At 49.9% G+C, this 65,645-nt stretch overlaps 5 protein-coding genes across 9 annotated transcripts; all 5 read right to left on the minus strand.

Annotated features, from left to right (window-relative positions):
• Nucleotides 1-22,035: 22,035 nt before the first annotated feature.
• LOC142853951 (protein S100-A6) lies at nucleotides 22,036-23,343 on the minus strand. 2 transcript variants are annotated; one of them, XM_075979106.1, is made up of 3 exons: nucleotides 23,218-23,343; nucleotides 22,526-22,684; nucleotides 22,036-22,242 (listed from the first exon to the last, which is right to left on the minus strand). In XM_075979106.1, exons 2-3 carry the CDS (start codon nucleotides 22,661-22,663, stop codon nucleotides 22,111-22,113), a joined length of 270 nt encoding a protein of 89 aa, XP_075835221.1. In that variant the 5' UTR covers nucleotides 22,664-22,684; nucleotides 23,218-23,343; the 3' UTR covers nucleotides 22,036-22,110. The 2 variants fall into 2 exon arrangements, with proteins under 2 accessions (XP_075835221.1, XP_075835222.1); XM_075979107.1 differs by having other exon boundaries at nucleotides 23,223-23,329.
• A 1,294-nt stretch (nucleotides 23,344-24,637) lies between these two features.
• Nucleotides 24,638-27,891, minus strand: S100a5 (S100 calcium binding protein A5). The gene is made up of 3 exons (XM_075978273.1): nucleotides 27,812-27,891; nucleotides 26,423-26,573; nucleotides 24,638-24,902 (listed from the first exon to the last, which is right to left on the minus strand). The coding sequence occupies exons 2-3, from the start codon at nucleotides 26,558-26,560 to the stop codon at nucleotides 24,762-24,764; spliced, it is 279 nt and encodes a 92-aa protein (XP_075834388.1). The 5' UTR covers nucleotides 26,561-26,573; nucleotides 27,812-27,891; the 3' UTR covers nucleotides 24,638-24,761.
• A 2,006-nt stretch (nucleotides 27,892-29,897) lies between these two features.
• Nucleotides 29,898-32,260, minus strand: S100a4 (S100 calcium binding protein A4). Its single transcript, XM_075978272.1, has 3 exons — nucleotides 32,178-32,260; nucleotides 30,752-30,907; nucleotides 29,898-30,194 (listed from the first exon to the last, which is right to left on the minus strand). The coding sequence occupies exons 2-3, from the start codon at nucleotides 30,890-30,892 to the stop codon at nucleotides 30,030-30,032; spliced, it is 306 nt and encodes a 101-aa protein (XP_075834387.1). The 5' UTR covers nucleotides 30,893-30,907; nucleotides 32,178-32,260; the 3' UTR covers nucleotides 29,898-30,029.
• A 1,121-nt stretch (nucleotides 32,261-33,381) lies between these two features.
• Nucleotides 33,382-39,294, minus strand: S100a3 (S100 calcium binding protein A3). 2 transcript variants are annotated; one of them, XM_075979108.1, is made up of 4 exons: nucleotides 39,156-39,294; nucleotides 35,970-36,027; nucleotides 34,145-34,290; nucleotides 33,382-33,775 (listed from the first exon to the last, which is right to left on the minus strand). In XM_075979108.1, exons 3-4 carry the CDS (start codon nucleotides 34,283-34,285, stop codon nucleotides 33,611-33,613), a joined length of 306 nt encoding a protein of 101 aa, XP_075835223.1. In that variant the 5' UTR covers nucleotides 34,286-34,290; nucleotides 35,970-36,027; nucleotides 39,156-39,294; the 3' UTR covers nucleotides 33,382-33,610. The 2 variants fall into 2 exon arrangements, with proteins under 2 accessions (XP_075835223.1, XP_075835225.1); XM_075979110.1 differs by lacking the exon at nucleotides 35,970-36,027.
• A 6,484-nt stretch (nucleotides 39,295-45,778) lies between these two features.
• On the minus strand, nucleotides 45,779-50,674 carry S100a2 (S100 calcium binding protein A2). Of its 3 annotated transcripts, XM_075979111.1 has the most exons (4): nucleotides 48,644-48,910; nucleotides 47,393-47,517; nucleotides 47,162-47,309; nucleotides 45,779-46,032 (listed from the first exon to the last, which is right to left on the minus strand). In XM_075979111.1, the coding sequence occupies exons 2-4, from the start codon at nucleotides 47,488-47,490 to the stop codon at nucleotides 45,880-45,882; spliced, it is 399 nt and encodes a 132-aa protein (XP_075835226.1). In that variant the 5' UTR covers nucleotides 47,491-47,517; nucleotides 48,644-48,910; the 3' UTR covers nucleotides 45,779-45,879. The 3 variants fall into 3 exon arrangements, with proteins under 3 accessions (XP_075835226.1, XP_075835227.1, XP_075835228.1); XM_075979112.1 differs by lacking the exons at nucleotides 47,393-47,517; nucleotides 48,644-48,910 and adding an exon at nucleotides 50,557-50,674; XM_075979113.1 differs by lacking the exon at nucleotides 47,393-47,517 and having other exon boundaries at nucleotides 48,644-48,904.
• Nucleotides 50,675-65,645: the final 14,971 nt, after the last annotated feature.

Here is a 65,645-nt window from a genome sequence, read left to right on the forward strand (position 1 = left end):
TGTGTGCATGCGGGGCCAGAGGGTGGCTTCAGGCTCTGTCCCTCCTCGAGCATGGTACGCTTTTGTTTCTTCTCTCCCAACACTCGGGCCTTGCTGGTTAGACTAGGTGGGTTGGCCATCAAACCCCAGGGTTTGCCTCCATCCACCTCCCCAGCACTCGGGTTACAGGAGTACCGCCATGTGCTCTCACGAGAGTACCAGCTTTTTACACGGGTGCTGAGACTCAGTGAGACTCGAACTCGGGTTCTTGGACTTGCACAGCACTTTACCACTAATGGTAAATCCCAAGATGTCAATTTCAACTTATTTTTCGTGCTTTTTTTTCCCTTTTTGAATTATAAAAGTGACTCATCCTCATCACAGGAAAGGAAATGTGACCGCCATTATGATTTATCCTTTCTTTGGTACTATTTCTTCCTTCCCTTTTTATTTTTTAGCAAACCATACATGCATATGCCCTTTTTTAAAGTTAAGTAATTTAGATATTTATACTAGAAAAGCCGCCCTGTCTCACTGCAGTCCCTCTCCTGGCGACGGCCACTTTAGTGACTTCCCTTTCCCTTACTCTGCATATGCCACCACTTTGGCAAGGAGGCTTAAGCTTCTGTTTATTTAACTGACAATGAGGGCATTACCACTAACTCTCTGAAATGAAAGGGGTGGACAACGTTTTGACCTTTCTCTCCTTGTCTCCCTCCTGAGTTTAGGGGATACAGTGTCGGTGGACGCAGTGTCAGCAGACACAGCGTCAGTGGATACAGTGCTATTCTTTCAGCTTCCTCTTAGCAACCTCTTTGACTATTTTTTAAGACAAATTTTTATTTTGTGTGTAAGGGTGCTTTGCCTGTATGTATGTATATGTACCATTTGCATGTGTGGTGCCTGTGGAGACCAGAAAAGGGCATTGAGTATCTTGGGAGCAGCGTTACGATGCTGGGACCAAATTCAGGTTCTCTGTAAGAACAGACAGTGCTCTCAACTGATGAGCCATCTCTCCATGCCCACCTTTGTGACTCAAGGGTCCTGTGTGTCTCAGACTGTCCCTGTGTGCTCCTGACTCCCTCCAGCTTCCATACACCTCTCTCCACCCACTTCCATCAGACCTCTGTCCTTACATCTTCAGGCAAATCAGCGCACACACTCGGACTCGCCGTTACAGTTTCAGACTTTGTTTTAGGTTTATTATATGCAGATGAAACCCAAACCTCCATCTATGAGGCGGTGGAGCTACAAATTGTAGCATCATTACTACTTGCCACACAGCCAGAAATCGCACAGGTGGCTCTTCACTCCTTGTCCAGGGACCTAGGATCTCAACCGCAGAGCTTTCATAGCTTAAGCAAAATGAACACTTTTTCCCTTCATTTTGCTATAAACTGATATCTATGCCCCCCACCTCCAAGTTCCTTGTGTCAAAGCTTAGTCCCCAACATTACTGGGCAGTTAGGCTGTGCAGGTACAGACCCCATGACTGGATCCCACGATGTAAGAACACATCCATAACAGCCTCTTCCAGACATGGACTCAACACAGCTGTGGTCGCCTGGACAAGACCTGCACGTGACTGGACTCTTCAGCATTTCACCATGGGTTAGAGAGTGATCCAACGACGCCCCTCCCTGAGGGATTCTTGTCAGTTAACAGCTATTACGGTAGACGGTATCCATTTTCTTTATTGGTGTAGCCAAAGGGGTGTCTGTTCTCTAGCAAATAACCTCCCGCTTACTCTCTGGCAAGAACTCGAAGCTCAGTTGGTCACTAAATAAATAAATAAATATAGGAGGGGGACTTGCTGGAGGAGGGATTCAGTAGGAGAGGGAGAGAGGCGAGAGAGAGGACTACGTAAGTATGTCAAACTATCAAACAAGGCGGCCATCTAAGAACCAAGAAACACGCCCTCACCAAACACTGAATCTGCTGGTCCTTTGACCTTAAACTTCCCAGCTTCCAGCATGGGGTAGTCACCAAGTCTAAGGTACTTAGTTGTCACCATCTGGTAAACTAAAACCATTAAGACACTAAATGTCATCTGCCCGAGAGCATGTTGCCAGTGTGCTTTTTTTCCTGGGCCGTGACTTCCCAGTTGCCGTCTCCTCTGGTTTCCAGTTGCCTTGTGGAGTTTCTCTTCTAAGCAAAGAAGCCTGTGGGGTTAACATCACTAGGTGATGGAAAGCTATATATATTCAATTTGCAATGCAAGGGTGCGCATACCACTATATAACCCAGCTTCCTGTGCAATGATCTCCACAAAAATCCTTTCCTGAGCACACACCCCACCCTGCCCCACCGCCCCTGCCTCTCTAAAGATACAGTATTCAGGCTCCTGAATGCTCCTTCCTTTTCTAAGGTCAGTGGTTATTCTGCAAGTTCTTTTCTTCCTCCTCTTTCACACTAGGAATAGTCCTCATACTGTGGTGAGTTTATCACCTTAGGAATAAAAGACCAGGTTCATCTGCAGCTCTGACTGGCCTGCTTCCGGTCACATGTCCACCTCTTTCAACAGTCACTGTGTCCAGGGTGACCTCATCCACAAGAACTAGATTAAAAGCTTAAAGCAAAGAACCCTCTGACACGTCGATTCTGAGGAGTTAGTCGGTGTTTGTGTGACTTAGTCAGAGGACTCCACTTCCTCCGAACATTTCAGAGGGTGTCACTTACGGGACGGTCACAGGCCAGTCTCCCTTTCCCTCATGTCCTCGACCTTGTCTCACTGGAATTCTCCCGGGGTTCCAAACCTGCCCAGTAACCACACCCTCTCATGCCAGTCCCCCGGGTCTTGTCCATCACCCCTGTGAGCTAAGCCACACTGCAATCGCGGCCCTGTAAGAGCCTCCTGTGGTTCAGAGCTTTGGAGAACTGCACACAAGAGGCTCATGGCATGAAGAGACAAGGACCATGCAGGTCCATAGTCACACAGCCACACTGTGGAGCGTAGGTATGAGATTTTGAAGCACCGCCAGGAGCCCATGGAAACGAGAAAGACAGTTGCCCTGGAAATGAGGGGCACAGCAGCAGAAAGGCAAGAGGGTGCAAGGACCAACTGGCCTCCCAACCCTCCTCTGGGCACTCGGGACTTACAGCCCCTTTGTAACTACCCCCAGTCCTGCTGGACTCACCAGCTTCATGCAGCTGGCCTCCTCCACTAGCTCCGTGAACAGTCAGGCAAGGGAAGTAGGGGGCTCTATTGCCGGAGAGGCCAGAGACATGAGTCAGCTCCCCTGAGCCCAGGCCAGGCTCTATGACAGTGGGCCTGGGATGAAAGCTGGCCCTGGGGGAGGATGAGGGGGGGAGGGGGGACAGACTTAGCCTCAGAGTGTACAGACACTGGTCACTAGGACCCTCTCCAGGCCTGAGGCTGAGTGGAAGGCCACACAGACAGAGGAAGAGCTGACATGCAGAGGACAGGCTGGGGCCCATATTCAAGGAAGCCTGGACAGGGCTCAGCTTCAACCGACTTCTCCAGCAGCCAGTCCGCCATGAGCCTGACACCAGCTTCTCCTCACTCCAGGACCCACCTCCCAGCCACTCTCTTTCCTGCTGGCACACCTAGCCCTGGCCTTCAAGGATGCTGACACTGTGACACAAAGTGTCCCCTGAGACATTATTTCAAATGCACTAGCCCTGTGTAGCAGTTTCTGCCACTGTCTGAGTTTTCCAGATGAGGGGAAAAACAAGAACATTTACCAAGAGCACACAGCTAGCGAGACAGCAGGGGTTCAAGCCCAAGTCTCTGAGTCTGCCCCAGGGGGTGGGCATCCAGAGCCGAGCCCCTTGCTGCCCCCTTGCCAGCCTTCTCTCCTCCTACTAACCTAATTTCTCACCCAGGAAGGCCCCTGGAGGAAACAACCCTGAGACCTCCCAATGGTAATTCCATCCGTTCACTCATTCTCCAGACCTCAATGCCACTGGAAGCTAAATATTTTCACTGCTTCCATTACAGTGGAAGGTAAAGGGAATACATTTCTAAGCTTTCTAGAGGGGCTTTTGGTCCTCTATGAGGAATTTTCTAGGCAGGAGGTTAGCCCCAAAGCAAACAATAAACCTATCCTCGCCTCAAGAAAAAGACATTCTGGGATTGTTCAGAGAGAGAGAGAGAGGGAGTTGTGTGTTTCGAGGACGGCATTTGTTTCCACCTCACCCCCACAGAGGAGGAGAGCAGGTACTATCCCGCAGACCAAGTGAGAGGCTCACAAGAGAACCTCTCAACTGACTTGAACTGGTTCATGTAAGGGAAAAATACAGGAAATAGTTCCTGAGTAGTGTGTAAAACATCTCTGAAAATGAGAGGTTGCCTGCCAGAAGCCAATGAGGAGAAATGGCCGTACAGGAGTCAGCTGCACTGCCACGTGATGTTGGAAGCAATTTTTGAAACCCCAGGGTCAGATAAAGATTTCCTAAAGGGTGCCAGGCATTTTGGGAGGCAGAGACAGGAGAATCTCTGTGAGTTCGAGGCCAGCCTGGTTACAAAGTGAGTTCCAGGACAGCCAGGACTGTTACACAGAGAAACTCTGTCTTGAAAAATAAAAACAAACAAGCAAACAAAAACTCCCTGAAAAATAGGGGCTACCTATAGGACAACTTAACCCCAGCAGAGTCTGCATGGAGACATCAGCTGGATCCTGGTGGGGACTGTCACAAGGGGTCAGTGAAAGAGGTGTCCTCTCCACTGAGAGGCCGTGAGTAGAACTGGAAAAGCCCTCAGCAGTCAACCACCTTGAGGATTATAAGGGTGATGGTCAGAAAACCTGGAATGGCTTGTGTCTCCACTCCCCCTACCTAGAAGAGCAAGTGGACACGTAGTGATGGGGGCAACTGGATGAGAGTGAAGAGGCTTCCCACGTGCCCCTCCCCACTGCAGGGCAGGCCCAGCTGGAGCAGTAGAAACCCTTAGACTGGAGCTGGAATGAGGACCTTCAGATAGACTTCCCACCACCTGGAAGTCATGACCTCAGAGACGCTAAAAAGACTATGGGGCCAGCCATGATTTCATCCAGGGTAAGGAATGACGGCTGGAAGGCTACTGTGTGAAGAGAACAAGGATTCCTATGCGTTTGCTCCTCATTAGTCAGGGGTCGTGACTCACAGGCACCTGCTCTACCTGACTTGGGAACACAGCAATGAATACAGCATTCAGGACCAAGGCCCCAGGTATCCACGAGACGATGACTCACAGGCACCGCTGCCCCGTGACCCCAGTCTCAGAGACACACCCTGGCGGCTAGTCTCACAAGCTTCACCTTTTGGGCTCATCCTCCAGGATGTTCATGATCATGTTTCTACCTAAAAGCCCCCTCCCATAGGCTCTCCTTCCCTGAGTCCTTTACCCCACATCCCTCCTCAGTGTGAACAAAGATTTACTGAGCACCCACTATATGGCAGGACTTACACTAAATGAAGAGGAGGGTGAGAAGTATCTCAGTTCAGATTCAAGGGAGATGTATGGAGGAAGAAGGGGGAACAGTCGTGCAAACCAGCGTCAGACTGTTACAGAGGACAGCAGGAGAGACAGCAGAGAGCCCAGGACCAGGATGTCACTCAGTAGACGACATGTAGCTGGGTATAGAAGATTGGGAGAGTTGAAACATGAAACATGAAAAGCTGCATGCCTGAACCATGGAGGCGGAAGGATGCAGGATCAGAAGAGGGCAGTCCCTAAGGCGGCATGAGCCGGGCTCCATTGCCAGCAGCAGTGCAGCGTAGGCTGGGTTCTAGGGAGTGAGGTCAGCCGATGCCTGGGCTCCAGTTTAGTGCTCTCGTGGCTCAGTTTTCTCCTAAAACACCTGTTGCTACATTGCAACAAATTGCAACAAAATTTTCTACATGAAAGATACATTCTCCCATTAATATGCCACCAGCCTCCTCTTTGTAAAGTATTTGCACTGGCTTTATTACGTCCAGGTGCAGTTTTTACTTGTTTTCAACAGTTAATCTCTCAGAGGACTGCGACGCCTCTGCCTGCACCATCAGGCAAAGGCGCCGTGCCCATCCATCCCACCATGATAACTGACAGGAAAAAAATGGGTTTTTTTGTTGGGGGTGTTTGGGGGTTGGGGGTGTGTTTGGGAGTCTTTGGTTTGGTTTATGTGTGTGCCCAGGAATATTTCTGCCCAACTGTAAACTTTGGCCCAGAGAGGAGAAAAAAAAAAACAAGCTGCAGCAAATGAACCAGAAGAGGCAGAGACACAGCCGCCGGGGGCTTGCTGTGCAGACTCAGCACACGGCCCCTGACCAAAGCCCATACAGGGATTGCATTATAGGATGAGTTTGGTTTGCGAAAACAAAAGCACATTCAGTGGCACAGAAAAGCTTAGCTCAGCTCTTGGCTGTGGGAGCCGACGTTCTACTGTACCCAGTGACTTAGCCCTAAGAGGAGCTCACTGGTCTGGCCTCTGCTCCAGACAGCTGTTGTCCAAAGCTAGCTGGCCACTAGGCTCCCCCAGCAATCCCTTAGCTACCTAACCTCCTCTGACCACCCTCCTGGAAGGACCACAAGGAATGGGAATGGAATGGCCAGCAGGAGGCGCCAAAGGATGGGTAATGAGACACCTTCAGTCCATCGGCTTCCCCTGTCTTGTAGAAAAGAGGAAGGCAGCTTCCTAGCCTGTGCGGACCCTGTGGTCCATCATTGCTGCCCTCGGGCTCTGAGCTCAGATGGGGTGCAAAGCAGAAAGGGGCATCTTTCACCCAGGAGAGAAGCCACCCCTATGTTACAGATCTACAAGATGGACTGGCTGCTCAGACCTTTGTGATTAAAGCCCTGGAACTCTGCAGATCTAGAGCCCAAGTGTCCTGCCAGTTCCCTGGATAGGCATTCACTTCCACCCCTGTGTTTGGCTGAACTTCCTTATGACTGTCACATAAGCCCTTTGGAAACCTAGTGACAGACACTAGTTCCTACCAACCCAAAGCTAAGCGCACGGTCAAATAGCATCTGAAAGTCACAAGAGATTTGTTGCCGCTCAGCTGATGTCCCCCACAGTCTCAGAGCAAACTTCCTGTCCCTCTGGCTCTTATAATTTTTCCACCCCCTCTTCCGAAATGATCCCTAAACCTTAGGAGTTGTATTGTAGATGTGAATCTGTTCCGACTGGGAAACCCTTTTTTTAGATGGGTTTCTCAATGGCCTGGGGCTTGTTAAGTAGGCTCAGGTGACGGGACAGGGAGTACCAGGGAATCCCTGCAGCTTGTCACCTCCCCAATTCTAGGATTCTAAACACTCACCACCACACCCAGCTTTTTAAGCGGGTTTTGGGGATCCCACCTGAGTGGTCCCCTCGCTCTACCTTGGAGTAGTTTGTACTCCAAATTTGTAAATCAACAAGTAGTCAAGATTCAAACAGTTAGACATGAGTGTCCCTAAACTAACTCTGTGGCTCTGGGTTGCAGAAATGGCTTGTCAAAACAAAATGACAAACCAGGACTCAGTATAAGCCACAGAAGTGAAAGAGCCAATGATGCCGCCCAGAAGGCCGCTGCTGCAGTGAAGCTGCTTCCGTTAATACCTTCTCCACAAGCCCTCGGAGATTCAGAGATGCGCAGCCGGACACAGGCCCAAGTGTCCAGAAGGAAGGGGCACTGGCAAACACTGCAGAGCAGCAACAGCTCTTTCTGGCGATAAAATGGCAATTATACTTTCCTAGGAAGACTTAATGAGGAAACAAGAGTGCTGTCTTCTGGGTCGGGAGGACAGGCTGCAGTACAAGGGCAGAGGGAGCACCTCTCACCTGAGCAAGAGAAAGTAGTACATGGACTTCTTGCTTAGTTGAAGATGGAGGATTCTTTCTTGCCTTTTATGTGATGTTTTATAGTATCTTTCTAATTTTTTTCCATAATGTATTAAGTATGTTGTTCCAGACACTTAATAGGTTCTGTAAACTTCTACATAAAATACAAATATCCATCCATATATTGCTACCATATGAAATATAAACATACAAGTGTTGACCTTTTGCCCAATGTAACAGTCACTAAGAATGAGGCCTTCCAGACTCGATCGGCTTTTCCATTGCTTTCTGTGGTGGAGGAAAAGGAATCAGGGGTTGTCAGGAGAAAACCAGAAAAGGAGCACTGTGCAGGAGCCCCTGGTACAGTGGGCTCACAGCCCCACCTCGGCAGGAGGTGGCTGGCTCCACTCGGGTGTTGATTTTTGCTCTTATTGTTTACAGCAGAAAGAAACGACAGCCGGTGACAGACGGAGTGGCCTCCCGCTCTGTGGGCCCTGTGGCTGACTCTCTGAACTGTTTCCGAATGACATTCTTCTGGGGACAACTTCTATTTGTGTCTACTCCTCTGCTACTCCATCCATCAGCTTTGTGGTGTTGGTGTTGTGTTCACAAGGAATCCAGTGTCCTATAGAAAATGGCTTTCTTCACCCTGGCTCCTAGTTCCACTTCAGCCCTTCTGGTCTCAGCCTGACGGTCACCAGAACCCTGGTAGCTTCTCTGCCAGTCACCAACCTGTATCTTTCTCCTCCGCAGAAGCGATGGCTGCTTAGCTCCCAGCTGCCTATGCCCCCCACCCACCCCAAGCTTTGAGGGATCTAACTGTGGAATAACACTGCTATTGTCTTTCGATCTACTCTAAGCACTTCCTAATAAGTATTTACCGTACTAACTAGTAACATGTTTACCACGCTAATAATAGTTATCACCATTAACTCCACTGCAATGCTAAGGCCTGCAAAGGCATTCTTTCCTTTCAGTCTCAAAACATCTCTAACAGGAAGCTCTGTGCATCTCGGTTTAATGATGACCAAACTAGGCTTGTGGATTTTCTCAGCCTCCACGCTGCTATGCCCATAGCTTAGGCAAAGGGAGGGTTTGGTATGGTTTGGTTGAAATCTGGGGTTGTTTTGTTTCTGTGGGCTTGGTGTACGAACGCTTTCTTTTATTTTGTTTGCACGTGTTGAGGTAGTTTTGGTTGGTTTGGTTTGGTTGAGACAGGGTCTCACTGTAGCCCTGTCTTGCCTGGAACTCACTGTGTCCATCCTGGCCTAGACCTCCGGCTAATTCTCCTACCTTGACTTCTGGGTGCTGGATGGCAGGCATGAGCACCACACCAGGCTCACGATGAGGGTTGAACTTGGTTCTGCCTATTCCAAACCTCTGCCCTAACCACTGCACTCCACCCACCGTAGCCCTTCTGGAGCGGTCGGGAGACCACCGTCTTCTCCACCCCGGCTCTTGGGGCAGACAGCACAAGCACAGACTGGTGGGTACTTTATTGTTATTTCCCTTTAAATGGGATAAAAGTTGGAAAATATGTTCATGAAGGATTTAAATGGGAGAGTTTTAAACTCTCAGTAGCACTGGGGTGCTAACTCTGGGGACTGCTAAACCCCAAAGGCTGGAGGCCTTCGGGTGCCAACACCGGTGTCGTGCAGAGCAGCATCGCAATAACAGAAGCAGACCTCAAAGAAGGCTGGCGTCGAAGGTCTCCAGAGCAACGGGTTTTCAAAGCCTGTCTGGAGCAATGGGTCTCCAAAGCCGGTCTGGAAGTTTGGAACTGCCGAGCTCTGACGCCAGTTCTCAGAGAGTAAAAGCCGCTGCAGAGGGAATTCCTCTCTGGAGCCCACCACGTGACAAGAGTCTTGGTGGCTGAGACAAGCGCAAGGCCCTCACCTGTGGCTGCTCATCAGATTGTGGAATCCAGCAAGCTTCCTGCCCAGGGCAGAAGCCTTGGACCCAAGGACCTTCAACTCTCTGTCCCTGGTGATTCTGGAAGGCACTCTTCCTTCTCCAATGAGCAAGCCAGCTATGAGCCAGACCCTAAAGTCTGCAGTGAAGATCTCAGAAGCAAGCAGGAACATCTGAAGTCAGGCCAGGGCCAGAGGGCAGGCTTTGAAGTCCCCCTTCCCTTCTTCCTTGGTGGGCTCCTGCAGCACCTGGATGCAAGGAATCAGAGCTGTGCCAGGTGGCCAGCTAGGCCTCGCAAGCTGCATATGGGTGTGCGAATAAGTGAAAAAAAAGTAGCTCCAATCAGAAAAGAGATGCCAAACCTGGGAAGGGAGGGGAAGCAACCTGAGCAGCCAAGGGTTGCCCAAAGTTCACCAAGAGGTCCACAGGTCTTTGTCTCTGAAGAGGCTGGCAAACTGTATGAAAGGCTCTGTTTCTGGTTGCTATGGTGATCTTGGAAGACTGCCTGCAACCTCCGAGCTGCTGGGTTCACTAGGGGATTTCACTCAGCAGGTGTTTTTTGTTTCATGGGACTTTTGTTTCTTTTTGCAGCTTCTGTGACAATATTAACACAGCAAAGCTGGGGGCTCCTTTGCCCTCCCAGCTTCAAAAGCTCTAGGCACGTGGTTGCGACACCTACATAACACTTGCGCCAAGCCTGGCAAGGACCACTGTGCTAGGGGAAGATGCCCCAAGGACGTGAGCTAACCAACCATTTCCATGTTGTGGCGGTGTGAGCCGAGGACCCCAGGCCTGGTGAGCTGTGCTTCTCAGCTCTACCCATAGACCAGACAGCTGGATTTTCCTGAGTCACAGAGAAACAGGTCTTCCCTCCTCTGCTCAGAAGAAATGGCAACTGGACATGGTATTTGGAGATGGAGCCAAATACCCTATTAGTGGAGGCAGAATTGTACAGCATTAATGAGGTTGATCCTGGTAAGAAGCTCACAGGAAACCAAGGGCCACAGTGTTGCCCATGTTGCTACCTCACAGTGATGTGAAAAGCCATGCAGTTTGGGCTGGAGAGATGGCTCAGAAGTTAAGAGCCTTGCCTGCTCTTCCAAAGGTCCTGAGTTCAATTCCCACAACCACATGGTGGCTCTTCTGGCCTGCAAGCATACATGGAAGGAATGCTGTATACATAATTAATAAATAAATAAATTTTAAAAATATACTAACTTTTAAAAAATCATGCAACTTGCTTTCTACGAGCAAGAAGGAGCTCACCCATGCCTGTGTGCATCCCTGAACGGAAGCATTAAAAAGGCGTCTGCACAAAACCTCTGTGAACATTCACGCTTTGTCCTGCTTCCACGATGTGCAATTTTTTCATGTAGAAATAACCCGATGCTCATAAGCTGCTGTTCATATCTACACCCTGTGTATGTACATATGACGGGGTACTAGCTGAGCCTAATATGCTGTGTGCTGCTGCAGAGGAGCTGAACACGGTGAAGCATCGTGAGCACTTCCTGGGTGTTCTCATTTGTCCGCAATACCCAGAGCCCACAGATGCAGAGACGGAAGTGTGTTAGGGGCTTCCAGAGGCCAGAGGGAAGGACTGCCAATGGGTATCAGGTTCCTAAAGGGATTAAAATGATCTGAAATCAAATCATGGTAAAGGTTATAGAATGCCAAGCTTATTAACTCCTCTGAATTGGAGCTGGAGAGGGGCTCAGCAGATGAGAGCAGAGAACACAGATTTGTTCCCAGCCCCCACATAGTAGCACACAGTTACACATGCAAGCGAAACACCAAAACACTTTTTAAAAAATAGACCCCTAAATTAAACATTTGGGGGGGCCTAGGTTTAGGGGTGCTTTTTGAGGCAGGATCTCATTTCCTGTCCTTGGGTGGCCTGACACTCACCCTGTAGCCTAGGCTGGCCTCTACTGAGCCCTACTCCTTCCACTTCCCCTCGCAAGTGCTAGGGTTACAGGTGTGAGCCTCACACTCGGCGCTGACTTCTGAGCACTTTTAAAGGGGCGGTTTGGTGGCAGGTGAGTAAAACCCGAAAACGGATATTTTTACAAAAAGAAAAGAGGAAAACTCGGCTCATTTTCTCTTAGGAAGAAAACGGAGAAGACAATCCCTGGCCATTGTGTGCACACTGAAAGGGGCCCACGTGAGGTGTTTTGGATTTGTTAAAAGAAGGGGCCAGAGAGATGGTTCCATGGGTAAAGGTGCCTGCAGGCAAATTTAATGATCTGAGTTCAACCCTAGAACCACATGGCAGAAGGCAACAACTCTCCAAAGTTTCTCTCTCTCTCTCTCTCTCTCTTTCTCTCTCTCTCCCACTCCCTGCCTCCCTCTTTCTGTATTCCTCTCTGTCTCTGTGCGTGTCTCACACACATACACACAATCACACATCCACAAAAATAAATAAGTATGTGATAGAAAAAGAAAGAAGCTATAATAGTGGATTGTGACATCTTGGCTTACTAATTCTTTTCCCTGAAGGAAATAACCCACAGGGAAAAGTGCATGGAGCAGGTAGAAGTCAGAGTGGACCTTCCTCTAGACAGTTCAAGAGGAAATCAGTAACAGCCTTCATCCAGGAAAGGAGAATCGGGACCAGTGTGCCGATCATCCTCCACTCGGGGTCTAGGCAAAGCATCATGGGAAAGCCCCATTAGCCTTCACTCTAACACACCAGGGACAGCAGCCGGAATGAATGTGAGCACGCAGAGCTTTAGGTTTGAAGACGGAGGAGAGGTGGCACTGAGAGAAGCCCCATGTGAGACCCTCCCCATCCGGCAGAAGAGGGTCTTGCTCGTGTCTTCCTCTGGAAGAAGGATGGGAGCAAAAGCCCTCAGCTTCACCACTCCTCCTTCTTCTGAGCACAGAAATGAGTCGCCCAGGCTCTGAAAGGGCACAGCTAGGTGTGGGCCCTAGGAAAACTCCTTGGACATGTCCCTGCAATGGCCAGTGGCTCCCAGGTCCCTCCATGCTCCCAGTTCATCCACAATACCTTCAAGAAGAGCTCCACAGCAAGTTTCTCACACACCCCCTTGTTATGCCAAACCCACAAAGTCCCCCCAAAAGCCAACAAGGAGACTGAGTCCTGTATGTAAGAGCAAAGAGCCTTTATTTTAATTGAGTTTGCAAAATCTGTCTCTCCACACGTCCAACATATTGGAATAAATGGAGAGCTCCGAGCTCAGTTAGAATTGGGTTTTATAGTAGTAAAGGTTGGGGTGAGGGGTTTCTAAGATTTAAGACCCCTGATTGTCTGACATTTGTCTAGGGATGTCCTGGTGAATGTGCGCTGGCAGGTGATCCTATCTACAGTGGTTGGAATGTTAGGCATTTCCTTTGAATGGTCTGTTCTTGAGTGGTGGTTGGGTAATCTCTGCTTGTGGTTCTTTCTGCAACAGGTATTGCTTCGGGGTAAACTACTGAGACTCAGGCCTCTTATTAAATTTATTGATGACCAAGTTCTACTCTGGCAGGTGATAAGTAAAGTAAAGAACTTCCTTTGGGTGACCTGCCCATTCTTAGCTTATCATGGCTCGCCCCCACATTTCCCCCTTCACAAGCATCGATGACAGGACCCAACCTTGGGTCCTGCTTGCCTCTGGTTTTAAAGAGGCATGGAGCTACTTAAATAATAAATCCATTAATTGACAACTCTGGACCTAGTATATTTACCGACACTATGGGTAGTTCTCTTGTCCCCCATGCCAGGGAGTTTCCCCTTTCAACCTATTTTGGGCAGAGGGCATGGGATGATGTGTTCTACTTTCTGCAACTACTTTAAGCTGACATTGGGGCATTGTTATCTTGGGCCTACCCAAGCAGGTTGAAAGGCTAGCCACAGGGGGGAGCATTTAGGCAATGGGGCACTCATCAGACTCCATTGAAGGGACAGGGAGTGTTCATATCAGCTGGACTGGTCCACATCAGTGTTCAGGAAGTTCAGGGTTCGCCACCATCCAGAGCAGGTTGGAGTCAGCAACTGATGCTAAGATGCATCTGCCAGCCAAGTGGAAGCCTATTGCGATAAGTTTAAACTAGGAACAGAAGCCGGGCAGTGGTGGCACATGCCTTTAATTCCAGCACTCGGGAGGCAGAGGCAGGCGGATCTCTGTGAGTTCGAGACCAGCCTGGTCTACAAGAGCTAGTTCCAGGACGGGCTCCAAAGCCACAGAGAAACCCTGTCTTGAAAAAAAAAACTAGGAACAGAAGTTAAAATTTATTTAAAGAAAAACTCATATTGTTGAAAAAGAGCAGATAACAGGTATCTGTAAACAGAAGGAATAGACTCATACCTTTGGGTCCTAGCAAAAACTTCAGATTTGTTAGAAACATATTTTTCTGCTGTCCAGAAAACCATGTATGGTTTGGACAGAGATGTCTTTGGCCCAATGAGAAACACCTTTAAGTTCATATTTAAATGGCAACCAGAATAGGTCTAAAATTTGAGTTTGTGATCCACACAGTAAGTAGTCATTGCTCTATTAGCTTATTAGAACTACCATGGTGGCGGGGGGTGGGGTGGGGAGAAATTAGAAGCATTTTTTATATCTTAAGTCATTTTTAAACCCTCAAAGCTTAAGAACTTTCATCTGGATAACTTTTGCTGCTAAACTGACATTATAACTGCCCTAGCCATTAATACTATCAGAGATCTCAGAAGGATAAATAAAGTATATCTGAGTACAAACCAAATTGTTTCTGAACCTATTAAAAATGACAGGGACCAGAGTCCATATACAGTTAGTCCTACCCAGGTCTCCACAGCATTGGAGGCAGAAATATCCAGAACAGCAGTCTTACAGCAGGGCCACAAGGTGAACATTTTTCTTTTTCTGTGGAAGAGGGACATGGAAAAGACTGACCTTATTTTGTCTAGGCAAAAGTGATGCAATCCATTCTCCAGGGTCCGGCTGTTTGTCCACAGTCTGGACTGGGTCCTGACAGCTGGTGTTACACTGGGGGCATCTCGCCCAGTGGTCAGCATCATCAAAACCCAGGTGGAGACATCATGGTGTCTCGTGATCTTCTCTGGAGACCTTGGGTTACTGCTAGGCTCTCGGAGTCTCTGTCTAATATAATAAGCTTTTTAGTCATTATTTTAAATGCTATATTCTGCAGATCTCTGAAGTATGAGGGCTGCCTAGGTATGTCTGATTAGACAAACTTTGTCTTTTTATTACTTGCTTTAAGTTTGACTTTGAAAACATATACAGGGAACTAAATAAGGTTTATTCCTGTAACTAATCATATTGGTACTTTAAGGATGATTGACTAACTTGTATATTTTTAAGTCTATAATAAGTTAGTAGCTTTCACAAGACTAGAACTCCACACTCTGTAATGATTTTGTATTAAAGCTAATAAATAAACTGAATTAGTCATTCCAAGGGTAAACACAGAACAAGTTTATATCTAGCTGTTAATGCTGTCTCCTGCAAAGGCAAGGAACAGGTCCCAGGGTGAAATGGGAACAGGAGGGAGTCTAAGAACTAGCAATGCCCTAGGGTAAACTGAGACTCAGGTCTACCTTCCTGCTGATCTATAGAACCCATCTTAGCAGGTGTGTGCCAAGTTGACCTGAGAAAGCTGCCCTGGGCCCAACATTCACCCCCCCTTCACAAGTACCGATGATGCCGGTACCTCCCCAAGGTCTACCTAGGAGGGGTGGGACCACCTGGCTTCTGAGATGGGGGTTGTAGATATCTATCAGACTGGCCTTGAACTCACAGTAAAATCCAGAATGGCCTCACAGTTGTAGGAGTCCTCCTGCCTCTACCTCTTGAGTACTGAGACTACAAGCTTGTGCCACCACACCAGACTCTGCATGCTTCCTAAGGTAAGTATAAGATGAATATAACGATTCATCTGCTAACGTTGCAGAGCCCTTGCCTGCTTCATGGTTTTCCACTGAAAGCAATTAATAATTTCACTGAAGTGTTGATATATTTGCATCTTTAAGGAATGGTGCTTTTATTTCGATGATATGGATCCCAGGAGTGAAGTTGCTGGGTGCTGGGTACATGTATATTTAATTGAAGTAGCTCTTGCTGTAGTCCTTTCCCGCACATAACAGCAGTTCACGCCGCCATTAGCAGTCAATGAGAGCAGCCTTTCCTGGCACCTCTGGCTTCTCTACGCAGCAGCTTCCTCTTAAAAAGCTTGACACTCTAATGGAGTTTGAAAGTCCGAGTTTCCAGGCGGAGGGTGAGGAAGAGCTTGGGAGGACTTTCAAAAGGTAGGACCTTGAAGGAGGTGACAACAAGGACGTCTGGAGCCTGAGGAGGGTAGGCTAGGCAAGTTCTACCAGCTGCTGGTAAGACCCTCCACGACCCTGGTGGGCTGAGGCAAGTACTACCGGCTGCTGGTGAGACCCTCCACGACCCTGGTGGGCTGAGGCAAGTTCTACCAGCTGCTGGTGAGACCCTCCACAACCCTGGTGGGCTGAGGCAAGTTCTACCAGCTGCTGGTGAGACCCTCCATAACCTTAGTGGATTGCAGGGGAATGGGGGGCAGGAAGAAGGCAGGATTGGAGGCTTCGCTGGACACAAGCCAAGAATGGCAGGGCTTGGTGGGGCTTGGCTCCTGGGAAGGTGGAACACTAGCAGTGGCAGTGACCTTGGGATTATCCTAGGGACCCAGAGCAGGTTGTGCACAGGGACAAACTTGGTGGGGGACAAATAAATAAATAAATATTTTTAAACCCAAGATTTTCACTTTAGGGTCCAGCTCAGTGGTGGAATGCTTGCCTAACACACACACACACACAGGGGAAATAGAGAATCTAGTGAGAGCTTTTCTCATCGATCGGAATATACCCTTAAAGGGAATATTGAGGCCCCGCCCCCTCCTCTTCTTTTCACATCTAAATCATGAGGCAAGTGGTCTCCCCACATGCTCCCATTACAATACACTCTCTTGTCACAGGCCCAGAAGCAATAGAGCCAACCTACCGTGGATCTAAGTCTTCAAAACTGAGAACCAAAAGAAACCTCTCTTCTTAAGTTGACTGCCTCACTTCTTTTGTTATAGTAATGAAAAGCTAATACAAGTTCTTATAGATTAGATTGGATAACATGTCATTCAAAGGTACTGAAGATATTCCTTTAAAATGAAGAGATAAGTCAGGCATGGTAGCACACACCTTTAATTCGAGCACTTGAAAAGCAGAGACAGACAGATCTCTTGAGTTTGAGGCCAGCATGATCTACAGAACTAGTTCCAAGATAGCCAGGGCTACACAGAGAAACACTCTCTCAAAAAACAAATAAAAAAGAGAGATAAATCACATCCATGTATTTGAAGAATCAATATTCTCCAAAATTTGCTCTACAGAATCAATGCAATGCCAATCAAAATTCTAACATCCCACGCTGAAATACTTATTTTTTTCATATTTATTTACTTAGGGAGGATGTTTGGGTTTGGTTTGGTTTGGTTTGCTTTGGTTTGGTTTTGAGACAAGGTCTCCCTGCATAGCCTCAGAAAGACTGGAACTCACAGAGAGCTGCCTGCCTCTTCCTTCTGAGTGCTAGATTAAGGGGCTATGCCACCACACCTGGCTTACCTATTTTTGTATTATGTGTATTGGTGTTTTGCTGGCATGTGGGTAAGAGCACCGCATGCAGTGCTCACGGAGGCCAGAGGATGGCGTCATCTCCTCCTGGAACTGGAGCTTCAGGCCTTTGTGAGCCACCATGTAGTACTGGGCACAGAACCCAAACTCACTGTAATAATGGCAAGCACTCTTAACCATCTCTCCAGTCCCCTAAAGGGTATATCTTAAAGTAGAGGCCAATAATAGATAAAATATCCTGCAAAAAAAAGAACAAGTGGGAGATTTGCTTTAGCAGATCTCAAAGATTATTGTAAGGTATGCCAGGATGTGTTGTATTGGCACTGAAATAGATCAGCTGACAAAAAGGAAAAGAAAGTCAGAAAGAGCCATACTGTGACATTGTGAAATGTGTATATTCTCTTCCTCTCCTTCCAGGCACACGGCTTCTAGAACCCTCGGAATCTACAGAGTGATAAGGAAGTTTTTGTATATGTACAGGCTAGTTTTATGTCAACTTGACACAAGCTAGAGTCATCTGAGAGGAGGGAACCTCAACTGAGAAAATAACCCCATAAGACTGAGCTATAGCCAGAAATTGGTGATGAAGGTCTTTAATCCCAGCACTCGGGAGGCAGAGGCAGGCGGATCTCTGTGAGTTCAAGGCCAGCCTGGTCTACAGAGTGAGTTTCATGATGCCCAGAGTGGTTACACAGAGAAACCCTGTCTCAAAAGGGTGGCATTTTAATTAGTGACTGATGGGGGTAGGGCCCAGTCCTGGGCTGGTGGTCCTGGGTTCTAGAAGAAAGCAGGCTGTGTAGGTCATGATGAGCAAGCCAGTAAGCAGCACTCCTCCATGGCCTCTGCATCAGCTCCTACCCCCAGGTTCCTGCCCTGCTTGCATTGTTGCCCTGGCTTCCTTCAGTAGCGGACTAACTACAATGCGGAAGCCGAAGCCAAATAAACCTTCGCCTGCCCAACTTGCTTTTGGTCATGGTCTTTCATTGGAGCAATAGTAGCCCTCACTAGACCCATATGTTAAATGATTGACACTTTCACCCCCACCTGCTACCTTCCAGGACTGCAGGCAAACTTTGCCGGTGGCTAGGGATGTAATCATTCGTGCTTCCTAATGAAGCTCCCACAAATAAACTAAAAAGATCAGGCTCAAGCCAGGTATAGTGACATGTACCTGTAATCCCAACACTTAGAAGGGAAAGGGAGGGGCATCAAGGATTCAAACAAAGCCAACCTCAACTACATAGCCAAGCTAAGGGCTCTGGGGCTACATGACACTCTAAATAAAATAAAATAAATGAGAGGGCTCAGATGGCTGAATGTCTAGAGAATCTGTGAGTGTGGGGCACCCAAGGAGGGCAGGTGTGTGCCTTACTCCTCCTTACAGGCCTGGCATCCGCATCTTTTCCATCTGGCTGTTGCTCTGCTTCTTTTTTATATCCCTAGTGAACAGTGCCTAAATAGTGTTGCTCTGGCTCTCTGAGCCACTCAAACAAATTAACCAAACTCTGTATCTGCTACAGTGCTTCTCTCTTTTAAATATTTAAGTTTATTTTTTAATCAGATGTGTTTATTTGTTGGAGGAAAAATATGTGCAATTGAGTGCACGTGCATGCAGTGGCCAGAAGGGGGCATCAGATCCCTTGGCTCTGGAGCTCAGGCTGGTGCGAGCTGCTCCCTGTGGGTGCTGGGAACCCAGTCCCAGGCCTCTGCTGTGCATCTCTAGAGCCTGTTTCTCTTTTTTTATTATATTACGTTTATTTATTTCTGTATGCACATGCCTGTGTGCACTCTCCTTCTACCACATGGATCCTAGGAATTTAATCCAGGTCATCAGACTAGACAGCAAATGCCTTTACCCACTGAGTCACCTCAGCCAAATAAATGTGTATTTCTTAACCTGGGTGTTTTGTGTTGCAATATTTATATTTTAAGTGTCATCTATAAGATGTTTATATATTAAATGTATAACATTTAAGAGAAAGATATGAGAAAAATAGTGAAATTGAATCTGGAATCAGCAGAGAAAGGTGGGAATGAGCTGGCCTGGAGTCAGGAGAGCTCAGCTCCTCCCAGAACTCCTACTGTCCCGCCGCTCTGTCCTCACATTCTAATGGGGTTAGTAACACACACTACACACAGTTCTGGAGATGGGAACACACCTTGTACAAACGTGAGCGTTGTAGGACACCAACCCTGTGGGAAGAGCCGCGGCTTTCCTGCCGGTCTCCGCCATGCTTGGCAGAAGACAAATAATGCAGCCCGAGTCAGTCTCACCCCAAACTCCAACCAGGGGGGCAGCCCAGTTTGTGGAAACAAATGCTGCCGGTCCAGCTTCAAGGGCGTAAGGATGACTAGATTATGGCATTGCTGCCACGTAGGAAGGGGAAGGAGAGAACAGAGCCTTGGCCACCGGAAGAGGGGTAGCAGGGCCACTCCCTCCGACCAACCTTCAGGAGTCTTGGGGCATCTGTGAGTCCCCCGCTCCACCCCCTTCCTAGGAACCAAGACCATGTTCAAGGGCCAGCTTGAAATCATCCGGACAAATGAAAGTAGTCGGTCTAGGCTGGGTAGTGTGGCGCACGCCTTTAATCCCAGCACTCAGGAGGCAGAGGCAAGAGACTCTCTGTGAGTTCAGGGCCAGCCTGGTCTACAGGCTCCAAAGGTACAGTGAAACCCTGTCTCGGGGGGGAAAAAATTTAATTTTAAAAAATTTAAAAAAAAGAAAAAGAAAGTAGTCTACATCTGACCACACCCAATTCTACGCCCCACCTGCCGCACTCACCAAAATTTCCCGCATAAATACCTCTTCACTTCTCAATTTCAAACTACCTCCCCAACACAGACAAAATTTTATTATTTGTTTTATTTCACTTTGTTTTGTTTTGTTTAAGCTCCTCCCCCTTTTTTCATTAATACTGGATCTCACTGTGCAGCCCTGACTGGCCTGCTGTTAGCTCTGTAGACCAGGCCAGCCCTGAACTCAACAGCAATTCATCTATCTCTGGCATTAAAGAGGTGCGCCACCACACCAGGGAGGTGAAGTCTTATTTAGCAGAAGGACTCTGCACCTTCCGCTCCTCTTTAGCTTTGGACTCTGCACCTTCTGTTTCTCTCCAGCTTTGACACACACACACACAGAGAGAGAGAGAGAGAGAGAGAGAGAGAGAGAGAGAGAGAGAGAGAGAGAGAGAGAGAGAGAGAGAGAGAGACTGTTGGCCTCCTGAGGAACCAAGCATCTTCCACCACCAGCCCCTGAACCCCGAGACAACTCCTCCTCCAGGGGCCTCGCTGGCTCCTGGCTGTCTCGGTCTTCTAACCTGGGAAGGGATCTGAAGAAACAGCCTCGGGTTCCCGTTTTTACAGAAACCGTCCCTTCCTTGACTTGCTTGTAACAAATGTGCCTCGAATGAAATCGAATTGGTTGCTAGAAGCTAAAGCATGCTCCCACCTTGGCGTTCCCTGAATAACTAATTCTGTCTCCCCTCGAACAGCCCAGTCTTGCTAAGCTTTGGCTCCCATCCCCAGCCTCATCTCCCTTGCTTCTTCCTCAGGAGCTCAAATACCAGCTAGATTTTTCTCCCGCTCCCCACTAAACTCCTTTTCCCCTTTTCTGGGTGCCCCCTTCCCAGCCTCCACCCCAAATCGGCTTCCCTATCGGCAATCTGTTCTCTGTCCACAAGAGGGCGATCACTCCGCACCCCAAAGAGTCAACAACTGGGTGTGGGCGAAGACCTAAGGCGTAATTTTCCAGAGCCACCAAATAGAGCCAACAGTGTAGGGCGAGCTCTGCCCTGGGACCCTCTCACTGCCTAACAGTACGGTGAGACCAAGAGGCTACTAGAGAAGGAAGGTTTTCAAGAAATGTCACTGGATGCAAGGAAAGTCCACTCAATGCCGTACGGTTGGCTGGAAAAGGCGGAAGATAAGAAGAGAAACTGTCTATGGTCTCCACATGAAGTCAAGATCTTTTTCCCTCAAGTTTTGGCCAAGGTGTTGGTTGCCCAACTTGGATTAGGCCTTGTGGGGAGGAACATCAGCAGATACTGTCTCCGTGACACCCAGACACATCACGGATTTCCCCCCTCCTATGATTTAAGTCTTAATGTACACTTTAGACAATAGCTCTGACAGGGATTGAGGGCTCAGCTGGGTTCCAGGGGAGTGGCCCCATGAGTCATTCTGCAGGGACAGGCTGGGTCAATATTGGCAGAAAGGCCTGAAGCTGCATCTGGCATGTCTAAGGACCCCAACTCTGCCCTGTTTGTGAGCACCTCGTGAGTCACACGTCCATGGAGCTGCCAGCTCCTCGGGTCACCACCCAATAACAAGGGCCCCCTAAGTGAAAGTAGGGACAGACTCCTAAAGTGTGCCTCGCCTCCAACTGAAACACAGGCAGTCTGCAGAAACTCAGTCATCCTGTGTCCTTGGTCACCCCTCCCTCACAGATACCACACAAACACACTGTGAAAAGGTGGATTGCCCAGCGTCAGGGCCCATCTAAGACTTCCCCACTAACCACACCCGACCAAAGCATGTCTTCCAGGAGCCGACTGGGAGCATTGTTGCCCTGCTTCTAGTGGTCCCTAACTCCATGTCACACCCCAGATCCTCTCTTCTGGAAATGATTGAGCCTTTGTTTAAGGTGGCTTTGCCTAGAGGGGCCATCTTTTCAGTGCCCATAGAGGCTCCTAGTGAGCTAACAGGCCTTCTCCAGGTAGGTCATTAACTGTGACTCAGCTGGCCCATGGTGAGCCCCCAGCAGCAAGCCAGGAAGCAGCTAGAAATCAGTGGGGAGCCAGAACACATGAGTAGACATAAGAAAAACAAATATTTATTGTACAATTCCCCACCACTGGATTTGATTGGCATCTCTGCCTTCCCATTTTATTTGAGAGCTTCATTGTAAATCATAGCCAAGGCCCCCAGGAAGGTGACATACTCCTGGAAGTTTACTTCCTGGTCCTTGTTGCGGTCCAGGTCATCCATCAGCCTTGCGATCTCAGCATCCTGCAGCTTCTAATACATTAGAAGGAGAAGTCCATGTTCAGTGGTGGGCAGCGCCCTAGACTCCTTACCCTTCCCTGGAAGCCCTTGCTCGGGCAAGTGTTTCTGTTCTTAGTCACCAAACTTGTGTTTACCTCAACCTACTTCTCCTCAGCCCCTGCTCCTCCCTCAGGGGATAGAACAGCAGGCTGGGAGCAAGCAGGCTTCTCTCCAAGGGAAGTAAGGCAGGAACTATGTGCAAAGGCCACTAGCATGTACGGAGGTGAGAGGAGGGACCCGGGCAAGGGTTACTCACAGAGCCGATGGTGAGCTCCTTCTGGATGAGCTCCTTCAGCTCCTTCTTGCTCAAGGTTTGCTTGTCGCCTTCCTTGCCAGAGTACTTGTGGAAGATGGCCACGAGCAGGCCAATGGCCTGATCCAGGGGGCACGCCATAATTGACCACTGGGCTAGAAGCTGTTTGAAACAGGGGCTAGTCAGTACCTCTGCTAGCAAAGACTTCTCTCACCATCCTGTAAGCCCGGTGACTACCTAACTACCTGCCTGAACCAGCTAGCCTCTGGCCAACACAGGTGGCAGCCTAGCGCAACTGGGGCTTAGGGGTGCCAGGGTGGAACCGGCTTTGAGGTGTCTGAACACTGTCCTCCAGCGCTTCCAGGAGAGCTGGAGAATATGACTGAGCAGAGGAAGGGATGGAGGATGCCTCTGGGCACCTCCTGACAGGGCCACACACTGCGATGACAATGACACACCCAGGACAAACCCTCCCGCACCCCAGAAGAGCAGTGTCGGGGAGCCGCCCCAAAGGGATGCCTTAGCCTCGGGGTTTCCTGGCTTTCCCTGTCTCCCCCAGACTCGACAGACTTAGATCCTAGTGCAGACCACCCGCGGAGCCCGTAGTGGCTGACTATGGCCGGAAGTGGCTGGACACCCAGCCCAGGAGCACGCCGACCCTAGAAGGACCTAGGGCTACCCCAGCGAGAGCTCACCGCACCGTAGACAGCGAAAAGCCAAAGGAGTGGCCGAGGGGGATGGACTGTGTCGCGGTCCGGCTGGCCTTATAGCGGCCAGCGTCCGGGAGGCGCGCCCAAGGAGTGCCGACCCGCCCCGAGCCCCACCCTGTGCCTGAGGCAAGCAGAACACACCCCCAGTCCCCCTCAGTTTTCCACGCCTCTGCCCGGACTGGGAGCGGCCTGAAGGAGCCTAGTGACCCTGTTCCAAGAGACCAGCGCAAACCGGAGACTTCGAGTTTCCATAGTTCAGTTTGCCCTTCTGGCACGTGACGTGTGACTCTGGATGGTATGCTGGGCTAGCTTTCTGCCAGCCAGAGCACAATGCGTCCCTAAAATTAGCATCCGTGTGAGGGGGAGTGGGAACCTCACTGAGGCTGTCGCCCTCTAGTGACAAGGTCAGCTCCAGGTAAAGGAGGGGGACGCAGCCAGTGGTCTGCTAGACTAAGACCGGCTTTCTCAAAGTCATGCGGACAGCTAAGGTGGATACCCTAGACCAGTGGTTCTTAACCTTCCTAATGCTGCGACCCTTTAATGCAGTTCCTCATGTTATGGTGACCTCTCTCAATCATAAAACTATTTTCGCTGCTGCTTCATAACTGTAATTTTGCTACTGTTATGAATCGTAATGTAAATATCTGTGTTTTCTGATAGTCTAAGGGGATATAGTTCAATAGGTTGATCCCACGAGGCAGAATTTTGAGCCAACTTGGGCTCAGAAAAGGGGGAGGAACACAGCAAAGGATTTCGAACACCATCCCCCACCACCAATTAATTTCTGTCTAACACTCACTTCCTCTTGCTCACTGCCGGGAATGTCATCCTTAGAGCAGCTTAGGCATTGATGTGCCCACAATGGAGCCAGGCCCAGCGAGCGTGCTTAGCTACTCATCTTAAGTGAAAAGTTTTTGAACCTTTTTTTTCTGAAGACAAGTCTTGAAAAGAGGAAGTTGGGCGAGGGGGGGATTAGCCTCCTGAAGTCACTCAGTGGGAAGGGTGCTAAGTCCCTGCCTCCCCTTTTACGAGGCTGCCAGTGCGGCCTCCCCAAACGTGACCCACTGGCTCATCACTGAGCTGCTCTAACAGCCGCCGACCAGCACTGACCATTGCTCTGGCCTCCTCGCTCCCTAAGTGCTTTTCTCATCGCTTCCTCTGCATCTTTGCTGCCTGGGGAAGCACGCGATTGCCTGGGCCAGCTTTGTCATTTGATACTGCGGAACAAAGCCAGGACAAGGACGGCCCGTGGAGTGGGGTGAAAGCCCCCCCAACACACACACACTCACACCTAAAGGCCACTTGTGTGTGACCTGGGGCTGAATGGTTCAAAATTTCTGTTCTCCCCTGCCTCCGCCAACGGAAACAGATCACTTCAAGACCACCACATGGAAAGGGGGAAAGGCTTTATTTCTCTACTGGAAGAATCCATCTGTGAGGAAGGGAAGAGCCAGGGTGTAGGAGGGGCAGCTAAAGAGGCTGCAGGGAGCAGAGCAAGGCACTGCAGGTGAGGAGAGGGAGGAGCCTGGTTACTTGTCCTCTAGGAAGAAGTCATTGTAGGCCATGCATAGCGTGGTGAGGAACACGGAGTACTCCTTGAAGTCAATCTCCTGGTCACTGTTCTTGTCCAGGCTCTTCATCAGGTTATCGATGCTGCTCTCCTTCATCTTCTGCAAGGGTCCAGGGGGCAGAGACTGCTCAGCTGCTCGCCCCCAACCCACACCCTTACCACAGGACCTGACACCAATGATTCCAAAGGAGGCTGAATGGCTCCCTACCTAGCCTTTGCCTCTGGGACATCCTCCCATCCACAGAAATTAGAATCATAATTCATACCAATACCTACTAAAAACAGCTTGAGTCCTGGCTCCCTAGCCCTGAGCCTCATCCAAGTCCCAGGCTTAGCCTGCCCGTATTGTAAGGCCAAGCTGGGAAAGAACCCAGACGTCACTAGATTCTTCTCTGTAGATCAGTACACTGGAGCTGAAAAGCCAGCATGTCCCCAGCCCCAGCCTGGTACCAGATGTCCTCTCAGTTTGGTCCCTGCACCTTGGATGCTCTTGTTTAAGACAGAGCCTTAGGGTGGAGCAAGGAAGTGGAAGTGGGCAGACCCTGCTCTCTCTCCCTTTGCTGCACTCAGTTCCAGGTCTCCCTGGGATACCAGATGTTGATACCCAGGATGCTGGAAACTGCCTCTCTGTACCATGATCCTGGTCCCCAGATTACCTTCCTCCCCTGGGGCCCTGCCCCCCAGTAATTAGCACCTGATGGACCAGCGGCCCTTCCTTCTACCTTCATTAAATCCAGGATAGCTGAGCTGCTTCTGGTATTGAATATGTATATGCCAGGCCAGGCGTGGTGGCACTCAGGCAGTAGAGGCAGGTGGATCTCTGAGAGATAGAGGCCAGCCTGGTCCAGAACAGCAGAACGAGTTCCAGGACAACAAAGGCTACACAGAGAAACCTTATCTCAAAAAGAAAAGAAAATGTATATGCCATGGTAATCTTCACATGCCTTGGGGAAGCCACAAATAGGCCTAGGGAACGTGGCACCTGCTTCATTCCTGCCCAGGAACCTTCTCCATAGGGAACAATGGGATGGAGGACTTTATTGTAAAGATACATAGGAGGTTGGTGCAGGGACCTGGCCTGGAATTCCAGCTCAGCCTCAATGGACAAGTTCTCAACGTATTGAAGCTCAGTTACTCTATCTCATAGACCTTCAGATTAGCCAGCCACAACTCCTATCATGTCTGTGGAATTGGAATCAACGCTCTCTCCTTCCTACCCCATGTTCGTAAATTAACATGTTAGTTGACCTGACAATATCTCTTAGGACCTTGTCTGTGTCAGGCGGATTCGAGATTCGAGAAGGATCCCTATCCTTGAATTGTGCACAGCCAAACCTGGTACCCCACATCTCTCAGAGCCTCAAGATCCCTAACACAGGCTATAGAAGCCATGGTCAAATCTCCTCTACCTGATTGCAAAGCCTCACACAGGCAGTGGTGTGCCCCAGGTTCACTCCTTTGCCTGTTTTCCAGCACAGAGGGCTAGAGCCTTGGTAGCAGAGAAGCCCACCTCTTCCTCTGCCTCGGCCCTTGCTTAGGCTGGAGTGCCCTGCAGTAGGTGGGCATCCCCTGGACGGGCGCTCAGAACATGTAGTGAAGCCTATGAGAACGGCCACCTACCTCTGCGAGACTCAACTCTGTCTTGATCAGTTCCTTCAGTTCCTTCCTGCTCAGGGTCAGCTTGCTCCCCTCTCTCCCTGAATATTTATGGAAAGTGGTGACCATGGTGGTCAGGGCCTTCTCAAGAGGAGTTTCCATCACGATGCGCGCTCTGGAGTGGGAGAAGAGACAATCACGGCCCTGGAGAAGCTAGACTTGCTCCAGTCATATACAAGAGCCCTCTTGCAAACCACCATTGACACGAGCCCACAGTGAGACCAAACTCCACCAGCAAGAAGACCCCTGTATATACAGATAGCTTGTAATGAGAGCCATGACAAATACTGAGACAGCCGAAGCAGTGAGGGTGTCCAGTCCCAAAGAGGCTTCCCTGATCAAGAGGTGCTCGCCAGAGGGCATAGGTCAGCCTTTTCAAAGAACTGCTACAGCAGATGACGGAGTCAGGACTTTTCTTTTCCCCCTGCAATTTAGGCTCTGCCTTTCCAGCCAGCGTCCCCACCTAGTCACCCTCCCTTCCGAGCCTCTGAGTCACTAGAGATGAAGGAGTGTCTCACTGTGGTGGGGAGGGGGGGCAAAAAGAAGTCCAGGGGCCAGAGTGGATTGGGGCTGAAAGTGGGAGATAAGATCTCAGCAGGAAGCAGGAGAGAGGTGGCTGGACTTGCCCAGTGACCTGCAGCCTAGTGCCCGGAGAGCTTCCCCCACAGCCTGACCAGGGCAGGGTCGGGCATGAGATATGGCTGCAGAGGCTGGCTGTGAATGATGGCCTCGATTCTGCCAGCATAGCCAAAAGAGCAGAAGGCTAAAGCTTGTGGGACTTAGACTGAAAAACCACTTCCCCTTTAAGAGGAAAGAAACAGTGCCCACAGAACTGGGGCTTCTGTAGATCCTGCGGAGAACCCTGGGCTGACTAGGAGGGTAGGGAGAAATTGCCGACTCCTACCTCCAAACTCAAGAAGTTCTTGAACTCGACTGAACCCATCATTCCTCTCTTGCCACCCAGACTCTCAGCTCCTCCCACCCCATGGAGGCTCAGTCAGACCACAGCTCAAGGCAAGGGAGGGACTCAGAGCATCTGTAGGAACATCTGGCTGAGTCTGGGAGCACAGGCTACTCCCCCACCCTGCCTTCCTCCCTCCTCAGTGTCTCACAAGATATCTAAGATGACTACTCAAAAACTTGTGATCCTCCTGCCTCAGCTTTCTTGCTCCTCGGGTTGGGTTCTCAGCAAATCCTTACAGTCACAGTTCCAAGCACTCTGCCCTCCTCCCTGAGCATGCTCCCATTGCAAGGCCAGGCCTTCCTTCTGGAGGTTTCCACGTCTTGTCACACTCTCGCTTGCCCAGGCTGGCCCAGCAGAAATGAAGGAGGTCTACCGGAGGAAGGACTCACCAAGGCAGAGAGAACCCCGAGAGTCTAGGCTGCAGCCACAGCCTCCCTACCAGGGCTCTCAGCTTTTATTCCCTCGTCCCCAGTGCCCAGGAGAAGCGGGAGGGCGGGGCCAATGAGAAGGGATCCGAGATATGAGGAATTCAGAAAAGGTTGAAGGAAATCCTCTCTGGAGTTCACCATGACGTACATATTTTCCATACCAGAATCCATGTTTCCTACTAAACCTCACCATCTGGTGAAGCAATGGGCCGAAAAAGCTAAGCTAGGCTCTCCAGAAAAGAAACAGCAGGAAGTGTGGACCAAACACAGGGTATACCTCCCCATATCCTAGGCTACTTTCCGCAGTGAGATCCTCCAGCTCCAATCTATTCCAAGAGCAGAAAGGACCCATCTTGGGAGGGGCAAGTGAAGAAAGGTATTTCCTGCCAATGACAGTCAGCTAAAACCACTAGCTAACATGAACTAAGAAGTGGGAAATAATCATTGAAGACTCCTGGATTGAAGGACTAAGAATCCAGGGTTGAAGAAGAGGTTCAAAGGAAGGCTCAGGGCTGGATTGAGACTGAGGGAGAGGCTCGGGGGTAAGACATAGTCATGCATGGCATAGGGTTTGAGGTGTGTTTCCTGTATTCTAATAACAGAATTTGGTTAGGGGCACAGCCCCTCAGCCGGCTGAAATCCCACTTTAGCCTGCCTACGTCTGCCCACTGCCCCCTTTGCCTCCCACCACAGCTACTACACTAGCGATACAGCTGGGACTTGTCTCCAGGCAACGGCAGTTTCCAAAAGTAGAGAGTGATGCAGGAGGAAGCTCCGGGGAGCACAGTCCCATGGAAGATGGGCAGATTGACTGGGGGTGCAAAAAAGAGAAGACAGGCTTAGCCTGGACCGAGGTCTCTGTGGTCGAACTCCAAGGGAACATCTGAGTCACCTACCCAGTCCTCTGAGGCTGGAGAAGAAAGCACCATGTCATGAGCAGGGAAGGCTGAGAAGCAAATCTGTCAGCCTTAGGGCAGCTTGTGGGTACCTCTCCCTAAGTGTCACCATATCACCCAGGCCAGGGCTTGGCATCTAATCTCAGTCCCCAGTCTCTGCACTCTGAAGCCATTGGCCTAAGCCTACTCTGAAGGGAAGCAACATTTGCCTCATATTCTAGCCATGAGGGAGTGAGGAGACGGGGATTTCGGTTTTCTTTATCAGATAATATGGCCAAAATAACATCTCTAAAACTATGGCCACCTCCCCATCAACTCCTTCTCCCTTGCCCTCCTCCAGGCAACATGATTCTTAATAGTAGCAGTTCTTGTCCCACAGTCCTTTGGCAGAGGCAGTTTGTGAGAGAATGACTATTTCAATCAGCCATGGTAGCATACATCTCTAATCCAAGAACCTGGGAAGCTGGCTAGGAGAGTTGGCTACAGGAGTGAGACCTCTTCTCAGAGAGAGAGGGGGGCTGTTATACTACCACAAATGGCCCCCTCTATACTGCCCTTCTTCATCCAGTCATGGACAGAAAAGGATCAACCCACTCTTTGAAACCAATGAGCTGGAGTGGGTAACAGGGCAAGACCTGGACTCTAAGTGTCAGGGAAGGGTGCCAGTCCACTTCCCCGTCATTCTCTGGCCTCAGGACTCCCTCCTTGTGACTCAGGCCCCTTGTCTTCCCTCCAGACTCCAACCAGTAGCAGATGTGACCTTCAATTCCGTCCCAACTTCAGTTTGAGCCCAGAGGCAGTTCTGGAGAGAGGAAGGAGGGTGGTGGGCTGGCTTACTTCCCACATCTGGAGCCTTTCAAGCCAAGCCTCTGGTGGCTTCTGCCTTCAGGGTTCCCAGAGTTTGCTTTGTTGTACGTACGTGCACACACACGTGCGTGTACGCGCGCACACACACTTGCATGCACGCGAAGTCAGGCACTCTACCCCTCCCCAACCTTTTCTAGTTTTATTCCTACCAAGCTTCAGCTCAACTCCCAGGAGTCCCCACCATCACCCTGTGACGTACCCTCCCTCAGCCCCCACCACCACCCTGTCACATACCGTCCCTCAGCCCCCAACCCACCATCTCCAGTCTCTTCAGCAACTGCTCATAATTTCAAAACTCTTTATTAAACTTGCTCAGCATTGTGCGCAGAAGAAGCCAGAGTAAGGCACTATGCTCAGAGCCACCAGGGAAGAGGCCCCCTGGCAGACCACACCCCCACACTCCATCTGAGGAGTTTTCACTTCTTCCGGGGCTGTTTATCTGGGCAGCCTTCAAAGAATTCATTGCACATCATGGCAATGCAGGAGAGGAAGATGCAGTACTCCTGAAAGTCTATCTCGTTATCCCTGTTGCTGTCTAGGTTGCTCATCAGCTTCTGGAATCCAGCTTCATCCGTCCTTTTCTGGAGGTAGAAGAGGCACAGTTAGAAGCCAAACCCAAGCTAGATATCTGAGGAGCTCGAGAAAGCCTCCGGGAACTCCTTGGCAGATTTGGGGCTAAGCTATATAGAGGAGGATGCTTCTTGGATAAGCGCTTGGATTCACGGGGAAAGGGTAGGACCACACCTTCCCCATGCCTGTTTTGACTATCTCATTAGCAACAGCTAACACGAGGTGTTAGGAGGGGAGGACCTGCAGGTAATTGTGGCCTCCACAGTTGCTTCCTCACACACAGAATCTCAGTTTCTGTGGCCAACAGTCCTGATCTAGGCTGGGGCTTCAGACGCTGTCTGCCTTAGGTCTGGTTCTGGTTTTCCACTGCCTCTTCAATTGTGTTCGTCCTAAGCCTCCTCTCAGCTGAGGACTAGCAAGAGGGAGATGGTTCGCTGTGGTTCTACCCCAAGCACAAAGAGCAAGCTCTCTGGCCTCCATCTCCCCACCCTAGAGATACGTACCAGCTGTAGCTAGACTAGCACCCACGAGAGCCCCATCCTCCTCCTGGGGGACAGGACCCACTCACCCCCAGGAAGCTGGGCAGCTCCCTGGTCAGAAGCTCCTTCAGTTCGGACTTGTTAAGCTTGAACTTATCCCCCTCTTTGCCCGAGTATTTGTGGAAGGTAGACACCATCATGTCCAGGGCCTGTTCCAAGGGGTATGCCATGATGCCAACTGAGACCTAGGGGCAGGAGACACAAAGGCAGCCTTGGCTGACCCACACCAACAGGGTACCAAGAACTGGCTATGTGGCGCTGCACGGGGTGGTGCTGCACCGCACCCAGGTTATAGACGTGTTCTGCCCCCATTTTAAGTGTTTCATTCTGTCCTACCCTCTGAGAGCACTTCAGGGGACTGCCCTCACTCCCAGGGGACCCACTGATGGAGAGATAGCTCTGGTATCTCTGTATGCTGAGCATATCGTGTAAGCTCTGGTCCCCAAAACATGCAGAGACTGCTGCACAAGCTCTCAAGATTCGTGCCATCAGCTTTTGGGGCCTCCCTCGGGCCTGGCCTCAACACAACAGTTTCCATCCCTCATTCAGCTCAACCACAAGCACCAGTCTCTGACCATTCTTCTCTCCCTCCAGCACTGGGCGCGGCTGCTGGCTGCCTGCCCAGGGACCTACAGCGGAAAAAACCAGCTGCCTAGTGACCAGCTTAGGGAGGAGTGAGCTGAAGTGGCAAAGGCAGGGGCACAGGGGGAAGGGGGGAAAGCAGGTTTTCTTCTCCTGGGGTGCTATAAGTCCATAGGGCACTAATATGAACACAAACACACTCTGAAGATAAAAGCCTACAGGTGGGTGCTGGAGAGGTGGCTTAATGGGGAGAGGTGCTTGGCACCAAGTTTGATGAGCTGAGTTTGGTGCCCAGAGCCCACACAGCAGAAAGAGAGACTGACTCCCACAGTTGCTCTCTGACTTCCACAAGTGCACCTTGGCATGAGCCCCCATCCCCAACCCTTGCACACATGAACACAAATAAACAACTGTAATTTAAACGGAAAGAAAAAAAAAGCCAACAGGTCCTTTATTTTGCTTCCTGCACCTGCTTCCTGCACACGCTGATTTGAATGGCCCAGCAAACACCGGTCAAGGTACCTATCACATCTCCCAAACATGAACAGACACTGTAGAAACAACACAGGTAAGCCTCGGCAGCTCAAAAACTCCCGAGAGCTCAAATGCCAGCTATGCTCGCTCTCTCTCTCTCTCTCTCTCTCTCTCTCTCTCTCTCTCTGTGTGTGTGTGTGTGTTTATTTTGTTTTGTTTTCATTCTTGTGCAACACACACACACACACACACACACACACACACACACACGAGCCTCCACATCAGAATCTCTCATCTGGATCTATTAAAACATCTGTCTCCCCAGAAGCCTCCCTTTCTCCTGTCCCAGCCCCTGCCTCTGCCACCGGCTAACACTGCTATCAGACTAACACAACTCACCAGACCCGGGGAGAGGAAGTGATGAACAGAGAGGTTTGGGGAGAGCCCAAATGTCTGCCCTATTTATACACGGCCAGGCAGGCCCTGCCCATGCAGGGGATGGGGGGAGCACGGATACCGTGCTTCTGCTGTTGGTTGATGTAGTAAATGTCACAGCCCCCTCCACAGCCCAGCCTGGGAGCCAAGTTTCCTGCTCCGCAGCAGGCACAGGCAAGCAGTGAGAGAGCCCCCATGGCACAATAGATTGGAATGGTGTTGATCCCACCCAGTAACTCAGCCAAAGTTTTAGGAAACTTTGAGACAGGGCAACCTGGGCATGGGATGTGGGCCACAGGAAAGGAGATGGAGAAGTGATGGGCAAAAGGTGGGAAACTTCCCTGGAAATGTGTGGCCCCTGAGGTAGGAGGTGACCCCAGCCAGTCAGCCCTTCTCTCCAGCCTGAACATCTCTGTCACGGTCAGTAAAACCCAGGGTGAAGACTGGCAAGTCAGGAGGGGCCTCGGGATGACCCCAGGTCTGAAGTGGGTCGTGATGGAGTTAGCAGTGAACTCACGGGTGGGCAGAAGGTGCAGTGTGGGCGTCAGGGGTGATGGGAGCATTCAGGGTTGAACTCTCAACTTGGAGAAGAGAGTTAGAGGAAACTTAGATAAAATGGGGAGTCAGGATTAATCTCCAAGGATGGGTACAAACATGGGGATTGAGTGAGGGTCAGAACAGGGATTTGGGGCCCTGGGGACTGTGGTTTTAGAGATGTAGAGGGGACTCAAAGTATCCCCTCCCCCTCCAATAAATACAAAGCCTCTCTCCCTGGCTGGGAGGTCCTAATCCTATTACTGCTGCTCCCTGGTCTCCTATCCCCACACCCACAGCCACAGCCACACCCTCCTCCCAGAGAGCCTCCTGCCCTCCTAAAAAGCCCAAGGCAAGGGCTTCCACCTCAAAATGGGGGACAGAGAGATGGAGACAATGACACCCCCCCCTCAGTCTCAGCTGATGGGAGCTTATAACGGCCGCACCCGGCCACACCCTCCTATTGAACACTGAGACTTGTGCATTCTTGTGGGGTCTGACACTGCCTTTGGGGCCCCTGCCTTCAGCCTCCTTCCTCCAGTGATAAGGAACATAGAGGAATAAAGATTCCCAAGGACCCGGGTCCCAAAGTCCAAGGTGTCCCATCAGAAGAACCAAACCAAGCCAAGCTGACATTTTTTTATTAGGAGCTGAGCAGGCCCGGCCACAGCAGTCCCAATTGCACGCACATGACTGAGCCTCCAAAGTGTGAGCACAGATGTTGTCCTTCCATGAAGGGAAGCACAGGCTGGCTACCCTTGCTACCTTGACATCCCTAGGAACACTGCTAAAGCTCCTGAGTAGCCAGGGTTAGCACATCAGGGACAGCAATGGAGCAGACCCTGTCCTTCCAGGATCAGCGGCTACTGGGGGCAGGGGGGCTCAGGGGGGCAGTCTTTGAAGTACTCGTGGCAGTAGAGACAGAGGCTGGCAAGCGAGCGCACATACTCGCTGAAGTCCACCTCACAGTCCTTGTTGGTATCCAGAAGGGTCATGAACTTATTGTAGTCACACTCCCGGAACTCACTCTGTGCAAGACGAGAAGGGGTGATCAGGAAGTGAGGAGCATAAGCAAAGTCTACACCACTCCCCTCCAAAGGATGGGCCTCCCTACTCCAACCCACACCCTCCTGGGGGCCAACCTCGCCCTGCTTCTCAGCTCCCTTGCTCCTAGCCACGGAGAGCGTTATCCCAACACAGGAAGAGTGACTGTCACCCTACTTGACATCTTATTTTGCTAAGGCTCATGCAGCTATGTCAGCTCACTTCCCTAAGTCCCCTCCCCACAGTCCGGTCTCTCCCTCTTGCTGCCCTATGTTGGTGTTTGACCCCATGCCGGTCTTTGCAGAGTCCCAATGGTACCTCCCACTAGGGGGAAGAGGTTTGAGGGTGCTCACCGGGGTCCAAGTGGGCAGCTCCTTCTGCAGCAGCTCCTTGAGCTCTGACTGGCAGATCTTGTGCTTGTCCCCGCAGCGCCCAGCATACTCCTGGAAGGTGCACACAATGGCAGCTACTGCCTGCTCCAGGGGCCGGGTCATCCTCACTGTCACCAAAAAAGGGTGTGACTCACAAGGAGAGCCAGGCCAGGCTTCTCCCTCAGTGTTTGCTGAGAGCTAATTCCAGACCTGTCAGTCTCCAGCATGCTCAAGTTCCCCTTCCTTGAAGCAGCCCTCCTTGACAACTACTTACACACACACACACACACACACACACGCACATGTGCACACGTGCGCACACACGCACATACATACACACACGTGTGTGCACATACGCACATGCACACACACCACACATACACACGCACATACACACACACATACACACACACACATACACACACCAATTCACCTCCCCGTTGTGCCTGTTGTGGTTTTTCTGGACAGAAGTTTCATTTCCCCAACATTATCATAAGTTCCTCAGGAGCTGAATATCCCACCCCATCACCTGCACCCCTCACTGTGGGTCTCCCTAAGGACTCTGATTCCCTCCAGTCCTTTCTCAGCCCAACATCTGGAAACTGTCTCCCATTGGACACCATTCCACGTGATGCAGCCCCTGGTCCTAGAAGTCTCTGCCCCTTGGGGACCTGGAGTTCCGTCCTGTAAGAGTTTGCTCAGGAAGCCCTGCCCAGTGCTTCTTTGCCCTGGTGAGGCTAGTGCCAGCAGGGATGTGATCGTAAGGGGATCCCCTACCACCTCGCTATGCCTCCTTCCCCGACCCAAAGAAGCTGCAGCTGGGAACCCTCATCCTCTGCAGGCCTGGGTGAACTGTTTCTCTCTGGGCCTCAATTGTCTTTTCCTTTAAAGTAGGTGAATTCAGCCTTACAGGCCTAGTCAGAAACGTGGACCGGGGGTCTCTGCCGAGTCCATCGGCTATGATATGCCCTATCCTCTAGCCGTCCTCCCTTCCCGTGGCAGGGGTGGGGTCTTAAGACAGAGGCTTTGAGAAGAGCCCTCCCCCACCCACCCACTTCTGTTGTCACCCTCCACTGCCCATCCAGCCTAGGCAAACCCTGGGCAGGCAGGAAAGCCATAGAGCTGTTTCCATGTGAGCCCATGACTCATTCTTGACTCCCCCATGGGACTGGAGTCCTGTAACACAGGGCAGCCAGAGCCAAGACTTCTTGGGGAGTTCCCTCTGCGGGGAGCAAGTTGTCCCCAAGGAGGTAGAGGGCTGGGAGGTGGCGAGCATTGCTAGGGTCCACTTCTTTGTGACAGCCCAGGACTGAAACAAGGAACCACGGTCCCAAGAGAGGAATGGGCCATGGTCACAGGAGCTCAGCACCTCAGAGCCCTTCTGAGCTCCCCCAGCCTGCCTGGCGCCACCTCAGTTGTTATTTCAGAAGCTTAGGGCTTGAAGACTCACAGGAATCCTCTCCTCACCGGCAGCGCTGGCCTGTCCCAACTTATCCCCAAGAATGAAGCAAAGCCGGAAGGTGCTCACTAAGGGCTGCTCCAGAACCGTAGATGCCCACTGTCCCCACATCAGCACGAAACCATGGCTGGGCACAATCCCCAGGCCAGGCCAAACTTCCTACCGGCCCCTTAGTGTTCAAGGGAACCTCTGAGTCCACCATATCCGACTTCCCTCACCCCGACACCTGCTAACACAACGTTTCTGCTCCCATTCCCGGGCCCTGTATCCTGGAACGGAGCAGCTGTTGAGGGGTTCATGAGAGACCCCAACACCCATCCCAAGGCAGTCCCGAGCAGCCACACTCACCTCTGCTGCTGGTGTTTCAGCTGTGGGAGCCTAACAACTGGGTGTCCCTATTTGTAGCCTGTAGAGATGAAGGGAGCAATTATAGGGACCCAAGTAGGTCAGCCCTGAAGCTGCCCCCAGGGTCTCCTGCCTTCTTCCCTCAGCAGCCTCTATTACAGGCCCACCGCCCACCTAGCAACGCACACATCAAAGGCCCAGTCCGAGTCTCAGACACCACTCCCAGCTCATCCCCCCCCCCTGCCCTTCCCCAAAGCTGAGAACTGGCAGCAGCTTCCTGGTGGCATCTTCCAGCCACACACTTCCCTCTCCTGAGCTCTTGATCATCAAGAGACCCAGAATACAAAATGGGAACACACCTGATTCTCTTAGGCCAAACAGCCAGAGTCCCTGTACAGGGAGACCTTGAGAACACCTGGCTCAGGCCCCTACTTACAGGTGAGACATCTAAGGACATGGGGTACCCTCTGGCCCAGCCTCCAGATCACTGAACGTTCGGTGGCCTTTGGCTGTGAATTGCTTGTTCCACTGGAGGAAATTGTTGTGAGGTATTTTTGAGACCCAGGAGGAAGGGTACTCCTCCCAGGGAGCCTCCAGCTGGCAGGGCTTGGACTTTCTTGTCTCTCAACTCCCGGTGATGTGGACAAATGTGGGCCACAGAATCATATGGGAGCTGGCGTGTCCCCAGCTCCTGAGGAAGCTGCTTCCCTAGTCTGTGCTCTGCGCAGCACCGGGGCAGTTTTCCCAGCAGTTCTGGGGGTAGAGCATTCATTTGTCCTTTGGCTGAAGAGTATTGACCCTTGGACGGATGGTGGTGGTGCACACCTTTAATCCCAGCACTCAGGAGACAGAGGCAGGCGGATCTCTGTGAGTTGGAGACCAGCCTGGCCTACAGCGCGAGTTTCAGGACAGGCTCCCAGACTATAGAGAAACCCTGTCGTGAATCCCCCCCCAAAAAAGAGTATTGCCCCTTGGGGTTCAGCATCACCTCTCTACTTGTGTCCCCTCCTCTGTGAGCCTGGGCTTCACTTGTGTCTTCCTGACTCCCCAGATCATCTTGGCTAGAGCCCTCGGGGTTCCGTGCTCAACTTCGCAGATTTTGACATCACTTAAGCTTTTTTTAAGGAGGCTTTGGTTAGTTCGTTTGTTTTCTTGTTTTTTTTTTAAGGTTTATTTTTATTTTTCCTTCTGTGTCTGTGCATGAGTGTTGTGCACATGAGGTGCAGGTGCCCACATTGTCACAGGCAATGAGTCCCATGAAGATGGGGTCACAGGTCACATGAGCCACCTCATGTGGGTGCTGGGAACAAGCTCTAGTCCTCCACAAAAACAGCACACACCCTTAGCTCAGCTGTCTCTCCAGCCATCACTTAGAATTCTGATGGGGTTTCTTTTTCTTTCTTCTTTTTTTAATTTTGAAACATTTTTAATTAATTAATTTATTTATTTTATGCACATTCCTGTTTAGCTTCATGTGTGTCTGTGTGGGGGTGATGAGTCCTCTGAAACTGGAGGTACAGACAGTTGTGACCTGCCATGTGGGTGCTGGGAATCAAACTCAGAACCTCTGGAAAAGCAGTCAGGGCTCCTCTAAGCCATCTCTCCAGCCTGAAATGATTTTTATTTTTTTAAGATACCTTTATTTTTATTTTATGTGTGAGTGCCCATATCTCTATATAACACGTGCCTTCTCCCAAGGAAATCAGAAGAGGGTGGTGGGTGGGTGCTGGAGACCAAAGCTGAGTCCTCAGCCAAACAACAAGTACTCTTAACATTTGAGCTGTCTCTCCAGACACAATAGGGGCTTTTTGTTTTGTTTTGTTTTATGAGACAGAGTCTTTTTACATAGCCCCGGCTATCCTAGAGATCCTATGTAGAACAGGCTAGCTCAAACTCACAGAGATCTGCCTGTCTCTGCCTCCTGAGTGCTGGGATTAAAGGCGTGCGGCGCCATGTCTGGTCTAGGTTTTTTCTTAATGCCTTTCAGTCCTTTCATGTTTTGAAAAAGATCATTTTAACTCTGTCCAGCATTTCCTGCCATTCTTAGCTGACCCAGGCGGAGACCGCCATTTCCCAGACATGGAAATCCTCTCCTGTTGCTTCTCTGTTCTCTCCCTACCCCTAAGCTTCCCTGGTTCACAGAGAGAAAATCCAGCACCCAGAAGAGTATGGGAAGGAGAAGAGGAGCCTGGCTTCCCAGCCGGTGACAAAGCCCTCATGCCTGTACGGCCAGTCTGAAAGCCCTTGACCTCATCCTAGGCCCAGCACCCAGCTTTGCTGGGCCACCATCTCCTCCTGGAGGTTGCCCGCCGTGCAGGTGAGGGGAGTAAGCAATTGCGTAGAAGGAAGAACTGTGATTAATCATGTTTTATTGGCAAGAAGTTATGAGGAGTTTAGGGAAGAGGACAGAGATGGTCACACCGCAGCAGAAGGAGGGGACAGAGTGGACCAGCAATTAATTTGCTTCTAGGTCAATGACTTATTCCCACCTGCTACCAGCCACCTTAAGCTTGTCACCTCTCCTCTTGGGATCTGGTTTTCTCCCTGATAGAAATAAAAACAGTTAACCATCTCATAGGGTTGTTGTGGGTTTGAGCCAGCACGGCAAGGCTCACGGAATAAACGTTACTAAAATATCATAAGGGCTTGGTAAATATTAACGCGGAGAGGCAGTGACTGGCCCAGGGTCATACTACTAGTGGGTGGCAGGTTCACTGTGCATACAAGTAATTAGAGCGCTGATACGAGGCATCCGGGATATAACATAAACAAAACAGGCACAGTACCTCTCAAGGGAGATGACAACCTAGTGCGAGAAACAGACAATAACAAATGAATGTTTAATAAGATGGAAGAGTCCCGCAGCCTAGCTTCTGAGTCCCCTTTCTTATCCAACAGCCCTTCATGTTTCTGGGCACAGTCACGGGTCCTAGGAACACTGCATCCTTGTCCACGGGAGGGGGCGGGGAGCACTGGGAGAAGCCAAGAGACTTGTTTTGGTGGAGATGTGGGGTTGGCGGACGAACATGGATGAACATGGAAAGAACACTTAATTGGGCCTTCACTCAAACCCCGCCCCTCCACTCAAAACCCCACCCCTCCTCATCAGCTGACTTCAACATGTTTGCCCTTCACCTTGTTAGAGATTTAGTTTTTTTTCCCTCCAAAGAGGGTTTGGAAGGTTCTTACCCTGAGAATCCAAAGTGTTGGCTTAGATGGTGGAACATGTCTTTCATCCCAGTGCTTGAACGGCAGAGGCAAGCCGATGTCGGTGAGCCCAAGCCCAGCCTAGTCTACACAGCAAGTTTCAGGCCAGGGACAGCTACACAGTGAGACCTTGTTTAAAAAAAAAAAGGAAGGAGAGGAGGGGAAAAGGGAGGAAGGGAGGGAGGGAGGAGAGGGGAAGGAGGGAGGAAAAAAGGACATTTCGAAATACATTGTGTTACTAGCTGTTACTGAGGCAATGCGAAAGCTCTGGCCCCCAAGTCTAACTCAATAGAAACACCCTGAGTTCCCTTGATGGAGGGAGTAGGGACTGGTCTTTCCCCACCAGACCATCTTACTCAGCTTCTGCCTCCACAAAGAAGGAGGTCAGGACTCTAAATTCTCCTCCCTTGGTTCCCAAAACCCCTTCCTAAAGTGCATGGAATCTCCCTGCCCTACTGGAAGTTTTCCAGCATCTACCCGGAACCCCTTTTCTGCAGTGACCCCCAGTGCTCAGCAGTGGACCCCAGTTCCAGGGCCTGGACTAGAACCACCCTCCTTCCTTCCCACTCTCTCCTGTCCACACACTCCATCCCCTCCCTTGGGCTGAACCTTGTACCAGGACTCCTCACCTTACATAGCTCCCCCAGGACAGGTGAGCTGACCTCCGAGAAATGCGAGAAATTCGCTGCTGCTGGAGACTGAGAAGCATTGCCTCAAAGGCTCAGCAAGATAGTGTGTGAAGGGCGACAGCAGATGCTAGCCGATCTGGCAGAGCTTCTTACAAGCTGAAGCCCTGACTCTCCCTGGCTCCCTTTCTGTCTCCTTGCTATCACCACCATCACCTAAGATTCCTGGAAAACAACCACCCCTCTAAAGGGCAGTGTCTGGTCCTGCACCCCAGAGAAAAAATAGAGGCTCCCAAGAATCTGGAAATTCTATTTACTTCTGGCAAAGGGGCCTGAGCCCCAGGGCCAGAATGATCACCCAAATCCAATAGCCCCGTGAAGTTAAATGAACTTGACCAAAACAATCAACCTCCGCTTTGATCTTCTGAGCCAAGTAGGAAGAACATATGGGACGGGGTATCTGGTTACTGGAACCAGCACTGGGCCAGGGAGAAAGCTGGAGCCAGAGTCAAAGCTATGGAATTGGAGCTGGGGAATAGGAAGAGAATCTAAACTGGGACCAAGAAGAACCTGTAGAGGTCAGATCTGCTGCTTGCTTTGACTACCAAACCAATAGCTGGTTGTGTCCACTGCACAGATGAGAACAGCAAGCTGGTAGAGAGATCAGGTGACCCATATGGGAGCTATGGAGTGGGGTACCAGTTCACTGCATTGATCCAGAACCCTTAACTGAGTGCTATGTGGGGGCTGAGAACCAATCCCGGTTCCCCAGCACAAACAGTAGATGCTCTTAAGTGTGGAGCCATCTCTGCTTGCTCTTAGTTGACTTAGAAAATCAATAGCATTGGCCGTGATGAGCTGAGCAAGTCTCCTAGCTCAACTGACATCTCTGATGTTTGATTTAAAATGAGAAAAGCCACCTAGGTGCTGGACAGTGGTGGCACACGCCTTTAATCCCAGCACTCAGGAGGCAGAGGCAGGCGGATCTCTGTGAGTTCGAGACCGACCTGGTCTATAGAGCTAGTTCCAGAACAGCCAGGGATACACAGAGAGACCCTGTCTCAAAAACAAAACAGATCACCTATGGTATTTTTCAAGCACTGGCTTGAAAGCCACTTTACCTTATCCACTGCCCTCTGGCCCACAGGAACATCCAATGGATAACTAAAACAAGATGAAGTCAAACTTGGCAGACTGTGCGTCTGTACTCCTAGAAGGCTGAGGCAGGATGATGGCTGAAAGTCTGAGCCCAGCCTAGGTTTCACAGCAATGCCTTGTCGCAAATAACTAAATAAGGGTGAAAACTCTAGGAACTTCCGCCGTCTGTGCTTGTCTCCTTTGCTACCTTAACCTCCGGGTCAGTTCCTGCTGAACTCTGCACGTAGACACATTAGTCATTTAAAGATTGTTTGTCTGGACTCCCAGGACAGGAGCAACTTACCCCAGCCCCTCTCCTCCCCAGTCAAGGCTAAAGACGCTGATATAAGAGTAACTAAGACGTTTTCAAGATCACAGCCACGTCACTGCCTTGTGACCGACCGCACGTGTATCAACCTCGTTTCTCCATGTCCTATTCCAGATCACAGGAAAGGCACAGGGAAGTCTCGAGCCATCCCTAGTCTAAGACCCTCGTCTTCCCCCTTGTTTAAGGTAGAAAGACATTGACTGCTGGGTTAAGGGAATGTCTATTTACCGTATTCCCATTTTCCTGGGTTTCTGGATTAGATCTTTTTACTTGTTCCCTAGGCTCCATTCTGAGTGGTTGAGTGAGCAATCATCTTAGATTAGGTAACTAACTCACGCTGGCCTCAGTCTCCCTTTCCACAGAGCACTAGAGATCTCTCTGAGCCACACCATAAAATGGTGGTCTGACTGGAGGTGTGGTTGCTACAATTCTCATCCCAGCAGCAATTCCAGGGGGAATGGGGAGATCTGGTCACAGGTCCTTGACAAGCAAGGATGTCCAGGGGCTGGAGAGATGGCTCAGTGATTAAGAGAACTGATTGCTCTTCCAGAGGACCCGGGTTCAATTCCCAGCACCCACATGGCAGCTCACAACTGTCTGAAGATCCAGTTGCAGGGGATCTGACACTTCACACCCATGCACATAAAACAAAGTTAATAAACCATAAAAAAAATTTTAACTGTTAAAAAAAGTGATGTCCAGACCCTCCTCCGCCTCAGCACAATGAATGGGGAAGCTTGTTTGTTTGCATTCAGCCTTTTGATGTCGGTTATTCTGTCCAATACCAAATGGAGTGGTTAGCCTCTCCGATTGGGGGAAACCTCAGAGGCAGCAAGATAAGTCTGGTCTTGCTAGCCCAACTGACTGTCCAAATCCAAAACTGAGAAGCCCACTTCTATGTAGCACCAAAAGAAATCAGAGTTCACAGAGCCAACCCCCTGCAAGGAGGCCCCCATCTCCCTGTGACTTGGGCCAATGTGCCAGGTACAACTGAACCATATTCAGCCAGGTCCCCTCCAGGTCACATAAAGTCCAAAGCTCTGGAGATGGCTTCAGAAAGAGGAGAGAGGCCCAGTCTGCTGGCCCAGGGTCCCAGAGGGATGAGGAGTTCTCTAACAGACATGGGTCAAGGCCAGACACTAGCCCTTAACATCCCTGGTCTCTGTTTCCTCATCTGCGAGGTGCGGGCACAGGCAGGATTAAACGGCTGGAGCATGAGTGGACCAAGCACAAATGGCCGGAGCTGCCCCCTCCGCTTTCCCATCCGTAAAAAGGTTTAATAATAGCCCCTTTGGGGTTACCATGAGGCCGAAATGACAGTGTGCCTGCAAGGAGGTTTGAGAACTGCCCTGAGACGTTAATTACTGGCATCATGACTCCCTGACCCATACTTACCAGATTCCTCTCCAACAGGGTGTCAGGAAAGTGGGCTTCTGTCTTTTGATTGCCATGGAAAGCGACCATTTCTTCCAGGGGACCTGCCTGGCCTTGCCTCCCAGCCCTAGGTGTGTGGGGAGGGCAGAGCGCTGAGAGCGAGTGGCTGTCACGTGGCCTCTCACCGGCTCCTTCCTCCTCTTCAGAACTCTGATCTATTCTGCAAGCGGCCCACACACATCAGAGTTTCCCGGGGAAGAAAGATCCAACTTGTGGTCTCCCCACGTAGCTTGGGCTTCTCAGAGCATGGCCCCTCGCTTTCGACACATTCTGACACCCTGAGCATGAGCATTGCAAGAGGCTCCACTGGAAGCTGAAAGGTTCCTAAGATGTATTTCAGAATTCCCAGGGCATCGTTTTCTGTTGCGTTTCATTCAACAACAAATCATTAAGATTGACTCAGCTTCAGGAGGACCACGCATGAAGGAGCTGCTGTCTGATCTCCACACGTATGCCATAGCATAGCCTCACTCTCGCACACACACACATGCACACACGTGCGCACACAGAGAAATATGAACAATGTCACATTCTTTACTAATCTGTAGTTTACTCAGCAGTAAATTGCAGAAAACTTGTCTGACTTCAATCACTTTACATAACAAGTCTGCTGTAGGTAGTTTGGGGTTGGGTTGAGGGCCCAGGGAATGTCCTTTCCTTGTGTTTTTTCTTTAAACCCACAGCACACCATCGCCTACACTATGCTTGTGATTCCTGGTCACAACATGGCTGCTAGGCCTCCAGGGCTCAGTGTCCATACTCTAGGTGGGTAACAGAGTGAGTGAAGATGAGACCGGAAAAGCTTTGTCCTCCAGAACCTTTGCCTTGTTAACACAGCAGTCGTGACCCTGTGTACAGGGCTTTGCCTACATCTTTTGGGGCTCAGCAAAGTAATGCGGCTACTCCTAGCTGGGTATGCTGACACCTTGGCTTTTTTTAATGAAAAGAGGAGATGGATAATAATTATAACAACACAAAAGCGATGCTCTCCTGGCTGTTTTGTTGCTTCCCCAGGAAACTCTGATGTGTGGGGGTCTCCTGCAGAGTAGATCAGACAGAGTTCTGAAGAGGAGGAAGGAGCAGGTGAGAGACCATGTGACAGCTCTGTCCCCTCTGCTCACCTAGGGCCGGGAGAGGCCCCATCTGGAACAAATGGTCTCTTTTCATGGTAATAAAAAGAGAGAAGCCCACTTTCTTGACACCCTGCTGGAGTGTCAAGAGAGGGATCCAGTAAGCGATTGTCTCGGTTAGGTTTTCTGTTGCTGCGACAAACACCATGACGAACTGCACGTGGGGGAGAGTTTATGGTGCTTACACTTGTGCTCTGTGGTCCAGCACTGAAGGCAGGACAGGAACTCAAACAGAGCTGGATCCTGGAGGCAGGAACAGATGCAGAGGCCATGCTTACTGCCTCCCTCCCCACGACTTGCTCAGCCTGCTTTCTTATAGAAGCCTAGACTACCAGCCCAGGAGTGGCCCTGCCCGCAATGGGTTTGGCCCTCCCCACCAATCACTAACAAAATAGGCTTGCCCACAGCCGGATCTTTTTCTCAGTCAAGGTTCCCTCCTCTCAGATGACTACGGTTTGTGTCAAATCGGCATAAATCTAGCAGCACACTGATGGTTCTGTGTGAGCTTCAGCCACACAACTAGCACCAAGTACAAAGCACGCTGAGCGAGCCCCTTGAGGGATGGTAGCCTGCAACTGCCCGAGACCCCCACAACCATTTCCAGCCTACCCACAGAACCATAAGAGATATAAATGTATGTTTTCACCTAGCATGTCTTAAAATGGTTCATTCTACAGCAACAGGTAGCTAGGAGGCCATCTGAGTCACTGAACCAAACTTGAACTGACCTTCAAGACGTCTAATGCTCAGGTGCCAGTTTAGTTAAATCATCACAGATCGGGCCTTGCGTAACTTCCGAATGCTTGTATGACTGGTACAAAATCCAGTAGCTGTCAAAACCTTTCAAGAATAGTAAATTAAAAGATAAAATTGGACAGAGGTAAGGAAGAGTGAACTCTAGGGCCTGGTGTTTATATGCTGGAAAGCTGGTGAACCATGTGCTCAACTATCACCTGATTGCCATAGGATGCAGGATATATAGCAGCTTAGGTTACAGTTTTAGGGGAAATGGCAAAACATAAGAATTCTTGCCTTGAGCGGGCTCCTAAGAGGTTTTAGCAGAGTTCAACAGGGAGAGAGTAAACTCAGAACTGAGCTAGCCAACTTGAAAGTGGATAGGAAACTTTCTGAAAACGAGAACCCGGCCCCAGGCCTGGGATCTAACAAGGAGCCCTTAGTTAAACTCGGGGCTGGCTAGGCCAGCGCTGCTCCCTGAGCCACTCTTGGGACCGCTCACCCTTTAGTCCCAAATGTTAAGGGCTGCGCTGTGTTCTGAGATTATATCCTCCCTTCTCTGTTGAAACTGGGGAGGGAGGTGAAATGATTGTAGTTGTAGGTGGTATTTGTCTTTTTGTGGTTTGGGGTTTTTGTGTGTATGTGTGTTTTGTTTCGTTTTGTTGTTTTGAGGCAGGGTCTTACTATGTAGACCAGGTTGGCCTCAAACTCTGGAGACCTGCTGCCTCTGCTGCCTGCCCCTGCCCACTGTCCTTGCCTCTGCCCCTGACCATGTCCCTGCCTCTGCCTCTGCCCCTGCTTCTGTCCCCTGTCCCTGCCCCATGCCTCTGCCCATGCCCTTGACTCTGCCCCCTGCCCCTGCCTCTGTCCCCTCCCCCCTGTCCCTGCCTCTGTCTCTGCCCGTGCCCCTGCCCCTGCCCTGTCTCTGCCCCTGCCCTGCCTCTCTTCCCTGGCCTTGCCTCCTGAGTGCTGGGATTAAAGGTTATACTACCATGCCCAACCTGCCTTTTAAAATACTTTTCTTAGCAAAATAAAATGTTATCAGCATACCCCAATTCCCAAAATCTCATTTTGTGAACTCCCAAAGAGTAGACCCTTTGACCTCAGGAGAGTTGGAGAGCAGAAGGTGTCGGAAACCAGAGCACTTTCTGTCTCCAGCCCTTTAACTGTTCCACCCAGGGCACAGAGCGTAATTGAGTCATCACAATGTTGTCCACAAATGAACAAACAAAAGTTTATTTAGTACAAAAATTAAAAAAAAAATAGAGAGCCCTATGGGCTCAGGAGACACACAGCAGGGTGTGGAGCGCTCTGCTTCAGGGCCGGGCTGGGGACCCCTGGAAAAAGTCGTTGCACATGATGGTGACCAGGGCCAGAAACACGGCGTACTCCTGGAAGTCCACCTGCTGGTCGCTGTCCTCATCAAGGTCGCCCATCAGCTTCTTTAGTCCCTCCTCATCCACCTTCTCCTGAAAGTGGCAGGGAGTGGAGTTATCACCCAGCTCCTGCCCTACCCACAGCCAAAACCTCCCCTTTATATTAGTATCCTGCGTCCCCTCCCCACTGGGCAGCCAGGTGCACAGTGGCAGGAGACCCCATGAGGTACCAAGAAGGCCCAGTGAGAAAGGACAGATTGACTATGATGTAATAGTCTCCGCATTGCCAAGTGGTGGTGGCAATCCCTTTAATCCCAGTACTCAGGAGGCAGAGGCAGGTGGATCTCTGTGAGTTCGAGGCCAGCCTGCTCTACAAGAGCTAGTTCCAGGACAGGCTCCAAAGCTACAGAGAAACCCCCTCTCGAAAAACCAAAAGAAAAAACCCAACCCACCCCCCCAAAAAAAGTTTCCAGCATGCTTGCTGGAGTGGGGGATGCTGGGTACTGGGTGTTCCTCAGACTAGGTATGAACTCTAATCTCTGCTGGATCCCAGCTTCATCTTGATGATGAGAAAAATCAAAGCTTTCTGCCCTGAATTCAGCTGGCTGAATTCAGAAAAGATGAACTTTTTAATACCAGCCAAAACAATGGGAGAGAATTAACCCGAAATGGAGAAAAAAAAAAAAGTAAGCCCTGCCTCATATTAAGGCCTGAGACCTGAGTCTCTAGGATTACCCGTTAGTCTGTTCAAGACAAGAAGCAAACTGAGACCTAGGTGCACCTCGCTGCCAAATGCCCCAGGGTGCATGCCTTAGCTGGAATCCATTCTTTCTGCATGCTTTCTTGGCTTACCATACAAATGTGTAAAATAAAAGGAGAAACTAATGCCCTAGTAATATCCCTGTGCGACCCTGGGCCAGCTGCCTCCCGTCCCTGAGCTTGGGACTATTCCACTAGCAGATAACAAGATTCTACCAATGGACTCTGAAGCCCCCCCACAGCAGTGTGCTCAGGAATAGTGAAGGGGCTAACCATTGATAAGTCCGTTCCCACATAGACTAACTGCCACCCCAGGGACCGGGGAGTGGAAGCTGATGGGGAGATCCTCAGCCCCACCCTGGCACAAGCACCAGGAGGCACCTTGAGAATGAAAATGGGAAAAGATTTACCCTGTGTGTCCACCTATCGCTCCCCGCCTCCCCTCCTGGCCTGCCTCACTTACCCCCACAAAGCTCGGCAGTTCCTTATGCAAAAGCTCCTTCATCTCCCCCTTGCTGAGTTTGAACTTGTCACCCTCTTGACCGGAGTACTTGTGGAAGGTGGAGACCATCACAGCCAGAGCCTCTTCCAGTGGACTGGACATCTTGAATCTAGAAACACAAAAGAACACCATCAAGGAACTTGGGGCCTCAAGTCCAGTCTACAAGATCTGCTTCTGTTCCACCAAGCTTACCCTCTCGAAATGGCTAGGCGCTGCCTGCATCCTGCTCTGGAAGTGTGTCTCCCTGAGGACCAGGGTTCACACAGCCACTTCAGACTGCACTCAAACATTAAACCTCTCCTGTGATCTGGAGCCACCTAAAGCAGGATTTCGTATTCTAGGGACACACCTCTTCGGGGAGGCCTCCCTACTCGAGTGTCTACAGGAGGCAGAGAGGGGGATGGGAGGAGGCTGCAGGGTGTCTAGAAGCTCAATTTGACTCCTGTCTGTGCCAGGAATGTAGAGCATAAATGTGTCCATGGGCTCCCGGGATTGCTTGGCAGCAGCCATGGGAACAGTCCAAGAGTATGAGGCCCCGTGCAGGGGTCAAAGCTTTCACAGACCCTAGTCTCCTGAAGTCAGAGTCTCTGCCATCCTTCCGACAGGGACTCTGCTAGTGTGATAGGCTGCGAGCTGTGCCGCACATGCTGGTTCTTTGCAGACAGGGAGCAGGATGGAGACAACTGAACATTCTCCCCATCAAGAAGGATCCTGTTGGGGTTAGAACTAAAACATATTAAATGCCCAGTGTCTTGGGATCGGGCTAGAAGCTGAAGAGATGAGGTCAGAGTTCAGAGGTCACTTTTTCCAAATTCCTCTAAGAATATTGGGTGGGTTCCAGGGTAAGCCAGAGGAGCCAGTGCTGGAGGCAGGGAAAGTTCCCTGCCTCCGCAAGCCCCACCCTCATCCGCTTAGAACAGCACAGTAAGCAGCCTTGGGCAAGACTCTGCCGCTACCCGGGCACGGGACCCAGGCGGGGCTAAGCACTGAGACCCTGTCTCTGGCTTCTTATTCCTAATAGATCCCAGTATTGACTGCTTTTGCGACATCTCACTGTGCAGCGCAGTCAGACCCTGACCTCATGACTTTCCTACCTCAGTCTCCTAAGTGGGGGATTTCAGATACGCTTCATGGCAGTTACATCCGCCTCTACCCCCACATATCCATGGCCTACTCCTAGGCCTAAACCCCAAAAATGAGGCCCTAGACAGACATATCTAAACTAAGAAACAGAGACCTCAGACCCAGAGATGAGAGAACAGGCCACAGAATAACCTAAACCCTCGCAGGGGATTCTAGGGAAGGTCCTTCCATCCAAAACTTCACAAAGGGTCTCTTCAAATGGGAAGTCCCACTAGGAAGTCAGAGAAAACTACAAGAACAAGGATTGAGATAATGGAACAAAGATCGAAACCTAGGTCCTGTGTAGGACAGAGTACTCACCAGACCAGGTGGTGGAGAGACCCAGGAGGAAATACAGCGGCCAAGACACTCAGGGTAGGGATTTATATGCGAACCCTACTGGCCTCCAATTTGTCATTTTTGGGAAACAGAACCTGTCCCAACCTGATCTTGATAAAATCTGGCCTCCTGCCACCCCACACACTTTCTCTTGGCCCATCCCTCTCAGAAAACACTGGCTTCAGCACCAGCTGGAGGAGCCTCCAGTTCCAGCTAAGGGCATCCCTGAGCTCATCTGGGCCTCAACATGGAAACAAAGGCATTGTGGGAAAGGGGAGCCTGGTCAGGGAAGAGGGGAGGCAGCTTCTGTCCTGGGGCCTAGAGACTCATTCCAAGCCTGCTTCTCATATTATGCCTGTGAGTCACAGTTTCCTCCTGTGTCAGAAGATGCGGGGACACACGGTGGGTGGCAACTTCACAGCCTGTGCTCATGGATATGTGTGGTGTGTGTGTGTGTGTGTGTGTGTGTGTGTGTGTGTGTGTGTGTGTGTGTAAGAGAGGTAGAAAGAGACAGAGAGAAGCTCTCCAGGCTCCCCAGAAAGCTGGGGTTCAAAAGAGCAGCAGGAGACATCTAGAGGATGTCAGGAGGTCTAAGGAATCTTTTGTTGTTGCTTGTTTTGTTTTGTTTTGAAAGCCTGGCACCAGAATCCCTCTTAAAGAGATAGGGAGGTGGCTACGTTTGTTTAAACTACTTCAAAATGAGCAAGGGCAATGGTTCTGTACCAGACCCAGATTCAGTGAGCAGCAGTCTGTGTAAGACGCAAAAGAGAAAAAAAGGGAGACATGAACCTCCTCTTCTTCCTTCCTTCTTTCCTTCCTTCCTTCTTCCTTCTTCCTATCTAGGTGAATGGGTGGGAATGACTCCTCCACCCAGAGCTGAAAACAGGGGCCTGTACCCAGCCTTGGCCCTCACCACCCCCACTGTGTCTTCTCCATGGAGAAGGACACTGTGTCCTTCAACTGGGCCCAAGGGAGGGGTCTTCAGGAAAGAGCTGACCTCAAGACTGCCCCCCTTCTGTTCTTTATCCCCCCCCACTTGGGCACCGCCCTTCCTGTGGGCCCAGTTCTCTTCCCCTGCAGACATCAGGCACCCTCTCTCTGCTCCCCCTGTGCTGGGTGACTCACATGGTTCCAGGCCCAGATGCCCAGGTGGTGACTCAGAGGCACACCCTGCTCCCCAAGGCCAGAGCAGCAGCCGGAAACCCCAACCCACAAGTGCCAACGTGGAGCCCCTCACCAGGCAGCACCGAGGGAGATGAGGATAGTGACCCCATGGAAACCTGTGAGTGAGCAGAATCAGACCCTCAGGTCTCTGCTTTGGGGTCACTGTGCCAACCAGCTGCAGAGCACAGATAAAGTGGGTCTTGGCTCCCCCAGTGTCCTCTTCTCTGTCTTTGCAAGGCACCCAGAGTCCCCCCTCCTCTCCAAGGCACCTGAGTGTCCCCCTCCTCATGATGCTTCCCTTCCCTTCACAACCTACTTAAGTAGAGGTAAAAACTTTAGGTAGAGGTAAAAACTCTCCACCCCGGGGAGGAGCCCACGGGGAACAATTTCCTGCCACTCACAGTGACTTCACTTTATTCACATTAAATCCCTCTCCACTCAGAAACTACATGGTGTCTCTTCCGTAAAGTGCACAGTAGAGCACCCTGCGTGCTAAGTGCACAGGGAAACACCCTTCGCGCTAACACCCACTGCTTTCCAGCTTCCCTGCCAGTCGTGGCTCTCTGAACAAGTGTACAAACACGTGCTGAAGCCAAGGCCCTTGGCTTCACTGATGGCCCTGCTCAGAATTTGCCCACACCCCCGCGTGTGTCTCCTTCTCCTGAGATCCCATCTACCCTTTGAAGGTCACTTGAAAGGGCTCCTCTAACCCAGCTAGACTCCATTTCTACCTGTCCTGGCACATACGCCGCACTCCCGGTGTCCTCCCTCTGTCCTGAGCGGCTCCTTATTTACACAGATCCACTGTGCACTGGCGTTCTCTCACTCTGGCCTTGTGGTGAGCTCACTGATGAATACTGGGTCCTATTCATTTCTGCATGAGCACAGAATCTCGCCCACACCAGGTGCCTCCCAGAGTTTATGGCTGCTGACTGGCAACAGAGGTCACTGGGGCTGGTGGGTAGGTAGGAGCCAGGGGACTCTCTTTGCTCCCTGCCTGAAAGCTCACCACTGAACATGCTAGTAAATAATAACGTCTCCTCTGAGTCCCAGGAGCGGCAATGAGACACAGTTGGAAAACAGAGCCTCTGAGAGCTACAAATCCCTGAGGAGTGACCACAGGAAACATCCTGCCATAGGGACCCAGAAAAGGACCCAAGTCCCCAGAGGACAGGGATGGAGGCTGAAGAGGGCAGAGAAACAGTCAGGTGGAAGAGTCAGGAAGAAAAAAGATTGGAGGAATGGATCAATAAGAGCATAATAGTGACAGAGGAACCAGGGAGACAGGGACAAGATGAGAGAGGGGGCTGGACAGAGGCAGCAGGACTTGGACACCTGTCCACATCTCAGAGATGCAGGCCACATCTGTGCCCCATCCAATAGCTATGCTCTTGAAACTTCCCAAAGCAGACTGACTTGCCTCTGACTTTCTGTGTGACCTTGAGCATCTGTATTTAGAACATCAGGACAGACAACACCGGGTGGATGAGCCCATCCCACCCCAGCTCCCCCCCCTCCCCGCCCCAATCTGTTCTGACATTCTCCAGCAGAGAATCCAGGACAGAAGCAGGCGGTGGAGCATCCCAGGCACTGACTGGCCCTTACAGTCCTTCCACCCTCTGAGTGCCAGCCCTGGCCAGCTCCGGTTTTGCCTGTCCCTTTTCTGCCTTCTAGTGGTGGAGATTTATCATTGCAATGCAGCTCTCGGCTCTCCCTCACGTCCACCAGCAAGCTGTTCCCAAGCCCCGAGCGTGATTCACCAAGGAGGCGGCAGCGGTGATTCATCTCCAAGGAGCCTTCCCACGCCCACACCTGCTTCACATAGAAGGGGTTTCCTGGACAGCCCCTGCTGAGAAGCCTAGGTGGAAGCCCGAAACTGGGAACCTGTTTTAAATGCCTGGGGTAGGATTAGGGGCTGCCAGAGGTGTCAGAAATGAGAACCTGAGCATTGCCCAAGTCACTGCTTTTGGGGGGCAGCTCAGTGAAAAAAGAAATGACCTCACTCTCAGCTTCCCAGGCATGTCTGGGTGCTGTCCCTGACTCACTCTGCAATGTTGGGTAAGTGGTACCACACCTCAGAGTCTAAACCTCTTTGCCACGAGGATCACTTTTAGTATCCCCTGCACCCTAAAATAAACTTTGAAGTTCTTTTTCTTATCAAACTGCGTGAAGTCGTTCACGATCTGTTCTATAAATCTTAGCCGTGCCTCTCCCCTTGCAGCACGGTCATTACAGGAGAAGCCACGCCTCGCATTCTTAATTGCCATTCCTAAGAAGTGTGTGCATTCCTGTGGCTGCGGAGGACCTACTGTGTGCCAAGTTCTTCCATAATCTATCCCACCTAGTTCATAAGACAATCCCAGGAAGGTGGACCATCTCACCCTACTTTATAGAAATAAAAATTGGGGCTCCAGGACATCTTCACACCCAACAAATAAGGGAGGAAACAAAACTTAAAGACGGGTGATTTTGCAGTGTTAAACGTCTGTGTGCTCCAGCCACCAGTGTTGCCAAGAGGCCTTAAGAATAGTTGCTGCTCCTTCGGTCCAGCAAATTAGCCTCAAGTGTCGGCCACACTAGGGTCCAGGAGTCCGTCTTCTCAGTATCTCCACTTCTGGCACCTTTTCCTGTTGACTTCAAATATACTGTAGCCCGAATTTGAAATAAACTAAAAAGCAACCTTTGTGAGCGCCCCCACCTTCCAGTAAAGACTGGATCTTGTTCATTTCTGCGCGCAAAGGATCTCACCCACGTCAGGTGCTGCTGCGTGACACCGGGGTGGGGGCGGGGGTACTAGGGACAGGAGCCCTCCCTCTCCTCACTGCCTGAAAGCCCACCAGTCATTACACCAGCAAATAAAGACAGGGTTGGAAAACAGAGCCTCGAAGAGCTACAAATCCCCAAGGAATGACCACAGGAAACATCCTGCCATGGGGACCAGAGAAGGGGAGCTGTGCAGAATCTCCGGGGGGAAGAATGGAGCCTGGAGGCAGACAGATGGAAGAACCAGGCTTCCCGTGTGCCACAAAGAGCACTGCCATCCACCCAGTGGCCCAAACCAGACGCTTGGCTTCCTCCCAGCCTCCGCTTCCCCTGGCTGCAAACCAGATGTCTGGTCAGCCTGCTTATTTCTAAGCATGCCTGGTCCCTGTCCACACTGCTTTAGGCTTCATTCAAATCATCTGGTCCTGCTGTAGATGCTCTCCCACCCCTGCTCCTGGGCCTCACTCCAACCCTCCTCAGCTCTGCCTCCAGGGTTGACTCTTGAAAAGTTCAAATCTCTCCAGATTAGAGCATTCGGCGAATTCTCACCGCTTTTAGGATACCAAGGCGTGGCATGCTATCCTTGGCACGCTAACTTTGCTGTGGTATATCGTACTTTCTCGTGCCCCCAAATCTGCGCCCATGCCCTGTACTCTCGTGGAAAGCCTTCAATGGAGCCACCCACCAGCCTCTGATTTCTTTTCTTTTCTCTTTTTTTTTGGGGGGGGGAGGGATTTTATTTATTATTTTATGTGGATGAGTGTTTATCTGAACGTATGTTTGTGTGCTACATTCATACGGTGCCCAAGAAAACCAGAAAATGGTGTCAGATCCCCAGGGCCTGGGGTTACAGACTCTTGTGAGCCATTGAACCTGGGTCCTCTGGACCTGTGCTCTCAACCACAAAGCCATCCCTCCAGCCCCATCTCAAGCCTCTTAATCACCAGCTCAGCTCAAAGGTTATTTCCTCCAGGTACGTCCCCATATCTATTTCCCGGGTCTCCTGCGTGCTCCGGCATGCTTGAGACGTGTTTGATGGATGGTGGATGGAGGCTCAAGCACTGTCCCTCACTGCCAGAATCTTCTCCCCTTCCTGTATTATCCCACCTCCAGATACACACAACCCCTGAGCCTTCCGAAAACCGCCTCATTTGCATTCTACGGAATCAGCTCTCTCCAGTGCTAGCAGAAGCTCCCGTCTTGGTCTTGCTAGTGATGGAGAGGGAGCGGCTTAAAGCCCCCTTCTTGGAAGATGACTCACTCCACTGCCCTCTCCGCCTGCATGAGAAGACTCTGGTCTCCCCTCACCACTGATGCTGCCCCCTCCCATCCAAGCTTCTGTGTTCCCTTCCTCCACTAAGGGCCCACCACCCCCATGGGTCCTGCTGGGCAGCGTCTGTCCATGGTGAGGTGTGGAGAAGGACCATGCTGGGTGACTTTCCTGGGGAGACAAATATCTGTAGTGAACTGATGAGTTTGTTGGGGTTCCATGCTGGAGCTTGGATGACTCAAAGGCAGTTGCATTACCAAACCTCCACCCCCACCCCACCCCACCCCCGGCACCTCAGGCACAATAACAATTAGTTACCTTGCACTGCCTGCAGGCAGCTCAGCAAATCAACAAGTCTCCTCTCCCCAGAAGTCCTCTCTGCTTCTATACTTTCGGGGAGACACCTCTGAATCCTGTTTTAGGAGCTTCTTGAGATAGGGAAGTTTTGTTTACTGCCTGCGCTTTAGAGGGATGTTTAAATTCTGAAGAAATGGCTACACACCTGTCCATGGTATATATAATGATCTTGGGGGTGGAAAGATGATGGCTCAGCAGTTGAGAGCACTGGGTGTTCTTCCAGAGACACCAGGGTTCTAGAACCCATGCGACAGCTTTAATTCCATTTCCAGGGGTTCCGGTGCCCTCTTCTGGCCTCTTTGAGCACTGCATGCTCACATAGCAGAGACATATATACAGGCAAAACACCCATAATAAACACAAAGATCTTATTGGCCTAGTTACTTTTCCCATCACCAGGATGAAAACTCCTAAAGGAAGAAACTCAAGAGAGGAAGGGTGTGTTTGACTCACTACTCGAGATAACACAGCTCATCGTGAGGAAAACTCGGATGCATGAGCAGCTCCATGTGGGGGTAGAAGGACCCTTGGGCACGTCATGTCATCAGCCAGAAAGCAAAGAAGTCAACCAGACGCTGGGCAAGGCTGCAACTCCTTAAGGCCTACCTCCCAGTGACCCACTTCCTCTAGCTAAGTCCCACCTTCTAAAGATTTCTTGCTTTCCTGAAACAGCACTACCTGCTGTGAATCAAGTTTGTAAACACATGAGCCTGTGGAGCGCAGTTCCCATCCAAACAATAACATCCTGTGCCTAGCTGGATGGTCGTCCCATAACACAGGATGCATTCACGTATTCAGGACAACTTTTAAAAAAAAAACCCGGAGTTGCTGGGGGATGGCTCAGTCCAGAAAGTAACTGCTGCTCAAACAATATGAACCTGAGTTTGAGTGGTGAGAAGTCATATAAATAGTTGGGCATGGCAACACATACATGTAACCCTGGTGCTGTGGGGCAGGAGACAGGAGGATTGTCACGGCTTGTTGGTCAGTGTAGCCAATTAATGAGCTCTGGGTTCAGAGGAGACCCTGCCTCAGGCAGTAAGTTAGACAGGGATTAAAGAAAACATTCCTACTTAACCTCTGGCACACACACACACAAAAATGTATTAAATATATACACGTATTATATATTATATAAGTTTAGATAATATATTAAATATATGCTATATATATATATATATGCATCACAAGAAATAAAAAGTAAATAAAGACCAAAAAGTCCCTGTGCTCTTAGAGTTCCAACTCTGTTCAGAAGTCCAAAGTCTCTTCTGAGACTCAAAACAAACCCTTAACTAAGAGCCCATGGAAAACCAAATATCAACTTTCCCCCTCCTCCCCTCCTCCCATTTCCCTCCCACTACATACTTCCAGTGTACAGTGATACAAACATATCCATTCTAAAACAAAGGAATGGAAAATATCGAAAGAATAGCAGACTAAAGAAAGACCAGAATTCAAACAGACCCCAAAGTTTATCTGCAAAACCCCTATCTGCAGCTTCACCTTGACTCACAGTCCTGTGCATGTCAAATGTTCATCTTCCCCATTTTTTCTCTCCACTATCTGATAGCTCAGAATTCTGACTGGAAACCTAGCTAAAGGCAGTGATCAACAACCCCGTGACAACCAGAATGCTGTGCAACAGCTCCACGCCCAGCATCTGGGCCGAGACAGCATCTCCCGGGCTCCATCGCTTCTGTACAGTCCTGTCCCTCCAGCCCTGCATCCTGCAGCATGTGTACTCTCTCTTGGCCTGGGCCTTTTCAGTGCCTGCTTAAAAGTCCAAATTTCTGCCCCCTCCTGCATCCTGGGATCTCCCTTGAAACTTCATGCACAGAGCCCTCACGCAAGGACTCCCTGCTGAGAATGTAGCATTGCTACAGATTGCTAGACCTCAGCAACTTTGGGTAACCTTGGTGTAAACTTCCATCAGCCCATGAGTCTGGAGTTTTGTTTGCCTGCCAAACCAGTACTACATGGAAAATAACACCAATTCTTACTGCCAACTTGAAATGTAGCCTGACCCACTTGGGCTGTGGCCGCAGTATCCAAGGGCCTATGTGACTTCATCAGGGGAAGTTTCCCTGGGCAGCCATTTTCAAGCAAGAAACCCCCAGGCGGAGACACTCTTCAAATGAGGGCTTTCAGCTGGGTTTTCAGCTTTATGCCCTGAGGCCTTCAGTGGATAAGATCTCACCTTTACTGCGCCAATCCCACCGTCCCAAAGCAAGCTGCACAGTCGGTCCTTAGTTGCGCTCCTGTCCGTGCGGCTGTGGCTGCTTTCTCTGCAGAACCCTTATCTGCCCTTCCTGCAGCTTCACCTTGACTCATGGCCCTGTGCACAGCAAACTCTTAATCTTCCCCATTTTTTCTCTCCACTATCTAATAGCTCAGAATTCTCACCAGAATCCTAGCTAAACCACATGGCAACCTGAACGCTGTGCTGTCTGGCAATGTTCTCCACAGAACAAATCAGTCCATTGCTTCTGAACGCAACAGCACTCAAATTGTTAGGACACAACACACAACCAGTTTCTTTATCTGAATGTAACATAAATGGCGTCTAGCCCAGTGTCTGTTACAGTCCAGCTTTATTTTTAGGTGTATTTGGTTTTGTTTGTTTTTCCTTGTTTTTCATTGTTCTCTTTTGTCTCTTTTTTGGACATTTCATTGTGTAGTTCAAGCTGGCCAACTTGCTATATAGCCAAGGATGTCCTTGAACTCCCAATCCTGGTGCCTCCACCTTCCAAGAACTTGGATCACAGGCATGCACTGCTACTTCCAGCCAGTTCTTCCCCTCTGCATCCTCAGGAATCCAAACCGTGTCCCTCTTTCTAGCAATAGTATGGTCTCCTGAACACCTATCAGAATGGCCCAAGAAGCTCTGACTACAGTGTTAGGGCCTGTCTGGCCCACAATTCTAAATTCCTCCACACATTCCTCCCAAAGACTAAAAAAAAAAAGAAAAAAATAGGATCAGTTCTTTTGGTTTTGTTTTGCTTTGTTTTGCTTCTGTTTTTCAAGATAGGGTTTCTCTGTGTAACAGCAATGGCTGTTCTGGAACTTGCTCTGTAGACCACGCTGGCCTCAAACTCAGAGGTCCACCTGCCTCTGCCTCCCAAGTGCCATGTTTTATGACAGCAACAGCTTTCTGCATTAGTTAGCTCTTCATCACTCTAACCGGCCCTTGACAGCTTCTAGAAGAAAGGATTTATTTGAGTTCATGACTTGTGTGGTGATAATCCATCTCAGAGGAGGGTGTGACTATGGGTGGCCTCATGGCTATGAGATGAGACAGATGCCTGCTCCAGGGTGCCATCCAGGAAGCAGAGCATCCATGGTGTGCCTGAGGAAGCTATGAGGCCTACTCCTGTACCTCACATCTGTAATAGGCCCCAAGTCCAAGGGTCTCTCAATCTCTCAAGATGAGCGACCACCTGGGAACCAACTCTTCAGATAGATGAACCTGCAGAAGAGAGTTAACTCAAACCACAGCATGGCCTCCGCTCCAGACTACACCATCTAGTCCACGGCTGTGTGGGAGCCCTACCTGAGTCCTCCTCAGAGCTTCAAAGGGAAGAAGGTGGGAATAACTAGCACCCTCCAAGCCCCAGATTCTTCCCCTCCTCAGCCTCTCTGTGGCCATTTACAACCATTCGCTAGAGTCATTTTTCAGGGGATGTGGTCAGGAAATACAAACTCTCTTGTTTCCCCAGCCTCTATCCACCAAAACCGCCACTGCATCCCAGTGAAAGCCAGTTAGAAGGAACACAATGAAATGGACTGTGCAGAAGTCCCTAGAGTATGGTCCAATCAGAGGGGCCCTAGAAATTCCGAGCCCTTTCCCTGCCCTTAACCCTATTCGTCTCTTCATCGGCAACCTTTTCAATAAACAAGATAAAAGATAATTAAAGTAAATAGCCTTGAAAATATAAAAGAAGAATAAGGTAGCTGTGGTTCGGTGGTAGAGCATTCTCCTGGAGAGAGCAAGGACCTGGATTCCATTCCCAAAAAGGGAGAAAGAGATTGTGAAATAGGCTCCAATAACCAACACCTTCCTGATAGTCAATAAACAAATTCTAAATACTTAATGGATAGCCTTTTTGAAGAAGCTCAGAAGGCTGGCGTCAAGTGCTTGCCTTACCCTGGACAGCAGAAACGGCAGATTCAGGATATAAAATTATGGGAAAGTGGGGCTAGTGAGAAAGCTTAGCGGTAAAGGTGCTTGCTGCCAACCCGAGCCCCACACGGCAGAGAGAGAAGGGATTCCCACAGCTGACCTCTGACACCCACATGGGCACCATGACATATGTATGTGTCCACACATAGATAGGGAAATAGGAACAATCTAAAGGAAGAGACACTGCCTTAGCCACAAGGTTAATAAGTAACAGAAAGGGGGCAAGGGAAGCTCCAGGGCTTTCCTAGGACGGTCACAGGCTGGGAATGAACCTTAGAAAACTGTTTTGAAGTTGAAGAAACATTGTTGTCCTTTGACACAATTTGGTTGACTATTTTGTTCTCTCACTCTCTCTCCCTTATTAACAGAGCCTCACTATGCAACTTAGGGTACCCTCCACCACAAGTTCCTCCTGTCTCAGACTCCCAAATGATGGTGCCAGCAGTTGTCACTACACAACTTAAAAGCCATCATTTGTGTTCAGATCCAGTCAATCAGCGGTGACGGCCGTCTAGAAGTGCGATATTCCTCAGAGTACTGGACTTCCATATTCCACTGTCACTGCAATCTCTGTCAGAGACTCCATCTGAAAATACAGCACACCTAAACAAAAACAGAAACTCCCTTTTCCCTAGCAACAGCTCTTCTTCTCCTTAAACTGCTAAGGAACACAGCCTGCAAGGACGTGAGCTTAGAGGCTGCTGTGACATTTGAGGGACTCCAACTCCTGCTGAACCATCCAAAGAACTTATTTATTTATTTTTTTTTTACAGGCTAACTGGAAAATTTGCATAGGAATGGTGATGTGAGCATACAAACCAGATTGGGGAGGGACGTCGTCAGAGTCACCGGGCGCTTGTTTAAAATACTAATCCATCTCTCGCAATGAGACTCTTAAGTGGATTTCCTAATACTAGTTGGGAAAGGAACATATTCAATGTACTTTTTCTAAAAGGCTCTCCAGAAAGAAAAGTAGGCTTATTTTCTAATATTAATGAATCAATATATATTAAATACCTGCCTCTATTAGAATCTTCAAATAATACAAAATAGCAAACGCTTTTATAACATAAAACATTTTCCAAACATCATCCTCTCTTCCTCCCCATGGCCCAATGCTAGAGATAGAACCCAAGACTTGCACATTCTAGGCAAGCACCCTACCACTGATCCACAATTTACCTACAAATACAAATGACTAGCATGGAATAATCTTTTTGTACACTGTGAAGATGTGTCTCTGCCAAGGCACCTTCTGATTGGTGTAATAAAGAGCCAATAACTAGGCAGAAGAAGCTAGGTGGGAATTCCAGGGAGAGAGAAGAACTCTGGGAGCAAGAGAGGTGGGGCTAGCCAGTGAGCTGGACATACAGTACTGCGTGAAGGTAAAGAGCCAAGCAACAGAATGCAGAAAATAAATGGGTTAATTTAAGGTATAAGAGCTCGTTTGGAACAAGCCTAAGCTAAGGTCAAGCTTTAATAATTAATAACAAGTCTCCATGTCATTATTTGGGCACTGATAGGCCAAAGAAAGGCCAATAACAGCTGACATACATGGTTGCCAAATAGTATAAATGTGTTTAAATGTCAGGGTTTCAAAATTTGCAATACATTTTAGTTCTACATAGCAAATTAAATGATCTGTGTGATTATTTTATAACAGTTACCATCAAAATACTAGAAGGGTCTGCTTCCTCCAGAGCTGTGCCTCTGATTGTCCTGTTTGGTGTGTAATGGCAAGATAATCTCCTTTAGTAATCTGGGTGGCACACTTCCTTACTTCCTTTCTTTCTGTATTTGTTTGGTTTTGTGGTTTAGGGCATGGAACCCAGGGTTTCACACATGATAGCTCTACCATGGAGTACACACCAGCCTTTATTTTTGATTAAGAATTAAGTTGATCACTTAGTATATCAGCTGCATTAATCTCCCTACTCACATTTATGCAGTTCTAGAACTATGCATTTAATCAATTCTTTCCCCAAAGAAAGTTCATCTCCTTTTTGTTTTATTTTCTTTTAGAACCTGTTTATTCTTGGGTAAGATTTGTGATTATGCATCCACTTGCCACCGCTCACGGTCCATAGCTGTGCTCATACCTCAGAGTGTTCTCATTTTTCAGTTTGCAATGGCAAGATAGACTCCAATATTAATCTGGGTGGAGCCACTAAAAAATACTTCCTTTCAACTCGGATCAGGGCACCACACCACAAGCTAGAGAACATTCTTTCAGTGGTTTCCCATGTCATAGATCAGTCAACCCGGGCACACATGAGAGGATGGTTTATTACATTCCGTGTCACAAGGGGAACATTTTCTACTTCAAACTGAAACCAGTTAGACTTCTGTATCTGGCTGTTGTTTTAACTCCCTGCCTGTGAGGAGGTCCCTATCGGCACCATCGCCCCTCCACACCACAGCTCTCAGGGCTGGAGGCAGGCTTCCACCTCCCACAGGCCCTTCCTCAGGTACAGAGGCCCCGCAGTTCCAGAGTTCTGACCCCTGGGGCCTGAAGAGCTCAGGACATCTGCGCCCTGGACGTCAACTTCTCGTGGTCTCCCCTAGCCAGAGGCCATCAACTCCTCGTGGCCTCCCCTAGCCAGAGGCTGGCTGCTGTCCTAGCAAACACACAAGCCTCGGTGTCAGGCAGCCTTGAGGCTGAAGCGGGGCTCCTGTTGCCAGAAGAGAGGGCCAACCACAGTGTAACTCATGACAGTGTTGCTTGGTGACACCAATGCTGAGCGGAATCCACGTAAATGAGTGTGATTAGCATTCCTCTCAGACGTGTCCACCGCAAGGGCTACGTCCGGTGTGTTCGGTGAAGTCAGGGAAGTTCCTCATTCCAGAAGGAGACAATAGCCAGTTTCCAGAGCAGAGACAGGTGACACAAGGCAAGGCATTACTCACGAGGAAGTGGTTTCAGAGATCAGTTATGGTAAAAGAGTTAAGACTTTGGGATCAGGACTTGACTCTCAACCCAATGATTAGCATTATTTCTATTAATGATGACCTTTCAGAGGCTGAAGAGATGGCTCAAAGGTTGAGAGTTTGGGCTGCTCTTCCACAAGAGGACGAACGTTCAGGTCCCAGCACCAACACCAGGTGGCTGACAAGTGCTTAGAACTCCAGTTCCAGGTGCTCACACATGTGCGCACACTCAAACATACGGAGATAAAAACGTTTATTATATTTTTACTTTATCTTATTATTCTCATTCTTGTTCATTTGTTTATTCAGACAAAGTCTCACCGTGTCATGTCTCCTTGCCTGGCCAGCTACTCACTCTGCAGATCATCCAGGCTTGAAACTTAGAGATCCGTCTGCCTTGGCCTCATAAGTGCTGACTAACAGTGTGCACCACCATACTCAGCTATGGTGGTTTTAATCTTTCGGGAGCTGCAGAAATGACCAGTTAAGAGTCTGTACCTGTAGAGGACCGGAATTGAATTCCCAGGCCCCGTGTTAGGCATCTTACAACCACCAGTTCCAGGGGGATCCCAAACTTCCCTCTTCTGACCACCACACACGCACATACACCTGCATATCACTCACTCACACACACACCTGCCCATCAAACACAAACCCTAAGTTTAATCTTCAGTGTTATGATGGGAAAGGTCCCCATTGACCCCCATCTGGCTGCCCCGTTTTGGGAAACTATAGAACTTTTAGGATGTGGGACCCACCTAAAGGAAGTAGAACAGGTCTTGAGGGTTAGAGCCAGGCCCAACACCTATTCACCCCTCTGCTTCTGGGCTTGCTGACCGAGCGTACATGATCTGCCCTGCTCTCTCCCTCTATCCCAGGATGATTGGCCGGGAAAACAATCATTCACCCGCAAATCCATGGAATCCTTCCTCCTGTGAGTTATGGCTTTCAGGCTTTTTGTCGCTGCTATTACATCCAGTGCTTCAGCTAAGAAACAAGCTCACCTCAAGCTCACGGGATCACGAAAAGTGTGTTGACAAAGTTCCTTTGGTAACCTGCTTGCCTAGCATTCAAGAACTCCTGGGTTTAACCTCCAGCCCCCCATAAACTGGTGTAGTGGTATACTTCTCACCCAGGGGAAGTGGAGGCAGGAGGATCGAGACTTCAAAATAATCCTCAGCTACCTAGTAAGTTCAAGTCAGTCTGGGATACGTAAGCCCCTATCTCAAATGAATAAACCTGTTTTTACAGAGAGTTGGAGTAATTCGCAGGATCAGTGATCCAGCCTCAGAGCCCATAAGGAATTAAACATCATCCATCGATCCATTGTCTACATGTTCTTCCAGCCTTGTAAACCCAGGATTTGCTTATTAATGCAGGAGAAAGCCCTGATTGGCCCTGCTTGGTTCAGCCATTCTGCCATTGCCCAATCCCTGTAGCCAGAGAGACAAAGCGCTATGATTAACCAGGGTAAGGTCAGATTCTGGGGCCCTTACTAGAAAAATCAAGTGTCACAGTAGCCACACTGTGTGTTCTTACACAGTAGGTCCCTCAATCACCACTCCACTCCTCTGTGCAGATCAAATGAGCAGACCTGTGATCTTCACGCAAACTCAGTGCGCGTTAGTAGAAGCATCTCTGTGATACACGTGGAACATACACAAGAACTCAAGCGTGTTATTAAAAATCAGTTTGTGATGCACATGGGATATACACATGAACTCAATGCATGTTATTGGAAGCAGCACTGTGATATCCATGGGATATACCCAAGAACTCACACATGGTATTAGAAACCAGGGCTGCAGAGATGGCTCCATGGTTAAGAAAACTGGCTGTTCTTGCAGAGGACCTGGGTTCAATTTCCAGCACCCATGTGGTGGCTCACAACTGACTATCTCTATTTCTAAGGGCTGCACTGCCCTTCACTGACCTCCACAGGCACCGGGCACATGGGTACATACAGGCAAAGGAAAGCACTAGTGCCCATAAAAATTTAAGAAATAAATAAAAAGAAATATTCCCTACCAGGAGAGACATACACCTTTGTCAGGCTTACTTACATGGCCGGAGTCTATTGGTGTAGACCTGCAATCCCAGGACATGAGCTAGGAAGATCCGAAGGTCGCTTCAAGGCTAGCCTCGACTACATAGCAAGTTCAAAACTAGCCTGGATGATATGAGAATGAGGATCTGTCTCGGAAAGAAAAGGGGGAGGGGAGGGAGAGAGAAATCATGTTCACATCCAGTTATTTCCCACCACCTCCAGATTCACAGAGGGACTTTCCTTCTGGGAAGACACAAAACTAATTCCTGGAATACGGGAATAGGGAATTGACCTCACTGTCACAGAACCAGTCTCTTGAGACAGGACCATCCCTGAATGAAGTGATGAAGGACAACCTGAACCTGCCCAACTTTAAAACACAGAAGCATTTCCTTCTGTCAAGGAAAGAAAGCAAGCAGCAGGCAGGCGAGAAGAAATTCAAAGTTCTGAGTACCGCTCACATCTTATCTAAGTCCTAAACTTTCAAACCATGAGTTACAACTCTATGTGGGTCACAACTGGTGTGTGTGTGTGTGTGTGTGTGTGTGTGTGTGTGTGTGTGTGTGTGTATGTGTTTACAGGGAGTTGTCACGAAAACTTTCGCAACAGTAAAAGACTTCAGAACAAGCAAACAATGATTGATTCCAAAGCTAACACACATGAACCAGAGTTTGGGGTCACACAGCTTCACTGCAGCCTTAGGGGTTACGAGCACAGACAAACAAACAAGCCCTTTGCACTATGGGACCCGTCGTCCCTCACAGCACGACAAACGCTGTGGGAGAGGGTTGTGTGCAAGGGCCCTCAGAAACCTTGCCTCAGGAAACCTGGATTCCCTGAAACTGGAGTCACAGGTGGTGCTGGGAACCAGCCCTCAGTCCTCTGGAAGGACAGGCAATGCTCTTTTAAATACTAAACCATCTCTCCAGCCTGGAAAACAAAGACTGTCATCGTTCTTCAGCAAATTAGTAACAAACTAGTATATTTTTGGGAACGTGTTATGTTTAGATGTTTGATTTTAAGAATTGCCACTTGAGACTTTAATCCTAGCCCTCAAGAGGCAGAGGCAGACTAATCTCTGAGTTCAAGGCCAGCCTGATCTACAGATTGAGTTCCAGGACAGCCAGGACTATATACAGTCAGTCTCAAACAAAAATTAAAAAATCAATTTTAAAAATGGTGGTTTGAGCCGGGCGGTGGTGGCGCACGCCTTTAATCCCAGCACTCGGGAGGCAGAGGCAGGCAGTTGTCTGTGAGTTCGAGACCAGCCTGGTCTACAAGAGCTAGTTCCAGGACAGGCTCCAAAACCACAGAGAAACCCTGTCTCGAAAAAAGCAAAAAAAAAAAAAAATGGTGGTTTGAGGACCCTGGGTGCCATTTAGTTGGTAGAGTCCACCTGCTTCCCACGTGCAGTCTTGGTTTTAGATCCTGGCGCTGCATAAGCCTGGTGTGGTGGAGCAAGCAGGAGGCTCAGCTCAAGGCCACACTGTAAATTCAAGGCCAGTCCAGGCGTGTGAGAGCCTGGGGGGGGGGGGGCAGGGAAAGGTAGAGGAGGAGATGGCTCACCAGGTAAAGGCTCTTGCTGCTGTATATTTTTTAAAAAAGGTTTTATGGAAACTATGGGAGTTGGTAGCACATACCTGTAAGGCAGGTGGATCTCTGTGACTTCAAGGTCAGCCTGGTCTATACAGGGAGTTCCAGGTTAGCTGGAGCTACGTACTCAGTGAGGGGGGAGGGTGAAGCCTATGGAAACCCACTACTTCGTAAGCCACTTTTTTTAAAGTTTGAACACAGGTACCCTCCATGAGTGGACAGTGTGTTCCTAGAAGACATGAATTACTAACTGAAAATCTCAATGTCAAGTATAGGCTATGCCCCTAAGGTTATTGGTCTGGAAAGCTCCAGAGCCCCTAAAAGAATACAGGGTATCACCATCGCTCTTGTTTGCCTACCTGGGCTGGGTGGTAAGATGCTATTGCTGAAGACACCACACACTTCTGTTCAAACCTGGAGAAATCAAGATGGAACTGATCTAGATGCTTCCTCCATCCTAGCTTTCAGGATGACAGAAGGTGCCATACAGGCCACTGAAGAAGAAATGATACCAATGACGCTGCCCACCAGGGGATCATGCACGCTAGGATAATTAACTGCCTAGCAAGATACCATAGTGGCATGACAGTTATTGGAGTAACCAGTCACCTGCTGGGCGGGCTGGAGGTTGGTCCACAGCAGGAAATTTATGTCTGGTACTATATACCTACTCAAAAACCTC

Source organism: Microtus pennsylvanicus, chromosome 7 (genome assembly GCF_037038515.1).
Source record: "Microtus pennsylvanicus isolate mMicPen1 chromosome 7, mMicPen1.hap1, whole genome shotgun sequence".
Taxonomy (NCBI): domain Eukaryota; kingdom Metazoa; phylum Chordata; class Mammalia; order Rodentia; family Cricetidae; genus Microtus; species Microtus pennsylvanicus.

Coding starts and splice junctions, on each gene's coding strand:
- S100a4 (XM_075978272.1), bottom strand. CDS start 30,892: ATGGCATACCCCTTGGAACAGGCCCTGGACATGATGGTGTCTACCTTC. Junction 30,195..30,751: donor AGCTGCCCAGCTTCCTGGGG/GTGAGTGGGTCC, acceptor TTCTACCTCCAG/AAAAGGACGGATGAAGCTGG.
- S100a3 (XM_075979110.1), bottom strand. CDS start 34,285: ATGACCCGGCCCCTGGAGCAGGCAGTAGCTGCCATTGTGTGCACCTTC. Junction 33,776..34,144: donor AGCTGCCCACTTGGACCCCG/GTGAGCACCCTC, acceptor CGTCTTGCACAG/AGTGAGTTCCGGGAGTGTGA.
- S100a5 (XM_075978273.1), bottom strand. CDS start 26,560: ATGGAAACTCCTCTTGAGAAGGCCCTGACCACCATGGTCACCACTTTC. Junction 24,903..26,422: donor CAGAGTTGAGTCTCGCAGAG/GTAGGTGGCCGT, acceptor GGACCCTTGCAG/AAGATGAAGGAGAGCAGCAT.
- S100a2 (XM_075979111.1), bottom strand. CDS start 47,490: ATGTTTGAGTGCAGTCTGAAGTGGCTGTGTGAACCCTGGTCCTCAGGG. Junction 47,310..47,392: donor CGCCTAGCCATTTCGAGAGG/GTAAGCTTGGTG, acceptor TTGTGTTTCTAG/ATTCAAGATGTCCAGTCCAC. Junction 46,033..47,161: donor AACTGCCGAGCTTTGTGGGG/GTAAGTGAGGCA, acceptor TGCCACTTTCAG/GAGAAGGTGGATGAGGAGGG.
- LOC142853951 (XM_075979106.1), bottom strand. CDS start 22,663: ATGGCGTGCCCCCTGGATCAGGCCATTGGCCTGCTCGTGGCCATCTTC. Junction 22,243..22,525: donor AGGAGCTCACCATCGGCTCT/GTGAGTAACCCT, acceptor CTAATGTATTAG/AAGCTGCAGGATGCTGAGAT.